The sequence below is a fragment of the Amphiura filiformis genome, chromosome 14 (assembly GCF_039555335.1).
Source record: "Amphiura filiformis chromosome 14, Afil_fr2py, whole genome shotgun sequence".
NCBI classification, from domain to species: domain Eukaryota; kingdom Metazoa; phylum Echinodermata; class Ophiuroidea; order Amphilepidida; family Amphiuridae; genus Amphiura; species Amphiura filiformis.
The window spans coordinates 22,780,626-22,852,714 of NC_092641.1; the positions used below are offsets into that span (position 1 = coordinate 22,780,626).

Below are 72,089 nucleotides of genomic sequence, written 5' to 3' on the forward strand. Positions count from 1 at the left end.
GTCAACGGGATCACGCCATAGGGCCTGCACTTTGGCTCGTTTTTTGCAGGTTTACATGGTCCAATAATCACAAGATGACTGACATGTGGTAACAAAGGAAGCAGTCACTGCAATTTGATTATGTCCCATATGATTGGCCATTCAAGACACCCCTGTGAATATACTATAGCGGCCTTTTCAAAATACAATACCTGTTTGCTTGACTGCATTGACAATACCCGGGAACAATACACACAGTATATGCATTGGACAAACTTTTTACAATAAGCATGATAAGTGATGATGTGACCTCCAGATTTATACATCGTTCGTCTCGCACACTGACGACATTTGATTGAATGGACTGCGCCGTGATTACGGTGAAGGACACCGGTTCAAATCCTTTGTTTGGAGCCAATCGATAAAAGCATGCAGGGCCTCTATACCCTATACCCATGTACAGTTTATCCCTTACATAACCTATGTCTTGAATACGCTGGCAAAGTTATGTAATAATCGGATTAATACTATATAGCAGTAGGTAAAAACAAGTTTTGAATAATCCGCGCTACAAAGTCCCATTCAGTGATCCCAGCGAAAGTGAAAAAAAAATCAAATTGTTACGTGTATAAATTTTTTAATGAAAAACAAATGGCAAAAAAACAAAACAGGAAAACGACAGTATTGACGAAGTTGAAGCCCCATTCAAATACATGTAGCTAATTTATATACTGTCAGTACCGGTATATAAATTACAGACTCACGTAAATGCATTATTTTTTTGTCTTAGACACACGGCTTTCGGCTGAACCACTACACTAGCAAGCTATGTTAGCACATCTATGACAATGACGAAACGTACAAAATCAGCCATAGGCCTTTTATGACCTTTGACATTCTTTTGTGGCGAGTGACATGGTCTTTCAATTCACGCCGAGTGTCCTTGACAGGTTCGACTATGCTTCAGTGGTCATGAAAGAATTCAAAAGATAACCTCTGCCCCAATAATCCCAGGCAATTATCTGAAACTGCTCCTCGGATCATAAGAACTCAGTCCTCAAATGATAGTCATAAATAATGTCCAAAATATAAAAATTACTGACTATCATTGGAGACTGAGTTCCGCAGTCTAGTATCCAAAATCTGAATTTTGATGATTTTTACGATCGTCGGGATGAAAAAAAATCAAAAATTCACTGAATGGGCCTTTAGTTCCCTTACCCTGGCAATATAATTCAAAGAAAAATAAAGAAAAAAATAAATAAAACAAGAAAAGAAAAAAAAAAGACAAAGAAAACGCATTCTGAATACGAAGAATGTCTTTCTGATATCAAATAAATTTTATTGTTTGGAATTCACGATATAATACAAATGATTATTAAAATTTGATATTTTTCACATTTTTTATATATAACAGTCCTCGAAGTAAATATCATAAATCTAATGATATATTCTTAAACAGTCCCTGGCATACCATTATTATATTTTGATGGATCCAAGTTGTGATAATATTGGATCCTACACATAATAATGATAAAATTGGATGCTTTACGCCCAATATTTATTGGTCTCGCTATGAGTTTTAAAATATTGGACTCGACTACGTCTCGTCCAATATTTTAAAACTCATAGCTCGACCAATAAATATGGGCTCAATCGATCCAATTTTATATCATACATGTATAGGCCTATGTATAGTACATTAGTCTGCTTTATCTGTTTTGTGCTGTTTAAGGGATCCAAAATGAGCGTTTATTGCGTTTCGACAGTATTTTTTGGGACATGAGAGCACCTCAGACCTATCGAATTGCATTCTGAATACGAAGCATGTCTTTCTGATATCAAATAATTTTCATTTTTTTAAATCACAATATAATACACATTTTATGACAAATTATACAAATTTGATATTTTTCAATTTTTGATATATAACAGTCCTCGAAGTAAATTATATAAATCTAATGATACATTCTTAAAGTGTATGTAGCAGGAAGGAAAAGCCGACGGTCAATTGAAAATTTTGACCTTTCATATTGAAGATATGGATTTTTTCCCAAAAAGACCTAATTTTTTTGGTGTTTTGGGAAAAAAATCCATATCTTCAATACGAAAGGTCAAAATTTTCAATTGATCGTCGGCTTTTCATACCACCTACATACACTTTAAGTATAAATCATCAGATTTATAAAGTTTACTTTAAGTACTGTTAAATATCAAAAATATCAATTTTTAATGATTTGCCATAGAATGTGTATTAAATTGCGAATTTCAAAAAATCAAAATTATTTGATATCAGAATGACATTCTTCATATTCAGAATGCAATTCGATATGTCTGATGTGCTCTAATGTCCCAAAATAAATACTGTCCAAACGTTCATACCCCAGCCCTTAAGCAAATTTAAACATAATTTCCATCAAATGTAAGCTTTTACTGTCAGATATGTCCCCTTTTAATTTTGAGCAGAACAAGTGAGGTAAAGCAAAGAAAATTGGAATTTACTACTACTAGCGCCAATGAATGTTATACGATTGTAAAGCGGTACGATCCTCTGGGTGTGTGTGTGGAGGGGGGGGGGGTGTGCGTATGTGTGTCCTGCACGCGTATTTTTCTGCAACTATAACGAGACGCAATACGATACCGGTATGTTATAAGAATCAAACTTACAATAAAGATGGCTCTTGTCAAATCCTACAATTCTGTCAGAGAAAATATGCATATTTGCATTAAATTTTTTATTAATTGACATAATTGATTAATTAATAAATATTTTATTTAATGATTTACCATAATTCCAAACATGTCAAACAATATGTCAAATTAAAGCTAATGAAATGCTTTATAAATTGGTAAGAGCACATTTTGCAGAATGCATTTAGTATTTTAGTTACATGATTCCAAACATTCTATTCCAATTTTTTACTACACACGCATAGGAGCTGTACTTTTAGAATCCGCGCCTAATCAATAATAATAGTCTTTCACTCCATTGTCAAAGTACTGTGCTCCCTGTAGAATTATAGTGACCAGGTCGCGATATTTTTTTTCCTAGTCAACATTTGCATCACATAATACATTTACATGATATAGGCCTATATGAGGCTGGATTGAGCTGTGTTCAGTTTTATACGGCGGATTTATTGCCATAATTATTACCTCTTACTTAACAAAAGAAAAACAAATTTATTCCAATTAAAATTCTACCAGGGTTCGAACCCACAACCTTTTATTTAACAGTCGAGATCGAATACCACTACGCTGTGAGCGCTTCTGCCAGAAATGCGTTTGTTCATCATACTTATTGATTACGGAATAAATCGCAAACACACGATATATATATATTACTTGTCTATTAGTAATAAATACGTATATATTAAATCTCCAATCAATAATGAACCTTGCCTCCGACTATGCGGTTCCTATGCAAATGTTGACTATTGTCTGTCCAAATAACTTAGACACCCGGTTTTTAGGATATATTTCGAAAAGTTCTCACATTGGCAAAAAGTCATGAAAGAAAAGTGGCTAAACACGATCAGACCTAACAGAAATTATTAGTAAAGCGATAAAAAAATATTCTTCCTTGTCTACTTTTATTCAATTTTGACCAATTTACAGCAAGATATCTGGGTCCAGCCGAATATTCCTAATGACTTGAAACTTTTGATGGGATAATCTATTTACTGTAAGGGGTGTTTGAACATTGTAATCATGCATATTGATCAGTGATTCCACCCTTTTTTCTTTGATCCTTTTACTAATTCACAATAATGGCGGTCTACTCAAATGCATTCAACAAAAGCACGTTTGCAATCTACCGCGAGAGGTCGTCACACGCATAACAAAATACACTACGATCAAATAGGTTGATGACAATATTTGATTGAATGGACTACACTGTGCCATGATTTTGACTATAGTAATTAATATAGGCGACCAGGTCCTAGAGTGTGATGGTTTTGTAGCAGATGACAGTGCTCATTCAAGCCTGTCAAGGTCAGTTAGTAGCCACTTGCTGAATGGATGGCCATTATCAGCTATCAAAGAGATGCCTTGTGCAGCTGCCAATCACAGTAGAGGTTTGATAACATTTTGTTAAAAACCCAAATGTGATATAAGGACAAAGCTGTGCATGTTGGTACTTAATTGTTTGGATTCTTATGTTGAAATTCCCTTGTATTAGTATTTTTATGTGTAGTGTATATTGTTCATAAATTATATAGCTTTTAAATTTTGGGCATTTTTGCTCAGTTGCACTGTACCATTATGGAATTTGAGCAAATCAATTACCGACACAAGCAGGTATACAGTGTATTATTTTATTTTTATTTCGTATCTCAGGAGCACAGCTCACTTGGTAAGGCGTCAGAATTTGGTACACGAGCGCTACGAACTTTAAATCGGAAGGTGGTGAGTTCGAGCCTCATCACGGTCACATTAATTTTATAAACCAAATATTGTTCGAACTTTTCATATTTGTTTTTCTTTTATTGTTTCTTTTTCTTTTTCTTTTTTTTTTCTTGTTTTATTTAATTTTTTCTTTATTTTTCTTTGATTCATATTGCCAGGGTAAGGAGTGGAGGGAACTAACGGCCCATTCAGTGATTTTTTCATCTGGACGATCGTAAAAATCATCAAAATTCAGATTTTGTACAATGATATAGTCAGTAATAATCTTTTGATCATTATATGACTATCATCATCCGAAGAGCAGTTTCAGACAATTGCTTGGGATTGTTGGGGCAGAGGTTATCTTTTGAATTCTTTCATGACCGCTGAAGCAGAGTCAAACCTGTCAAGGACACTCGGCGTGAATTGAACTGATTTAATTTATATACTGACAGTATATATAAATTAGCTACATGTAGGCCTATTTGAATGGGGCTTCAACTTCGTCGATACTGCCGTTTTCTTGGGTTTTTGCCATTTTTTCATTAAAAAATTTATAAAAGTAACAATTTGATTTTTTTTCACTTTCGCTGGGATCACTGAATGGGGCTTTGCAACGCGATATATTCAAAACTTGTATTCACCTACTTTTATAGCATTAAGGGCTGGGGTATGAACGTTTGGACAGTATTTATTGTGGGACATGAGAGCACATCAGACATATCGAATTGCATTCTGAATACGAAGAATGTCCTTCTGATATCAAATAATTTTTATTTTTTGAAATTCGCAATGTAATACACATTTTATGGCAAATCATTGAAAATTGATATTTTTGATATTTAACATTACTTGAAGTAAACTTTATAAATCTGATGATTTATACTTAAAGTGTATGTAGGTGGGTTGAAAAGCCGACGATCAATTGAAAATTTTGACCTTTCATATTGAAGATATGGATTTTTTTCCCAAAAAGACCAACAAAAATTAGGTCTTTTTGGTAAAAAAATCCATATCTTTAATATGAAAGGTCAAAATTTTCAATTGACCGTCGGCTTTTCCTCCCTGCTACATACACTTTAAGAATATGTCATTAGATTTATATAATTTACTTCGAGGTCTGTTATATATCAAAAATTTGAAAAATATCAAATTTTTATAATTTGTCCTAAAATTTGTATTATATTATGATTTTCAAAAATGAAAATTATTTGATATCAGAAAGACATGCTTCGTATTCAGAATGCAATTCGATAGGTCTGAGGTGCTCTCATGTCCCACAAAAAATACTGTCGAAACGCAATAAACGCTCATTTTAGATCCCTTAATCCGATTATTACACAACTTCGCCGACATCCAATGCAAATAATCACCTAGAGCGTGTTTATAGTGAGACAATCTTTCCGTTATTTAGCTAAACTACCGCGTAGTCTAGATTTGCAATGGTTAGTAAAACATAAACAAATATAGACTGCCACGCATAAATACCGCATAATCTGGCTCACTATAAACACGCTCATAGATTATGACGTTCATACCGTAAATATGGCGGAGTACTCAAATTCATTCAACAAAAGCATGATTACAAGCTATTGCAATCTACCGCGACAGCTCGTCTCACACACATAACAAATGCACTATAGGATCAAATAGGTTGACGATAACGTTTGATTGAATGCACTGCATTGCGCCATGATTACGGTGAAGGACACCGGTTCAAATCCTTTGTATGGAGCTAATCAATAATTTCACGCACATCCTCTATTCAGTATCGAAGTTACGTAATGTTACTATGTCAACGGGATCACGCGCTTGAGTTATGAACCACGATCGAAACAATCACCACACAAAGTATATGGCACTTGAAGGCATATCAAAATAGCGTGATCCGGTAACCAAGAGAATTACGTAACCACTTCGATGCTGAATTATTGCCCAATTATTGCCCGGGATGATTGCACACTGTAAAAGAGCTATTGTTATAATGTTTGATGAAATCGTGTTTAACTATTTGCTTAAGAAAGGCACAATACAGATAAAGCAGACAGATTTACTACATGTGGTACATGTATATAGGGAATGTGTTCGAGTATTACCTAAATAGGGGCGTATCCAAAAATGAATTCACACCCCTTTCAAATGTCGAGCCAAAGTGCAGGCCCTATGCTCTAGAGTAATGAACCACGATCGAAATGATCACCACATAAAGTATATGGCACTCGAAGGCATACTAAAGTAGCGTGATCCGGTAACCAAGAGAATTACGTAACCACTTCGATGCTGAATTCAGAGGAAATATTGCAATTACACACCTTATTGCCTTTTAACAATAACCATTGACACTAGCACATATCAGAGAAGATGTAAGAAAAGGATGGAGAACAGAATTATATCCTTGAGATAATCCCGTAGGTAATCCTGTTGCACCTATCATAGTCCTTTATTCTCAAGTGGTGGGTTAACCAACAGTTAACAATGAGAGGAAATTCCTGAACCTAGTTTAGTTGGGGATGATTTGAAGTGACCGCCAATTATGACCATTTGATATTTAATACCAGCAATGTGAAAAAAAAAAAGAAATAATGTAGTGCCAAAATAATGTACCCTTTAACGGAAGGAGCAAAGGTTAACAAGTTATAACTCCGCTACTGAAGTACGAATGTCAGCGGCGAATGTCAGGTTATTATTTCCCAGTCTTTAAAAAAATTGCAGGCAGAGGTGGGAATCGATCTCGGTACCTCCCGGTTAAACAGCACTGTGAAAGACCACTAGACCAACTAAATATCTGTTGTGAGATGTGTGACATTAATCTTTGATATTGCTTAATGGAACAAATCGCGGAATTAAATCAGTAATAAAAGAAATAGATTCTTATATAGCGGTCAAATTAGATAAAAGGGGAAATATTTGTCCCTGCTCGAAAGAAAATATAGGTTAGAAAATTATCAAATAAATTTAAATTACAAATTGAGATTTTATATTTCTTTCTTTCACGAGGCGACATTATCACAGACAAACACTGTATACGCTAAAAACTCGACGCTCATCACTAGATGCTGTCATTTAGCTCAATGGTAGAGCACCAGACTGCTGATATCATTATCGTTGGTTCGAGTCCTCCTGCCATTAAGTCATTATACATGCGAAATCAAAAATGTGTACAACTCTATGGAGAATGCAAACCTTACTGATGTGTTGAAGCCATCGAGTCCCAAAGCCAATATCTCTCAGAAATGTTGTCCAAGGACATATCTTCAACATACCTGAAGTTGATGGTGGGGCAAAATGTCTGACATTGGTTTTCAGGGGGGTCAAAATATACAAAAAATGTACAATTGGGGTTTTGCATGGGTAATATCTCAGCTAAAAGTATTCTAATAGGCTCAATATTGGATAAGAGTAATGTCCTACCAAAGGGCTCTGACTGGCAAAAAAATGGACGGTAAAATTATTTTTACTTTTGGAGTTTTGACCCCCCAAAGTTGGTCCTGGATGGACGAAGTTGCATTTTGAGGGCCCTATATCTTTTAAAGTAAAGGAGTTACAAGTTTTCTGATGCCAGATTTGAATTCTACACAAATAAGTACCCCAGAATGGTTCCCTTTATACATTTATGGACCTCCAAACGTTGTCTTTCGCGTTGCGACACATTTTTTACGCTGACCCCCCTAAATTTCAAATTGATGCCACGGGAAAACGAAATAGAGTATGAAGCTCAAATTTTCGGAATTTTACTTTCTCATCAATATCTACCACCACACAGAAAAAAAAATTGAAGAGGTGCTGCGGTGCACATCCCTGGAGTTGACATGGAATGGGTCCTATGAGTTTGCATCATACATGTCATCATTAGTCACGATTATGCACTTTCAGTTTCCCACGCGTTTGAACGGGAATTGGATTGCGTACTTTTCGATGTCTAGTGAGCAAATTTTTTCATTATTTTGAGAAAATTATGTCAAATTTTCTATTCTATATTGTTTGGTAATAATGTCTTTTGCCAATAGTATGTTTAAAGTTGTAATTTTGTGTTTTTGATCGCAAAGATCGGATATTTTCGTTCCCGATTCGAATTCTGAACCCTTCGCAAGGGTGCCGATTTCGGCAGAACTTTGACGATAATTTTGCCTTTTTGGACACTTAAATGCTTTCGATCCTTAATTTTGTTTCAACCGAGTCTTAAATTATCAAGCACAATACAGTTGGTACCACATTTATATACATTGATGAAATTTTAAAGATTTTTTTTCAAGTTTCTAACCGGCGCAAATCGTTAAGTGTGTATTTCCCATTGACATCCAAAATGGCGTAAGCCAGTCCTCAATATACATAGGTACGGCGTATATAGGACTGGCAAGCGAGTCTATGTCATCATCATAAAAATTTGAAATTCAGGTCCCACAAAAATACAGTAATTGTGCAAAAGAGGACATAAATAATTTCTTTCTGCAACCATAATGGGCCGCAATATATCACTAACCGCATAGTCCGAGGCAAGGTTCATTATTGTCAGGGTTAGGGTCTTAGGGTTAGTCTTATGGTTAGGGTTAGGGTTAGGGTTGGGGTTAGGGTTAGGGTTAGGGTTAGGGTTAGGGTTAGGTTAGGGTTAGGGTTAGGGTAAGGGTTAGGGTTAGGGATTAGGGTTAGGGTTAGGATTATATTCGTATTTATTATACTAGTAATAGTATATTGTGTGTAGGCCTATGCAGTTTATTCCGTAATCAATAAGTATCATAAACAAACACCTTTCTGGCACAACGAATCATAGCACAGTCGTGTAGGCATTAGACTATGGATACAAAGGTTGTGGGTTCGAACCCCAGGTAAACCGTTATAGAATTTTAATTCTATCGATTTCTTTTTATTTTATTAAGTAAGAGGAAATAATAATGGTAATAAACTCGTGTTATATCTAGCCTCATAGGCCTATTAATTACATGTAGGCCTATGTACTATGTGTTATCGCATTGTGGCCCATTAGGCTGCGTTCACATAGAAGTATACGGTATACGGTATTCGCTATACGAAATACGCTCATTCGATCAGGCTGAGTTCATATAGGAGTATACTATGTGAACTCAGCCTGGTCAAATGAGCGTATTTCGTATAGCTAATAGCGAGTATACATTTGTAGGTCAGTTTACCAATTTTCTTCGTCTAATCAAATGCTTGTAACTTTACTTCTTGAGGTCACATTGCATTCAATGAGGTGTCATAATGTGCAGAATTAGATAGTGCATCTATTACAAAAAAAATGAATTTACCCACATATGGTTTAGTTTTAAAATTAGGACGGTATACGCTGCACTAAAATCGACCACGCACGATTTCCACTATACATGCTATACTATACTATACGCAGGTATACGGCCTTTTCGAATAGTGCCTTATGTGACCCGGTACTATGAAATTACATTGCCCGATTTAAGCTATACGCGTGCACCTGCAAAACGTGCACCGTATACCCGAATAGTATACTTCTATCTGATCGCAGCCTTATGTTACCCGGTACTATTCAATTGCATTGCTCGATTTAAGCTATACGCGTGCATCTTCAAAACGTGCATCGTATACCCGAATAGTATGCTTCTACTGCGATCGCATAGAAGTATACTATTCGGGTATACGATGCACGTTTTGCAGGTGCACGCGATTAGCTGAAATCGAGCAAGGTAATTTCATAGTACCGGGTCACATAAGAGCTATTCGAAAAGGCCGTATACCTGCGTTTAGTATAGTATAGTGGGAATCGCGCGTGTTCGATTTTAGTGCAGCGTATACCGTCCAAATTTTAAAAACCTAAACCATGTGTGGGTAAATTCATTTTTTAATAGATGCACTATCTAATTCTGCACATTATGACACCTCATTGAATGCAATGTGACCTCAAGAAGTAAAGTTACAAGCATTTGATAAGACGAAGAAAATGGGTAAACTGACATACTCGCTGTTCGCTATACGAAATACGCTCATTCGATCAGGCTGAGTTCACATAGTAGGCTATACTCCTATATGAACTCAGCCTGATCGAATGAGCGTATTTCGTATAGCGAATACCGTATACCGTATACTTCTATGTGAACTCAGCCTTATGGTTGCAGAAAGAAATAACGCACGCCGGCAACTAGACTACTATACAAAAAAATAGTATCAAATCTTTCCTGCTCAATCAATATAATACTTGCAAATAGATCATAGTTTACTAATCTAATCCTGTAATATAGACCTGTTATATCACCTGTATTTGCATGTAGAGTCTATACATGGTTTGTTATGGTAGGGATTAGTGTCCGATCTCTGTAATGTAATGTAAATGAAGCATATTGATATGCAGGAAGAATCGATCAGGGCGCTATCTATTAGGGAAAGATAAACACTATTCAAAAAAATCAATAGACAAGAAGAAAGGGATGTAGAGATTTGTAATTGAGTCATGCATGATTTATCAGAAGGTTCTTTCCAATTCCCAAACGTAATGCGATTAGTCTCACACACCACAAGTATTGGCTATATATGAACGACCATACCATTGAAATTTAAACAGACTTTAAACATACAGGTGCAATCTAATTTTAATTTACGCTCATTCAACGGCTTAGCTACGCGCATGACGTGTACGCGTAGGCCTAGTGATACATTACTTGCACTCGTCTACTGTAGATGTGTATTGATCATTTATGAAGTAGTGCATTGCTCACATTAATTGTAGGTCTATGTGTGAGATAATATGTTATATTTAAAATAAACTTGTTAATTAACTACTACTAATAAAAACGGGAATAAAATGCTATAGACAAACTATTATATAGAATGTCCCACCGTAACATCTGTAGCTGTTCCCCCTGGTAAATTGTGTGTTTCTTGTCAGGGGGAGCTCATACATATACCTCTGCTAACTCAGTGCACACACGAAATGTCTTAAATGCAGACAGGTGTTGTCAACATGCTTTATACAGTTCAACTTCTGCAAGGATAATCTATTCTAGTGTTCTATTTTAATTATATTAATCCATCTGAAGTGTACTGGAAGATGAGCAATTAACAAAGCCTCAATTGATGTGAATATTTTAATGTCAACAATGTACCCTTTATGACAAGAGTGGAGCCCACAGGGTCAAAAATGTACAACTTGTCAGGGGGGATGGCTACTTACCAAAAGTGGGTTAACCAATAGTTTCAAGTTTCTCTTGTGTGGAATGTAAACAATTAAGTAACAATTAATTACTGATAATTAATTACTGATACATAAATGAAGGAATGAATGATATATAATCAAATAAATCGATCTATATAAATAAAATAAAACAAAATAAAATAAAATAAAATAAAATAAAATAAAATAAAATAAAATAAAATAAAATAAAATAAAATAAAATAAAATAAAATAAAATAAAATAAAATAAAATAAAATAAAATAAAATAAAATGAAATGAAATGAAATAAATAAATGTTGATAATGATCATTTTGACAAAATCATTCGTATATGATGGACATGCCGAAGAAGAAAATAATCGTATCCAACAGCGCGTTCTGATCAGGTCCTAGGCCTTCTGGACAATTGGAATGTAACATCAAATTTAATATACCAAAAGACGAAAAAGTAGGATAACATCCACCATCTAAACACCTCATAAAACCAACACCCCCTTGACATAGGGCATACACTCAAACAAACAAATAAACAAACAAACAAAATCGTCATTTTACATTTTGCAGAAGCACAGATAACACAAAATGTTAACATGCGAATACGGTTTTTTTGTTTGCACCTGAATAGCAATCATAGGGATAGCAATGCTGCAGTGAGCCAACATCAAGCGAGTCGACGTCATGGCGCGGTATGCGTGTGAAAATGGTTTAAGTTTACAGGGAGTTTACACGTACGCATTACACACGTGATACGCGTTTCATTGACAATATTGTCGCCTAACAACAATCAAAACAATCGCAGATAGCAGTTTGATGATACGTGTTTTTAAATTACGGCACTTGTTCTGTAACTTCTGTTCAGCTTCTAGCAAGAGCTATGAAGACACTGAGATTTTACCGTGTCACCTATTTACGCCTTTATTTTACCAAACAAAATGTGTCTTATTACTCTATTTTGTGATAAAGTGGGAATTTCTACTTGAAAATGCCTGAGATCTTAAGCATCGGCTCTCATTGTCAGTCTCTCTACCGCGCCGTAGGTCAACTCCATAAAAATAGTAAGTTTCAGTAAGATAATAGGCCCCGTGTCACATGAGGGAAAGTGGGAGATCACACAAAAACAGCCGGATTTCCTAAAATAACGACAAAATCTGTTAAAACAGGCTGCTGAATTCTGCAAATTTGTGATAAATGAGGAAAAATAATGCTAATTATGTGTGATTTACCATTTCCCCCCATGTTTCAAAGTGGGAAAACTTGAACGAAAATGGGCAATGTACAAAAAGCCTACAAATCGTAAATATCAGGGCAGCGTTCATCCCACGCGGGGGCGGGGGGGGCAAGAAGAGGGGGCAAGACTTCTCACAGAAGTCCCCCTTGGCTACGCCACTGATGTTGGTGCTATTGTGGTGGCCCCCTGGTAGCAATTAATTTCGAGTTAATACCGGTGTGCTCCAGAAACTTAAATAGTGAGAAAAAATCATATCATTGAACAAAGCTGCTTTGTATAGATATAGCAAAATTACATCACAGGAGATAGAGGAAACAAACTTCAACACTAGTAAAAATAAAAATGAATGATTAGAATGCAAAAGTCTGCAGCACCCGGTATTCCAAGGCGGTCTCTCATCCAAGTTGGCCTACTATAAACCGGGACCGACGACGGTTTGCATGCTCAACTTCGGTGATCGGACGAGATGTATTCAACGTGTGACTTGGGCGTAGACATCTGAAGCTTAGTTGCTCACCCTTCCCCCACCCCCATCGTTTCTATATTAATCGTGCAATTTGCTCCTCGTGAAACTTACAACTTAGTAAACTCTAATCAAATTGTTCTGTAACATCCGTCTTTTCATTTTTAGGAACTATATAATAAATCACGGGTTGCACGTCCGGTTAGCGCAAGTTTACAAAATATTCATTGCCAAGTTACAAGGTAAACTGCTCGTCTTTGGCAAGATGCAACCGATTTACTACAGGTAACCGATTCATATAATACTACATTGACGTTCAGTACAAATAGGGTCCGAGAAACGTCATTTTCTTGACTTCAGAGCAATTCAGCTCTTCAAAACTTTCACTTTTTGCAAGTTGAAGGTCAGCTGAAGACATCCAGTCCAGAGAAATCTTACGGAGTTCATCGTTTTTTTCCATAAAATTGCTGACTTGGTTACCCTATATAATATACAGCTTACGCCGGCTCACAAATAGCTTGGTGTTTCTGAAATGTAGCACATTTTGAAAGCTTAACCAAATCTTCATAAAAAGTCGGATCCTGATCATTTTTTACAGACAATCTTATTTCACAGGCCTAAATGAGGATTAAATATGAATCAGGGCCTAATTATTTGTTTTTAAGCCTTTCCTAATGTATTATATTCAGTCGTGTTGCACGTTTTCTCCTTTGAAACACTGTGACTTTTCAAACAAGGATTATAGGAGATTCCTATTTACTGATGTGCACTCACTAGCAATTCAACAACTCGCTGATAGATGCACGTGCGCACATCACCTCGGTTACGTACCATTTGTCTCGAGCTATCTTCAGTAGATAGCACAAATCAACATCAGATTGCATCAAAAATCAGCCGATTGGTCTCACACACCACAAGTATTGGCTATATATGAACGACCATACCATTGAAATTTAAACAGACTTTAAACATACAGGTGCAATCTAATTTTAATTTACTCTCATCCAACGGCTTAGCTACGCGCATGACGTGTACGCGTAGGCCTAGTGATACATTACTTGCACTCGTCTACTGAAGATGTGTATATTGATCATTTATGAAGTAGTGCATTGCTCACATTAATTGTAGGTCTATGTGTGAAATAATATGTTATATTTAAAATAAACTTGTTAATTAACTACTACTAATAAAAACGGGAATAAAATGCTATAGACAAACTATTATATAGAATGTCCCACCGTAACATATGTAGCTGTTCCCCCTGGTAAATTGTGTGTTTCTTGTCAGGGGGAGCTCATACATATACCTCTGCTAACTCAGTGCACACACGAATTGTCTTAAATGCAGACAGGTGTTGTCAACATGCTTTATACTGTTCAACTTCTGCAAGGATAGTTCATTCTAGTGGTCTACTTTAATTATATTAATCCATCTAAAGTGTACTGGAAGATGAGCAATTAACAAAGCCTCAATTGATGTGAATATTTTAATGTCAACAATGTACCCTTTATGACAAGAGTGGAGCCCACAGGGTCAAAAATGTATAACTTGTCAGGGGGGATGGCTACTTACCAAAAGTGGTGGGTTAACCAATAGTTTCAAGTTTCTCTTGTGTGGAATGCAAACAATTTTAAAGTAACAATTAATTACTGGTAATTAATTACTGATACATAAATGAATGAATGAATGAATGAATGAATGATATATAATCAAATAAATCGATCTATATAAATAAAATAAAATAAAATAAAATAAAATAAAATAAAATAAAATAAAATAAAATAAAATAAAATAAAATAAATAAATGTTGATAATGATCATTTTGACAAAATCATTCGTATAATGATGGACATACCGAAGAAGAAAAAAATCGTATCCAACAGCGCGTTCTGATCAGGTCCTAGGCCTATTGGAATGTAACATCAAATTTAATATACCAAAAGACGAAAAAGTAGGGAAACATCCACCATCTAAACACCTCATAAAACCAACACCCCCTTGACATAGGGCATACACTCAAACAAACAAATAAACAAACAAACAAAATCGTCATTTTACATTTTGCAGAAGCACAGATAACACAAAATGTCAACATGCGAAAACGTTTTTTTTGTTTGCACCTGAATAGCAATATCATAGGATAGCAATGCTGTAGTGAGCCAACGTCAAGCGAGTCGACGTCATGGCGCGGTATGCGCGTGAAAAATGTTTTAAGTTTACGCGTACGCATTACACACGTGATACGCGTTTCATTGATAATATTGTCGCCTAACAACAATCAAAACAATCGCAGATAGCAGTTTGATGATACGTGTTTTTAAATTACGGCACTTGTTCTGTTCAGCTTCTAGCAAGAGTTATGAAGACACTGAGATTTTACCGTGTCACCTATTTACGCCTTTATTTTACCAAACAAAATGTCCGCTCAGTGCACCAAATCCGCGTAACTTCGGAGTAAGCTACTAGTTTAGTAAGTTGGCGAGTATCTCGCATTTTGAGACTTCCAAATCGGCGTAACTTACTAGACTAGTAAGTTCTATTGTTATTATACTCGGCAACTTACTCTTCATCTTTTGCGGAGTAAGTTGGTGAGTATCTCAGAATTGTGTGACTTCCAAATGTGCGTAAGTTACTAAACTAGTAAAGTTACGCCGCAGCTATTGTTATTTACTCGGCAACGTACTCTTCATCGTTGGAGGAGTAAGTTGGCGAGTAAGCAAAACGATGCATAGATAGAGGAGAAAATCATTGATATTGATGAGATTTTAAAAGTAAATATTTCGCATTAGAGCGTATTCTGCGTGTGGAGCGTCTCGTATGCGGCACCGCAAACCTTTCGTGTAGGCCTACGGACGGAACATTTATTCTGAAAGGAGAACAAGACAAGATAGATCATCGTTAATTAGTATAAACGCTCTTCAATCAATCAATCAATCAATCAATCAATCAATCAATCATTCATTCCCTGTGACGTGTCACATAATATAGGCCTAGTGATTAGCGAATGCATGTTGGATTCCATTATTTTGTATCATCAGTAGATAGCATAATTTATTAATTATAGTAGGCCTACCACAATAGAGTCAAAGTCCCATTACTTTATAAATGCGCTTATTTTATGGCTTACAAATGACAAGGACCGTTCACAAACACTTGATAGGGGACCTGATGCAAAAAAAAATCATTGCGAAATTTTTCGGGGCCCCCCGTTTGAGATCTCAAAAATGTCAGGTGCCCTCCCATTTTTGAAATGAAAGTTATGGGTCAACCCCATAGAAAAGCATATAAACTCAATTTTCCCAGGAAAATTTGTGGTCATTTTTTTCAGGGCCCCCCTTCGGAGGGTCAAAATATTTAAGCACCCCCCTTTTGCATCAGGTCCCCCTAACAAGTGTTTGTGAACGGTTCCCAATTGTATTCTATTTACTACACTGAGTAATAATTCGAATTCGAATCTATATAAATATTTTAATATCTGGGGAAACATGCTTTCAAAACTCAGGATATCTTCTATCTATAATACCGTATAGGCCTACATATAAATGATCTTTTTTTAGGATCTCCCCAAGCTTCACGAATTGGGAATAATTGCAAGTTTTGTGCTTCACACGGCTGGATAAAATCACAGAAACATAAATTCAAATTTTAACCTGATAACGGCAGATCCATATGCTATATCCCAATCCGACTGGCCCTGGATGGGATTTATTTTAAGTATATTTCCTGACCCTTGAGGAATTATATGCCCTTCTATCCTCTTGTTTATTCCATTCCCGGTTCGCCTGGTTGCAGGGCACACCATCTGGTTAATGTTTGAATATGTAGGCCCACGATTGTCAGATATTTTGCCCAAATTGAAAACAATTTTGTTACCAAATATCATTTTAAAAACACTTGCGCTTTTTGTGATGTTTTAGAAAAATACAAACCTTAAACTAAAATTGGGGAGCCATTATTATACAAGAAGCCCCAAGATGAGACCCACATTTTGCGGCTTATTATCTATGACATACGGTCATTTGAACTGAGCACCAAGGTGGTCTTTGTGGGGGGGGGGTTGCTAACTCCCCCACCCAAAAAGAAAATTCCAACCCCCTAAAACCAACCTCACATAGAAAATGTCAACACCCTAAAACCACTCACCCTAAATATTTCACCCCCTGACCCCCAGTGTAAAATTGAAAATGGCCCTGTAAACACACAATTTTACCCTTATTTGGGCAAAATAAATTAATTTTGGCATAGAAAACAAAAAATACCACCTTAATTCGGGGCTAAAATGGTGTAGGCCTACAATTGATTTTAGCAATTATCACAATAACACATATAGCCACCTGATTTTTTCGTCTTTTCCCCCTCCTACAACTGACTCTGATACGCGACTGAGCATGTAAACTACTATGACCCCGAAAGGATTTTTGCTAAAACTACACTGCTGAGTCCCCACCCCGGCGTGTTACCCCTTATGTCATGGTGTGACAAAATAGATATCATAATCAAGCCTATACACCAATCCGAGAAGCGTTTACTGTATTTGGCCCTCTATTGACGGCAACACAGATGTACCAGAGCGGGAGATTTAATTCGTAATTCAATACTCATGATTGTGTATTGAATATCACTGTTGTGTACAATTCCCGGGTACAATTCTGTATAGCACACAATAAATAATGGATGGAACCCCCGACCTCGGGACACCGCAGTTTTACATCGGGGACACCGCAGTAAGGCTGCGTTCACATAGAAGTATACTATTCGGGTATACGGTGCACGTTTTGCAGGTGCACGCGTATAGCTCAAATCGAGCAAGGCAATTCCATAGTACCGGGTCACATAAGGCTACGATCACATAGAAGTATACTATTCGGGTATACGGTGCACGTTTTGCAGGTGCATGCGTATAGCCTAAATCGGGCAAGGTAATTTCATAGTACCGGGTCACATAGGCACTATTCGAAAAGGCCGTATACCTGCGTATAGTATTGTATAGTGGGAATCGTGCATGCTCGATTTTAGTGCAGCGTATACCGTCCTAATTTTAAAACTAAACCATATGTGGGTAAATTCATTTTTTTGTAATAGATGCACTATCTAATTCTGCACATTATGACACCTCATTCAATGCAATGTGACCTCAAGAAGTAAAGTTACAAGCATTTGATTAGACGAAGAAAATTGGTAAACTGACCTACTCGCTATTCATTATACGAAATACGCTCATTCGATCAGGCTGAGTTCACATAGTATACGCCTATATGAACTCAGCCTGATCGAATGAGCGTATTTCGTATAGCGAATACCGTATACCGTATACTTCTATGTGAACGCAGCCTAATGGCGAAGTCGGATAGGTGTATATAGGCCTACTACTACATAGTACGCTAAACCAGAGAAGATGATAAAAGAGGAGGTCGCTCGCTCCCCACATCAAATAAATAATGTGTGCATCCGCCTATTGATGGAAACAATGATCTAATCCGATTGCTCAACTAATACGATAAGTGGCTTTGCGAGTCACGACTGTCTAGCTCTAAACGGCGCATGCCCGGATATCAATTTGTTACGTCAGTTGACCGCGAAATATAATTTCTGTATTGTTTGGCATGACCGGCTGCTAAGTTTGACCCGAGATCCCTGTGAAAAAGACCCTCATTTTGGATCCAAATAGCATTTTTGGACACGTTTGGACACAAAACGGGAGTATATGGAGAAACTGACACGAGTTTGAACTACTGATTACACTTGTTTTAAGTTTCCGTAAACAGCCGCAAATATTCAAATGCTTATCATTTAAATTTCTTTTCCTTTGACCTTATATTAATTTTACTAGAACATTAATTATGCTTGACTTTCCACAACTTAACAAAATATTTGATTTTTTAATGGGAGTTGCGATATATATAATCGTTTAAAAATCATGGTCACCCTGGTTAGTATTATTTTTTTTAAAGAAAAAAAACATGATTTGACTGCGAAATTGGGAATTTAACGATGTACTTCCGTGTGTGGAATATTTTCTCCACTAAGAAAACTATCGAATCAGTCGAGTGTGTGGCGGATGAACAGATTACCACAAAGGAAGTTTCAAGTGGCGTTTTAAGTACCCCAAACAAAGAAAAGTGAATGGAGGATAACTGTGGGTAATCGGATTATATGTTCGAGCGATCTCCTCTTTTCTCATCTTCTCTGGCTAAACACACTGATGGTATTTTGTTTGTACCGGGGTATTTAGTGACATAACACTGCCTATTGTTGAAATTGAATAACAATTGACCGCGTGGTTAAAAACGTGATATTAAAGGTGCTGATTGGGATTTATTGCTCCATTAACGAAGATACTAAAGAAGTAGTTACTCGCCAGATACGCTTCAGCGCAAGTCCCAAAAATACTAGTTTAGTAAGATACGCGGCAGTTGCGGAGTAGTTACTAAAGAAGTAAGCTACTAAACTAGTAAGTTACGCGGATTTGGTGCACTCAGCGGAAAATGTGTCTTGTTACTCTATTTTATGATAAAGGGGGAATTTCTACTTGAAAATGCCTGAGATCTTTTAAAGCATCGGCTCTCATTGTCAGTCTCTCTACCGCGCCGTAGGTCAACTCCATAAAAATAGTAAGTTTCAGTAAGATAATAGGCCCCGTGTCACATGGGGGAAAATGGAAGATCACACAAAACAGCCGGATTTCCTAAAATAACGACAAAATCTGTTAAAACAGGCTGCTGAATTCTGCAAATTTGTGATAAATGAGGAGAAATAATGCTAAATATGTGTGATTTACTATTTCCCCCATGTTTCAAAGTGGGAAAACTTGAACGAAAATGGGCTAAAATGTACAAAAAGCCTAAAAATTGTAAATATCAGGGCAGCGTTCATCCCACGCGGGGGCGGCGGGGGGGGCAGGGGGCAGAAGAGGGGGCAAGACTTCTCTCAGAAGTCCCCCTTGGCTACGCCACTGATTTTGGTGCTATTGTGGTGGCCCTCTGGTAGCAATTAATTTCGAGTTGTTATACCGGTGTGCTCCAGAAACTTAAATAGTGAGAAAAAATCATATCATTGAACAAAGCTGCTTTGTAGATAGCAAAATTACATCACAGGAGATAGAGGAAACAAACTTCAACACGAGTAAAAATAAAAATGAATGATTAGAATGCATAAGTCTGCAGCACCCGGTATTCCAAGGCGGTCTCCCATCCAAGTTGGCCTACTATAAACCGGGACCGACGACGGTTTGCATGCTCAACTTCGGTGATCGGACGAGATGTATTCAACGTGTGACTTGGCCGTAGACATCTGAAGCTTAGTTGCTCACCCAATCGTTTCTATATTAATTGTGCAATTTGCTCCTCATGAAACTTACAACTTAGTAAACTCTAATCAAATTGTTCTGTAACATCCCAGTCTTTTCATTTTTAGGAACTAGGCCTATATAATAAATCACGGGTTGCACGTCCGGTTAGCGCAAGTTTACAAATTCATTGCCACTTTTACAAGGTAAACTGGTCGTCTTTGGCAAGATGCAACCGATTTACTACAGGTAACCGATTCATTAATACTACATTGACTTTCAGTACAAATAGGGTCCGGGAAAACATCATTTTCTTGACTTCAGAGCAACTCAGCTCTTCAAAACTTTCACTTTCTGCAAGCTGAAGGTCAGCTGAAGAAATCCAGTCCAGAGAAATCTTACGGAGTCCATCGTTTTTTTTCCAGAAAATTGCTGACTTGATCACCCTATAGGCCTAGAGCTTACGCCGGCTCACAAATAGCTTGGTGTTTACACATTTTGAAAGCTTAACCAAATCTTCATAAAAAGTAGGATCCTGGTCATTTTTTACAGACAATCTTATTTCCCAGGCCTAAATGAGGATTAATTGTGAATCAGGGCCTAATTATTTGTTTTTAAGCCTTTCCTAATGTATTATATTCATCGTATTGCACGTTTTCTATCTTGAAACACTAACTTTTCAAACAAGAATTGCTTTTTACTGATACCGGTACCGTACCAAATGAAATTTCTGACTTGTCTCATGCTAAATCTATGATTTTTTTTAAAAATTAGTTCAAACGGATCCAAATGGTATCATCAGTAGATAACAAAATATTTATTGTCAACCTTTCTTACTTAGGCCTACTTTCTTTATATTTAAATTTAATACTATCTTGAGTAGATAGTGAAAAAAGCAAACAAACAAACAAACAAACAGACAGACAAACAAAAATGAATTATACAAAAAATATACCAAAATATGATCTTTCTGACTCGTCTCATGCTAAGTCTAAAAAAACTTCATTCCTAACAGACGTTTTCTAAATTTGTGAAATATTTTCTGTGTCAAGTGTTTTAATATTAAACCCGTAAAGCTGTTTGCGCGTTAGAAAATAGTATAGGCCTACGGTATTTGAGCGCGTGGCAGCAGATGCGTAATCGGCTGCAAAGGGCCTATAATATGATTTGCAAATAACACCGTAAATTCTACCCTGAGTAGATAAGAAACAAATAAACAACAAACATGCAGCAAAAAAAAATATACGAAATGAAATTTCTGACTTGTCTCATGATAAATCTATGATTTTTTTATTTACAATTTAAAAGTTTAGGGGCCTGAGCTTTCGATCCTAGCAGGATCTTTATCAAAGGCAAAGTGACAAGACAACACACAAACATGCATATATATAGTGACATGGACATAAAGGAAAAGGAAATTAGCAAGACAATAGAAGACATAAGTGGTTCCTGGGAACTATCAATTGGGGCAGGAAGTGGGATGTAATGAATGGAGATGAGAGGGATAGGGAAATGAATGAAGACAATGGGCTGAATAGAAAAATGAAAATGTGTGGTAAAAATAAAACTACATGAACATAATACATGATGATGGAAGAAAAATGAAAGAAAAACTAAAATAATAAAGTGGATGGAAAATATAAATAACAAAATAGGAAGAAAAAAAAAAAAATGGGGGGGTGGTTGGAATATTATGATAATGAAAATCAAGTTAAATGTTAGAAGTGACCACACCAGTCCCCCCATTGATGATCTGAAAACTCTCATGAATCATGTACTAACTAAGAACAATTTCACCTTCATGGGAGAGCACTATTTACAGGTATTTGGGACATCGATGGGGACCCGCATGGCACCGTCGTTCGCCTGCCTCTTCATGTCTAGGCTTGAAGAGCAGATGTTGGATGCTGCCCCTTGTCGTCCATGGATTTGGTGGAGGTACATTGACGATGTGTTTTTCATCTGGACCAGAGAAGAAGACAGCCTTCACACTTTCCTTGACCATGTCAATTCTTTCCACAGAACTATTAAATTCACATCTGAACTTTCTCACCACCAGGTCAACTTCTTGGATGTCACCATCAGAAAGGAAAATGACTCCCTTGTCACAGATCTCTACACCAAGCCCACAGACAGTCACCAGTATCTACACTCTTCCAGTTGCCATCCCCAACATTGCAAAAGTGGTATAGCATACAGCCAAGCTCTCCGCCTCCGCCGCATTTGTACTAATGATTCTGACTTTTCACAGCATGCTAGGGACCTCAAGAGGAACCTTACAACTAGGGGACACAGCGCACAGAAAGTGCAGCAGGCCATCAACAAGGTCAAATCTCTTCCCAGGTCAGATGTACTGAAGCAGAAGCCCAGAAGCCAAGACACCAATACCAGAGTCCCTCTTGTGGTCACTTTTCATCCTAACCTCCCTCCTCTCCGCAGCATCACTAATGACAATCACCATATACTTCAAACCTCAGATCGGCTACAACGAGCGGTTCCCGATAACCCCATCCTGGCCTACAGACGTCCCCGCAATCTTAGAGATCTTCTTGTGAGAGCTGAAGTCCCCCCTCTTTCTGATACTATTCCTTCCACACAACAGGGTACGGTCACATGATTCCAGGTGTGTTGTTTGCAAGGACCATATCCAAGAAGGGGATTCTGTCACCAGTAATTCCAACAATTCCTCCCACAGGATCAGGGGCAACATCACCTGCACCACATCTAATGTAGTGTATCTCATTTCTTGCAGAGTTTGTGGTATACAGTATGTGGGAGAAACCAAGAATGCACTTAAGAAGCGGTTCTATGGACACCGGTCCACAGTCAACACCAAGAAGCTTGACACCCCTGTTGGTGGTCACTTTAACCTCCCCAACCACTCTATCTCCGACATGATCCTTCAGGGGATTGAGTCTTTAGGTAACCGTCCTGACACCGTCCGTGCCAGCAGGGAGAAATTCTGGATGAAGCGCCTACGTACCATCCAGCCACATGGTCTCAACATCCAAGAGGGAAACAATTAACTTGATTTTCATTATCATAATATTCCAACCACCCCCCCCATTTTTTTTTTCTTCCTATTTTGTTATTTATATTTTCCATCCACTTTATTATTTTAGTTTTTATTTCATTTTACTTCCATCATCATGTATTATGTTCATGTAGTTTTATTTTTACCACACATTTTCATTTTCTATTCAGCCCATTGTCTTCATTCATTTCCCTATCCCTCTCATCTCCATTCATTACATCCCACTTCCTGCCCCAATTGATAGTTCCCAGGAACCACTTATGTCTTCTATTGTCTTGCTAATTTCCTTTTCCTTTATGTCCATGTCACTATATATATGCATGTTTGTGTGTTGTCTTGTCACTTTGCCTTTGATAAAGATCCTGCTAGGATCGAAAGCTCAGGCCCCTAAACTTTTAAATTTTACTTAAACAGGCTATTTTTGTGGATAAGCAGTTTACAACAGCTCACCTTTTAACGTTATTTTTTTTATTTAGTTAGACAAAATATTGTCAACTTTTCTTACTTACTTTTTTGGATTTTATAAATAAATACTATCTTGAGTAGAGAGTGGAAAAAACAAAAAACAAACAAACAAACAATCTTGACAAACAGTCATGACAGTAGGCATGTCCATCCGTCAGCAGAAAGTTTTCGTTGGGAAGTACTCTTACCTACGTCATCTAATTAATATTCATATTTGAAATTTGTAAACAGTGACATATAATGTTTATTTTTAGTTCCGGTCTGTGAACTTGCATTGGTCAAGAATTTTGCGTTCAAAACAACACGAAAATGACAAGTATTTGTAATGTTTTAGCCAATATATTTACTCTCTAGTGATAGTTGATAGTTTCATTACTTGATATAAACAGTTGTGAAACATCATGTCTTCTCCTGGGAGTGATTCGGACGAGTTTTATGACGCTACCGAAGATGTAAACAGCCCATTGAACAGGTAGGCAAAGCTGTCGAATTCAACTCCCTACAAATGTACAATTCTTTATTCGAGTATTAATATCCACGACGACACGATAGTTACTATGTGGATAGAAGATAGAGTGTGGAACTACTGTGAAGTTTAATGTTACCGAAATATATTTTGATGACTTAAAAAATCTGTAAATTAGAAATAATAGAATATCCGATCATGATGGTATTTATAATTCTCTTCAGTCTTCACTTGTTTGGTCAGGCTGACGTCTTTGTCTTTGTTCGAATACTGGATTGATGGGATTAATTATAGGTTTAGGCCTTTTTTAAGTTAGTACCAAATATTAGGTATGCTAGGTGAATTCAAATTTGCCATCAAACTGTATCATTTCATATATCAAATTAAAGCCCTTGAGTAAACAAAGGCAAAGCCAAAACTGAAAACCATTTTTTCACAGCACTTTCCGTAGCAAAGTTACATCTTGTCAAAGATTGACTTTCATCAAAAAGTTTCAGATAGCAAAATTCCCCAAAACGGCATTTCGGGGGTGTTTCTAGATCTTAGTCTCATTATGATAGCAGCTTTTTTTAATGGAACTGCTATCCAAATCCCTCTAAAATTCCATGTGCGAGTGACTTATCACCATAAAAAATCATATATTTGGGTCAAGTGAAGTATAGAAAACATATTTATGTAGGTTTCTTTCTTCGGCACAAGTTTTAAATTTCTATGTAAAAATGCATTGACATTGTCGGCGAATTTGGCTGACTAGCAAATGTGTTAACTAAGGTTTGCCTGGGTTACCTACAAATATCCATTTTCTTTCCAGTGCTGATCAATCTTTCCTTTAAACTGATTTGTAGTATTAACTCCAACAACATCTTCAGGAAGGTTATTCCACACATCTACCACTCGCTGGGAGAAGAAGAACTTCCTCAAATTCAAACCTTTCTTCAGCTGCCTTTTGAAGAGTTTGAATTTGTGACCCCTAATGCCTGTGTTATGAGACATGGTGAAAAGCTGATCTGGGTGGATATCTTCCAAGCCGTTGAGAATTTTGAAGACCTCGATCAAGTCACCTCTCAGTCGCCTGATCTCCAAGGGATACAGGTTCAGTTCTTCAAGTCTTTCTTGGTAGGGCTTCTCCCTCAGGCTTGGAACCAATTTTTGGTAGAGCTCTCTTCTCTGGAAAGGTCCCTTTCGAGAGCTGGTTGCTATCTGCTAGCTTGTGCAAAGGGGACGAAGGGATAATGTTCCCGGATGTCCGACCGAGTGAATTATTCATGCATTCAGGGCAGCGAATCAGCGATCTTAATAGGGACTATTTTAAATTATTACTTTTGCATCAAGGTTCACTTTTGCATCAAGGTTAAACAGTTGCCAAACACTCTTTGAAGTCAAGGTTTAATGTATTGGAAGGAGGGCAGGGCTTCGATAAATGAGGGAAATTAACAAGGTCAAAACAACTTTTTGAAAACAAGTGAAAACGGCTATCGGAAAAGCAAGAAATATACCTTCATAAAATCAGCATCACTTCCGTCGCATAAAAAGATGATCTGAAGAGTGGAAAGTGGCAAAGAAGTTGTGGGAAATGAGGGAATTTTTTAAAGAAAAATGCATCGTTTTTTTCGTTAAATTCGCCATCTTGAATTAATGCAGAATTGCGTCTAGTAGTAAAAAACTGTCAAACGCGTTTCAAAATGCTTGAAATGCCTACATCAAGCGCTCGTGCTACGCGAAAGTTTTGGAGTTTGCATCACCGGTTTTCCATTCAGCTCTTGAATACGTCAAATATTGAGCCCGATATTGAGATAAAAACATGGATTTTGGAACAAAATAAAGCTTGCTTAAAACATGTTTAACCACTATAACCTTTAATTTGATAAATTTGTAGTTTTAACCTTATATACCGGTAGCGACTTTATTAGCGAGGGTGTCGCCCAGAGCAAAATCCAAAGAAAGGCAAAGAAGTTTGCTAATTTGTAAGAGGTTAAAATCATTTGCCGACGAGTCATTTGAGCAACTTTTCCAGGCGCTATACCCGATCTGTTGTGATTGGAGTTGTTTGCTTTCGAATTTCCATTTCTCAATGCCTGGGCCAATGGTGTCATACATGTACTTCACTGATTCTGACATGCTTTTATAGCTCCACATTCTATCCTCATGTACATTGTATCCATCCATCATCAGTTAATAAATCAGTGGCCTAGATTGAGGTAGTCCGACCCAGAACAAAATATTAATTTCTGACATGATCCTGTTCTGGGTCTGACTCTGAACTGTTTCCATATGAAATCTTGATGGCAAATAGGACAAAAGAAGCACATGGTTCTACTTGACAGCTTTTTTTAATCCCTATTCATGTTACGTGAATCACGCTATTGTGGACCATCCTTCTGATACTTGAGTGTTTGGACAAGCGGAACGGTCTTTTGTCTACCTCTCTGTTTGTAAACAAACCAGGAGGTCGAAATCGTCCTCCTCGCCGAATACGAAAGTTAGCGTAATAGTACGGCACTAAGATTGAGGATACTTTTTGATCAAACAATACTCTGTTAGTGTTAGACAGTTGTAACTAAAAATTTCAAATGTTTCTTTGTTCTCAAGATGAACTTGTAGAACCTTCTGTGCAAATGACCTGGATTTATTATTGCATAAATTTGCATATTCATACATATATGTATCTATATAGTAAAATATTAATTTTGACAACCTTTTTAACCCATCCATACATTCATTTATATGATGTGTAGGCCTACAATGTACATCATTTGCTCGAAAAGTCTAGCCACAAAATTGCTCTCTGATGAGCTTCACATTCGAGGCTAGAGACTTAAATTGCACTGGAAATGTAGTCAGCAGGATTCGCCGAAGCATGATACAGTGTAAGTAAAGCAACAGCACAGCCGAGCACGACAGGCAATCACATCAAAAATGTTGCTAAAATTGCACTTGAACAAAATTTTGGACTGTTCAAAATAGGCAATCTTTACTCAAAAAATTGACTCATCCACATTTCAACATTAACAAAATAAGATCCGTTTAAAAAAATGTCAACGCTACCCGACAGGAAAACAACTTGTATTGTGGGTTGGGGATCTGAAACATCTTAAAAATCTGTTGAATTGACATGTAGTGACTGACCCCACAATACCACTTCCTACCATTCCTCATGTGAAGAAATACTTCTAAAACAAAACATTGGTGCATGTGTGTACATTTTGAGCACATGTGTAAAATGACCAGATTTATGACCGTATCGATCGTTGACCATGTTTTGAATTCTTCCTTGGAATTGAACCGCGACATGAGTTCAGGGTGCTGTACAGCATTCATGGCCATATACATGTAGTGAGGAAGGAACCACTAAGGCCATGATATTTCGGGCTATGTGACATACATGTAGCTTGTAATGTAAACCTGCATGACTGTGGTCATCCGTCATAATCATATTTTGTGTTGAAAATGTTTTTAATGTGTGATTTCCAATAGAGCCAATATTATTTCTTGCTGTGGGCCCACCATGCAGCTATGCATAATGAATGAAACTTACCATATATTTTAATTTTAAACTTGTTCGGACTTAGGATCTCGATGGCGCAGCTTGTTATGATGCTTTGAAGTTTGCACAAGGGCGTTTTTCATCAAAACATTGGATTTGATGTTTTTATGCGCCATCAAGATCCGAACTTTTTTTCTTGGCAAAATGCAGGTTGGGATGATGATGGCGCATAATGTTATGCCCCTCCAAAGTTTGCCATAAGGCCGTGTGCCTTGAGTTGGTAGATTTTTCGGTACTCAAAATTTCCAATTTTTTTCCTCTTTGAAAATGCACGCTTTTTGATACAAATATAATTGTTTGTTAAAGGGGCATTTCGTGATCCACAGCCTCATCCCCCACTTTTCTCAAAAAAGTTGAGATTTTTATATCACTGGAAACCTCTGGCTACATAATGTTTATGCACAAAATATTTCTTGCAGATTAATTCGTTTAGCAAAGATATCGTGAAATTTGAATTTCGTTCTGGTGCACCAGAACGAAATTACAACGCATTGTCTATGGAGCAGTGTAATACACATAATCATGCATAACTCATGAACATAAAATCGGAAGCAACTGAAATTTTGGGAATAGGTTTTTTTCGTGGATATCTAATGAAAAATGACATAAATAGAGGATGCTAGGATCACGAAATACTCCTTTAACTAAACCCATAAGTACAAGAAAAGTATACATTTCCTGACAGGAAATTAAACAGGGAATCCAAAAATGATATTAGTTTCCCAGTATAAAGATTGGTTAGGGAGGTAGTGGAAGTTGAATAGCAACATTTTCCATAAAAAATGTTCTATCTTCAGTGGGATATATTTTTTACATATTATACTCTAAGCTGGAAAGAACATCATATTTGAGTTCCTTGGCTCAAGAGCTTTAAAAAAATGTATACTTTTATTGTGATACCTGCTACAGGTTTCACTGTGTGCGAACATATTTGAAACACACGTTTGAGGCATTCCGAATAGGGATTTACACACAAACAGTGCAATTTAAGGCATTTTCTTTAATTATGTGATTTACACTAGAAATTCACTAAATTTTAGGACAGAGTTACCTTTTTTAGTTTCTAAATAATTGTTCTTAAGTCTTTACAACATAAAACCAATTAAAAGAAGCAAATATATCAATATACCCCCATTTTTGTGAAATTTTTAGTTAAATTTACATATCAATCCTCCATATCAATCCTCGGCTCCACCCTGTCAATTTTTCACTAAAATCAAAATAACTTGAGAATGGTAAATGCTACATAAAATGTTATGGTATCAATACAAAGGTCTCATCAAAGGCTTTAAATTGATAGGTAATTTGTCTAGGTAGCTGACACCCTTGACTTAAAAATAATAATTAATTAGCACAAAAAATCTCGCACAAAAGTACTGCTCCACCCTATTGGTGTACCCAGTTGGAAACGCATGGCCATAATTTGTCAACTAGGTTCAGATAGAGGCTGAAATTTCAAGAATTTTTTTCAGCCGAACGAGGCCGCTGTGCATGTTCATATTGTACATTTGAGTTGTTGGTGTTAATATGTACCAATATGATTTTTTAGAAAAATATTTGTTTTTGTATCACAACCCCCCTTATTTGGGTACCGTATATAATAAGAAAGACTGGCTCTTAATAAAATTATTTTTTGACTTGCATGTTGTATATACATGTAAGTTGTCACAACAGCACTATATTGTAAATTTTGTTCTCTTCTGGTGTAGAAAAAGCAGTGCTAAGTCTGAACAGAAGAAGCAAGCTCCCCCACCTGCGCTATCGGCAGTTGAACTGGAATTAAAGCGTCTGGAACAAGAGAGAAAAGAAGCAGAGGAAAGAAGAAAAGCCGAAGATGAAAGGATTCAAGCTCAAATTCAAGAGTTGGAAGAGAAGAAATTTGAAGAGGAGGAAAGGGAAAGATTGGTAAGTCAATTTTATTTCTGTTAGGAGGTCACAGCCATAATGGAAGCAGTTTAGTGTCTGCGCCGGTCGGGGGTAACTGGGACGGACCAGCGCCGACCGAACTAACAAAAATATTTTTTTTTTTTTTTTTTTTTTTTTGATTATTTTTCCAAAAATGTTTTATTCATCATAAAAAGTGTAAAACAAACAAACAAATTTTGGGGGGTATACCCCCCTTGCCTATTCCCTGATCCCTCATGTTCGCTAAAAAGATTGTGCCCCGAGACAGTGCTCCACCCAAATTCAAGAGTTGGAAGAGAAGAAATTTGAAGAGGAGGAAAGGGAAAGATGGTAAGTCAATTTTATTTCCGTTAGGAGGTCACATCCATAATGGAAGCAGTTTAGTGTTTTAGCACTAGTAGTAGTCAACTGAATCAGCACCAAATAGTCATGACTAGATGACTATTTGGAGCTCAAAATTTGAGTAAAAACTTGAGGTCAATTTCATGCCCAAAATGCACAAATCAACACGTATACGTATGAGTGATGCAGGCAATGTTTATTGTACATGATGATATGTATCACGTAAAAGGATTGAAACAGATATGACAAAAAATAATCCCTTTGTAACAAATAAATAATTGTTCCTACATGTAATGTTCCTAATATCAAGGTCGTAACCTTCATCACATCCCCTTATTATTCTGACCAGGAGATTCATTTTGTCAGAAAACCACTCCGGCTGGATGGGAGATTTTCAAGGACCTGGGAAACTATTGAAACACACCAAGTAAAGTAATCAGTTTCTTGAATAATTGTCCAGCCAGTATCTTACTGAAAATCTGCATCATTCAATTCATCTTCATGTTACATTCTGTTACAGAGGCTACTAGAAGAACAGAAGAAACGGGAGAGAAAGAAAGGAAGAGGAAGAAAGAAGGTCAGGAGGAGGAAGAAAGGAAAGAGAACAACAGGTAGGAAGAAATGAAACATGAAATCATTTTGGTAAAAAAAAAAGTATCTTAAAAAAGTATACATCATCTTTTTCTTTACCTGCCCCTTATTCTCAGCCACTGCTTTTGTTGTTTGGGACCCCATTGGAAATAAGCGTACACCACTTATAGACGTCGGAGAGCAGCCAGGTTTGTCAAGAATGATCATGTCAGGCACAGTATAGCATTACTTCCATGTTGCAAGACTTCAACTGGATGACCTTAGTTGAAAGAAGAAGAATCAACAGGCTGTACATCAGGCTGTACTTCTGTAATAATAAATATTAATAAACAAATTTGATGGTGCCAGTTGGGTCAGGCAAACTTTAGTCCCTCAGTTCATAAAGTTATATTACTCACTGCTTGGCCCAAAAGCTTCTGTTATCTATAGAGGCATTAGTACTGACTAATGTTTACGTTATCATGTTTAGGAGGCTGAACTAAGACGGCAGGAAGCGGAAAAAAGACGTAGACGTTTGGAACAGATGAGAAGACGAGAAGAAGGTGATGAGAGTAGTGAAGATGAACCACCGGCTCCTCCTAACCAGTCTCCGATACCACCTGGTTCAAAAGAAATTATAGATGACTCGATCAAGCAGGAGGTGAGGTTTTTTTTTTGGTTTTTATGTGGTTTTTTTTGTGTCTAGGCCAGTAGGACTTCTCAAACAATCTGTGTGAAGCACCACTTTATAGTAACCCTAGAAGCGCTATGGGCTATTCCATTTAAAATTCACACTACCCCTGTGGAAGATTTAGCTGAAGTCTTCCACAGAGGGAGTATAAGTTTCAAATAGAATTGACAGTTGGGTATTAAACTTCCATTTGAAAATCTCACTCCAGTTGTGGAAGATATAAGTAAAGCCATAATACAAGGGGAGTATGGGTTTCAAAATGATTAACCCTGCCCAATTACAAATGTACATTTTAAAAACATACTCCCCCTGTGGAAGATATTTCCACAATCTTCCACAGGGGTAGTGTGGATTTTAAATAGAATAGCCCATTATCCATGAGAGCAGAGCCATTCGCAGGTGGTGTCCACTCCAAGGCAACTTCCCACTGGGCCGCTGGATCCCAACATCCCGTTGGGGGTCCAGGGGGCAGTGCACCAGGAATTCATGTGTTTGAGATGTTTTTAGTGGCCCAGACTGCCTATTTTTGCACACTTTTTTATTCAACTTATTAACATCATTAATTAAAGTAAACATATATGTCATAAGTTTACTGAAAGAAAATAAATAAGTTGTTACATGTACTTCCATGCCGAAATTATGTAAGCATGCCACTAGGAATGGGGTGCACCGCTCAGTCCGACACACCGCTATTCCGACACACCGCTAATCCGACTACACAAATTCCATATACTTAGAGGTGTGTCAGTCCGAAAATGAAAAGCATGGTGCTAGTCCGAAAAAAAGCATGCGGTAGTCCGAAAATGAAAACACAGTTTTCAGTCTGACACACCGCTAGTCCAAATCCGAAATACACTGCGCTAGTCCGAATTTGGAAAACACTTCTTCAGTCTGACACTGCGCTAGTCCGAAACTGAAAACCATGGCGCTAGTCCGAAACTGAAAACCATTGCGCTAGTCCGAATTTGAAAAACACTGCGCTAGCGCAGTGTTTTTCAAATTCGGACTAGCGCAATGGTTTTCAGTTTCGGACTAGCGCAGTGTTATTTATATTCGGACCAGCGCAGTGAACTGAATGAGTGTTTTCCAGATTCGGACTAGCGCAGTGGTTTTCAATTTCGGACTAGCGCAATGGTTTTCATTTTCGGACTAGCGGCGTGTCAGACTGACAGAGGGTATTTTAGATTCGGACTAGTGGCATGTCGGACTGGTGCAGTGCATTTCAGATTCGGACCAGCGGCGTGTCGGACTAGCAGAGTGTCAGACTAGCTGCGTGTCGGACTAACGCATTGTACCCCTAGGAATGATGTGGCATGTGCATTTAGGGCATTTTAGGTTAGGAATAGTGTTAGGGATAATGCTAGGTTTAGGATTAGGGTTAATGTTAGGGACAGGGTTAGGTTAAGGTCAGAGTTAGAATTTGAGTCAAGGTTATTTTTATGGTAAGCATTAGGGCTTAGGTTATAGGTTAGGGTGAAGTTCAGAGTTGATAAAGATTAGGGTTTATAACTAACTTCTCAGACTATTGACCCTTTAGACTATCGACCTGTAACCTGTTGAAAAGCCAAGTAGCTGAGAGAGAGGGGGCGAGGAAGTGATTTACGGTTTCAATCATGTTTCACCGTTGTTCATCACCGTTTAACAACGATGCGGCCGCGTCGTCTGCATGGTTTACTTCACGAGTGCCGAGCAACCACGCAGACGCCCGTATTCACATATATGGTCATTTTCACGGTAAAGGGTGTAACTTTTGATTTTTAGGGTCAAAATTTCAAACCACTTAAATATATTTCTGTTTACTGAAATCATGCATAGAAGCAACTTAATTTCAAGTAAAATAATGTTTCAAGGCTTAAACCTTTTGATTTCTAATAAAAAATTTGACATTTGCATAACATTTTGGTTAAAATCTAAGAAAAATGTATTTTACATAACCTCAGAAAATTTTGACATGAAAGCTGGAATACATGTGAAATTCCATTCCAAAGTAAGTCAACAGATATAAGTTAAATTTTATACCATGTTTTGCTATGTTTGTAATTGCAGTTTTGAAAATTTTTAACATCAAGTGTCATTTACAATGGAAATTTCCAAACCTTAAACATATTTTTTAAGTTTTAATTGGGTTCCTAAAATAATTTGAATGTCTAACTTCATGTACAAATACTACTTGATGAAAGGAACCTCCCAGCCAAGTTTCACAGAAATTGGAGTTATTTTTTAGAATTGGCAATTCAAGCGATTTGTGTTTCGGAGGCTTCAGTTAACAACACAGGTGATCATAAAAGTAAAATATTTAGCTAACTACTACAAGTTGACATAAAAAATAGGTAAAAAATATCACAATTACCAATTTTCATGCTTTGCTTCTAAGTATTGAATTTCAGTTGTGACAAAAATTAAATTATCACAGCAAGTCATTTTTTTGTTTCGGAGGCTTCATGTTAACAATTGTTAAACATTGCAGAAGTAGTTTTTTGAAAACAACAGTGTTGGGATCATCTAAGCTGTTATTTTCTTGTGTGTATTGAATCAATGATTCTATGCGGCAGATATTGTAGATTTATCACACATTAATTTTTTCACCCATTTGTTAAGTATGGTGTTTTTTGCATGTGAAGCCTCCGAAACAGGCTTTTTAAGGTATCAGTATATTTTTCAAACATTAACCATAATGTCAATTTTTTTTTAATTTATGACATTCTGCACATATCAAGTAATAATTACAATGCAGATATCAGTATGAAACACACCAATTTAGATATGCATAGATGATAATTAAGTTTACTGTTGTTTCGGAGGCTTCATTTGTTTCGGAGGCTTCAATTGTTAACGGAAAGTTTGTATTGGGTCCCATTTTCAAACGGTGATATATATCTCCACGATTTAAAAACATGTGACTTGAGGATCTAGTTTGCTACATTTTAATAAATAGATTGGATGAGCTCTTTTATTGATATTTGCACAAGCTTGCTGAACAGTTTGTTTCGGAGGCTTCAAAAAAGTTAACGGAAAAACGGCTATTTGAAGTCAAGATTTTATAAAAATTTTAAAAGCTTGCAAATCGGCTAATTTTTGTTACCCATTTCAAGTTAAGATAACAACTGTTATGAATCAAGAAGAAGTGAAGAAATAACCAAGAATTATGAACCAAAGCTACACCCACAAAGTTTGTTAACAATTGTTAACGGAAAATGAAGCCTCGAAACGATAAATATCGAAGTCCGGTTCTCAAAAATACAGGGCCGTTCACAATTAAATCTAATGTGGCAGTGTTTACTGAACATATGACTGTACTTTCAGGATAAGAAAAATTATCCATGAACTAACTGAAGAAAACACAGGGTTTTACAAAAATGTTACTGTTTTTTATAGTTTTTCAAAATGGCAATATTAAGTACATTTAAGCCTGCTAAAACTGAACGCAGTAACTCCCAAAGCTGATTATGCTACCCAAGGTAGCTGCTAACTAGATGACTTATGTGGCCAAAAATTATGGAATTCTGTGGCTTTATTAGAACACTACGGATTAAAATGTTAAAAATCCAAAGTTACACCCTTTACCGTGAAAATGACCATATACAATGGTATATGCTACAGTAAAAGTGTGGATTCATCACAGATTAACAATGGTTGGCTCCTGTACAAGGGTATAGGAGGTGTTGTTGAAATTAAAATTAATAGAGAGGACAAGGGATAGAGAATGAGAGAGAGAGGAGAGAGGGGGGGGGGGTGCATGGAGAGGGTGAAACAAGATATTGATGAATAAATTTTAAATTGATAAGTTTGGATAACTTTGGTAATTTTCACTCCTTTCTCCTTCAGTTGGTTGAAAAAGAAGCAACAGTAACTCTCGCTGCAAGTGAAGAGAGGGAACCGGGCCTAGCCAATAGAAATGTGGAACCAGATGTAATAGCCAGTACTAAGGGGAGACCCACAGAGCTACCAGTACCATCATCTGCAGCAGATGATATGCCTCCTCCAGTGGCGCCACCTCGGAGGAAGAAAAAGAAGAAATTGGCAGCACAGTCAACAGACTCTCTGGAAAAGCCTAGCTCTTCAGTTCCACAACCCCAACAAGAACAAAAACCACTTGAACATACGAAAGAGCAAAAACCACTTGTACATACGAAAGAGCAAAAAACACATGTACATACTAAAGAGCAGAGACCACATATGCATACTAAACAAAAAGTAAGTAGCAGTAGGCCTATTATTTTCTTCTCAGTTTTGCAAATTTTTGGGATTTGAGACTAGCGCTAGTTTCACTTTTTCGGATCAAGCATAGTTTTAGTTTGAATCTGTTGAGTCTGTTGCATGCAAACACTCAATAACTTGCAGTGCCGACGCACAAGATCACTGCGCTCATACCATGTTGGTGCAATGCAAACTATTTCTGCAACCGCGCAGTTCAATACGCACCCACCCCTACCCTGTTGTATCATAGTACCAATGAAATTGCAGGAAAAGCAACAACTATTTAAGAATTTAAAATAACTGGACCCCAATTGCAAGCAATTAGGGCTCGGTTTTACATTATTGGGGTACTGTATTTAGGGTTAAGATTTGGTTAGGATAAAAAGAGTAAGGATGAAGACATAATAGTAATGTTTTGATTATGTTTAGGAGTGTGATGATCACTATTGAAATTGTACCCAATTTATTTTATTTTTTATCACCTTTGTTTTAGGAAATTGAGAAGCCAGTGGAGAGTAAGGACGAAGATATGCCGATAGGGTTACCGCCCGAGCCTGCTCAGAGTAGGCCACATAGTGGGTTGCTAACGCCCACCACGACAATTGAAAGCCTCACCAAAGAGTTGGAACACACGCTGGATTTGGCAAGCGCCACCTGTGATTTGGTTGTGCTTCACAGGGTAAGTGCAGTGGTACATAACTTTAACTATTTTTAGTAGCCACCTGTCAGCAGGGTTGCCAAAACCGTGATTTGGTAGCCCAATTGGGCAACTTTTGAAGATTTTTCCCGGGACTTTTGACAATTTCCTGCCCCATAGAAACCATGGTAAAGAGAAAAATTGGGCGACTTTTTGATATTTGACCCGCGATTTGGGCTGAAATCTTTTGGCAACCCTGCCTGTCAGCACCAAATAGTCGAAATTACGATAACTATTGGGCTGGGAATCTTACAAGAAGCTTGCAGCATTTAGTGCCCAAGTAATTTACATGTGGAAGTATGGTCAACACAATTTACGTGGATGTAAAATGTACAGTGTAAATTGGGCTTAAGTAGTTAGGGTTAGGATGAAGTTTAGGGTTTGGATAATAATTAGGGTCTATAACCAAGTTACTGTGTTTTTGGACTTGCGATCCATTGGACTATCAACCTCTAACCATCAGGGTTGTAGCCACGCCGGTCGGGGCCGACCGGCACTAAAAAAAAAAAAAATTCCCCATAAATGATTTATTCATCATGAAAAGAGTAAAAAACCAAAAAAATGTTGGGGGTATACCCCTTTCCTATTCCCCGATCCCTCATGTTCGCTAAAAAGATTGTGCCCCGAGCCAGCACTCTAATTTGACAGTAAAATTAGCCGCCACTCAACTTGGTCTAGCTACAACCCTGCTAACCATCAGTGTCTGCACTTGTTTTTTTTCCCCTATCATATAGTTAGGATAAGAGTCAGGGTTATGCTTAGGGTTGGGTTTCCGCAAGGATTAGGGTTAGGTTTACCGCAAGAATTAGGGTTAGGTTTACCACAAGGATTAGGGTTAGGTTTACCACAAGGATTAGGGTTAGGTTTACCACAAGAATTAGGGCTTGGGTAATAATTAGGGTTTATAATCGAGTTATCGGGGTTTCGGACTAATGACCCTTTGTACTATCAACCTGTAACCCTCAGCATGTGCAATTTGGTTTTTTCCCTATCATATCAGGACACACAAAGTATTAAAGGTGAATCCAGGGCAGACATAGAAGCCCAACAACTAGCAGAGGCAGCTGGTGAGAGAGTGACCAAGAGTCGAGGCAACACACCCGATGCTGATAAGTTACTCACTTACTACCATCTCATGCAGGGCATGTCTAAGGAGGGAGAAAAACTCACAGATGAGGTAGGTGTCATGACAACTTCAGGGGAGAAGGGAGGGAAGAGGGGTTCTCGTCCCATTTAGTGGGTGTCAAGGGCAGACATAGGAGCACAACAACTAGCAGAAGCAGCTGGTGAGAGAGTAACCAAGAGTCAAGGCACACCTGATGCTAATAAGTTACTCACTTACTACCATCTCATGAAGGGCATGTCTAAGGAGGGAGAAAAACTCACTGATGAGGTAGGTGTCATGACAACCCCAGGGGGAGGAGGGAGGGAGGTGGTTCTTAGTCCCATTTACAGTGCGGTGATTTCCCCAGATTTATCCGGATTTCCATTTTTTTTTTTATATCTGTGTGTCCCGGATTAAATTTTTAGAAAAAAAAAAGAACTAAATGCTAGGATCATTCATGGTTGACCTACGAAAAAAAAAGTGTTTTTAATATGCAAAGTGATTATGTGTGTTCATGTCATACTTACCAATGATTTTAAAATGGTTACAAATTCCATGCTTTTGAACCTGATTTTGTGAGATACAGTGGTGAAGTTTTGGGGATAATCTGCGGTGGTACTTACATTAGGCACCGGAGTTTCGCGCGATTTAAAACGGCAAAATGCGCGGCCGTTTTTTTATAAAGCGCGAAAATGCGTGAAAATTCAAGTCAAAAAGCGAAAATGCGTTTTCCACCACTTTTGTATCCATTGATGAAGTCACGCAATTGAAGTAAATCAAGTATGCGGATTCTGCACCTATTTCACATGTGCTAGTCCGATGTTTTTCTCTCCATGAAGTTGATACATTATATATGTGAACAATGCAAATTTTATGTGAAAAGCTACTACTGTACTGTACAATAAACATTTTAATGCATAACTGTACTTTTTTGGCGTCCAAATGTTGTTTTTGTCATGAACTGAGTCGTATCTCGCGTGCGTGCTGTGACTTATCTCCTTCCCTTCTTCGCTCAATCAATTATGCATATGATTAATGACGCCACTCATACATACGATCGATGTAAAGAATTAACTACCACACATGGTAACACGTCATGGAAAAAAATCGGACATTTGCATATCACGAAAGGGCTTCCGGGGAGGATATTGTGCTGGTCTGGACTCACGTAAACAGTAAATATTGGTGAATTTACATTGAAAAGTAGTGTGTTTGGCAAAATTCTCAAATATCACGATGGACCACCAAAATCGCGATGGACCCCCAAAATCGTGATCGCGCGTTACTCCGGTGCCTATACTTACATGTACAGTGTATTTTTGAGATTGTGTTGAACACAACTTTATTAAAAGTAAAGAAACATTAATACAAAAGTTGTACTCCATTTTACTGTCATTTTACCCCATGAAATAGCCTCTCTTGTGGTGCTAAATGCGCCCGGGGAGGGGGGGGGGCACCAGGCCATTGTCATGGACTCCACCCTGGACTCCCGGCCGTGAATGGTGAGAGCTTCACTCGCTTTGCTTCGCAATTTTATTCCCAGCCAGGATTTTTTTAAAACCATCAATCAAAGCCCCTCATTTAGAAGGTGTTGAGGGCAGACACAGAAGCCAAACAACTAGCAGAGGCAGCTAGTGATAAAGTGTGTCGACTGCAGACAACACGTTGGTTCAGTATTTCTTAAGACTTGAGACTTTTTATGATGAAGCCTGTATGGCCTGCACGCAGATTATCCATATAATTTTGTTCTTGTTTAAACTTGCAGGAAGTATTATCTCAGGTTCTTGTCAAGAATTTAGACACGGGTGAAACAGTGCCATTGTTACTTGCCGAAGAGAGATTACCAAAGTGTATCAATCCTCTCAACCTTCATATTATGAGATTAACATCGGAATATGTCAGGTAAGGACATCAGGTTTTTGTACAAGTTTATGTTTCACTACCTGAAGAGAATTGATCAAAAATTGAATTCCCTCCTGAGGTTGGTATCTGTTAATGAGTTGACCAGATCACCAGGCTTTCATTATAGCTAGCGGCAGTATATGACACACATGGGTCAATGAGTTACATAAAAATGGCCATGTGTGGTATTTAGTTCCCAGGAAGTAAGTTTTGCCTGAGGCATTTTGTAGTTAAATGTTGATCCCTCAGATAAGAATTATTACCGTCGATTTGGTTGAAAAAGGAGATGAGACATGATCAATTCTGTTCAGGCAGTGAAACCTAATAAGTTCTGATAGTACCCTTTGTCTTAGGCCCAAACATAAAAGTATGTCTCATAGATGCCACACTTGTGTGTTTTGCAGTGCCCCTTTGTCTGGCCAATTTAATTTTTTTTCCCCAATTTATTTTAAACAAAAATATTTCATAAAAAGTGAATTAAAAGGATTTTTTGGTAGAATTGTGTGATTAACACTTGAATTAGTGAAGATATTTCATCATCATGTGTACATTTATAAGAATGTAATTTTGGAAAAATCCAAGCATCTCGAACTTACTAGCATTGAAACTGATGAAGTTATCTCAAGAAGGTCTGGATGTTCAATATGATGAATCTTCAAACCTGATGAATCTATTCAGTGACTTATATTCAACATGTGCTAGTGTATGATGAAGGCATTCAAGCAGAAGATTGCCGAGATTCGCTGTGCATAGAGAAATTTTGTAGTCACCTGCTCCGTAGCCGAAGGCCGCTGATGATGATGGTTGGTATGGCCTTGTTCCTTGTGGTAATATGAATCCATCCCAAATTGTAACTTTGATGTTAACCCCCTGGACACTAGTGGTCATCTAACAGCATTTGTGATTGGTTGATAACTTGAAATACTCATTTCGATTGCCAATTATGACTAGGTTTAAAACTATTTATGGTCAAACTTGCATTTGCAGATAATCTTATTAATACCCTCCTTGATTGGTTCATGATAATTGGACACAATATTTTTTTTGGCCAATCAGCAGGTAGTTCTCATGGGGTTAATGTGTGTTTTATTACAGTAATTCCAGTCTTGAGAAAGAAGGCGGAACAGATGGAGAGAAAGAAAAGGAGGATGCGTCACATGTAACACATCAAATCAAAAAGAAAAAGTAAGTTGGAAATCATGAGCATATAAACCAGATCTTGAAATAATTCTCCATTTTGGCTGCAATTACACTTGACAATTGCAATGGCCTATCCCAAAGGAAGACATGATGACTTATATCTTCCACACAGCAGTGAAATTTAATGCCCGATATTTTTTGTTTAAATGTTGTGTCCAGAAATGTGGTGAATTGTGGTCACCACACCGGAAACATATGTACTATCGTATATGGGGTATTGTCATACAAGTTTTGGCTTCTCATATCAAAACCACTGTAGTAATACAACTCAAAATAAGGAAACATATTGTTTAGGTTGAAAATAGAACATGAACAATCGCATCACACATCTTTAACATGGTTTAGTATAATGATGTACATTCATACGTAGCGGTAAACCTAAATAGAAAGCAAAATAATACTTACACTCACCAGAGCGCTTTCACCGGAGCAATAACATCCGCTGAAGACGCTGGTTGACCCTGTGAAAGCGTTTCGGTGAGTACCGGAGTTGAGTAGCGTAGAAGTATTATTTTGCTTTCTATAACATGGTTTTGGTTTTATGGTTTAAATAGTTTATTCTTCCTTTCCAATTTTCAGGAAGAAACTGAAGAAGTTTTTGGGTAAGACGGTGCGAAAGATGAAAGAAGCTGCGGAGGAAGCCTTCCAACATGAGGAGGATTTCAGTGATGATGAATCTCTTCCAGATTCCAGGACGATGAAGGTAGGACAAGGGTCAGATGTCACAGGGACTGTCTTTTGGAATGGGCAGGATTAAATAGCTCTTCTGGAGCCTTTAAGGAGATCTGTTTAGAGCATTTACAATAGAATGTAAGGAGAGAATGGTCAACTAAGCAGAGCAGAAATCACTCTCCTATAATATCAGATTTAAGGTGGCTGTGTACTCTCAGACATGCATGTAGTAAAAGTGCAATAACTTTGTAATTATTCAAAAACATATAAAAGTATACATTTTTATGAAGGCAAGACATCAATAAATCTTAATATAAATACAGATTTGGGGTAAAAACAACAATTTTGAAGAAAATCACAAAAAAGTGAGTTTTTGGCAATATTTGTTAGGTACATCATAACAAAAAAACATTCTTTCCAAAATATTTTATTTTGTTTTTAGCTCAATCTTGAGGCTCCATTCCAAAAACGGTTTTTTGTTTTTTTTGATATTGGCCTTATTTTTTGAGATATTGACCATATAAGGCATAAAAAGAAACTAATTAAAATACAAAAACGCCTATTTGCACAAAATGATGCCCCAAATCGGAAATAGACCAAAATATAAAAAAATGAGAAAACCGTTTCTTGAGTCGATCATGCTTTTTACGATGATCAGATTTGCTTGCCTCTAGATGCTGTATTTATTGAGTTATCGTAGTACCTAAATCGTCATTTTACCGAGAAAATGAACATTGAAATAATGGCCGCTTGAAGTTTAAAGTGGTCACATTTTGCACTTTCATCGAATCTCACAGGAGAATGCGACAGTTTTCGTTTTTGTAACTTATATTACGTGAACATCGGGTAAATCCACAGCCCCTTGAGAAGTTTGAGCGAAATCCATTCATAACTTGATATTTAAATCGGGGAAAGAACTTGAAAAACCCACATTTTATCAGCTAAACGGAGCCATTTGACCACTAGGTTTTTGTGAAATCAGTGCTTCCGTGGTGTTTCCATAAGATGCGCCAGCGCATGCAGATAAGCGTCGCGTATGCGTCAGCGTATTTGTGCGTTAACAAATTGCGCGATCATACGCGATGAGTTGTTCTTGCCAGCGTGTACCTTGCTGGTACAACAAAGATTTTCTTTCCTTTTCAATTTCAAACACGAGTGGAATAGTGAAATAAAATCCTTAAAATATTGCAGTTGGAGTTTACAAATCTGGATTTTCATTCCTTGTATTTATAAAAACATAACAAGGTACAAACATATCATAAAAACTCAATTTTGAGAAAGAAACAATGGCTAGAGTACACAGCCGCGTTAAGGAGAGCAGTAGAGAGTGATTGCTCTTGCTCTCCTCTAAAGGCAGTAACTGATGTCAGAAATATTGATTTTGAGACTGGAAATGAAGGAAAGGATTTCTTTTGTATTCTATTGTTTTGAGAATTATTCAACTGCTCATATTTAATTGGCCAATTTGAATGTTTATTTTTCTGCAAAATGTAGAATTGAAAATGACCTGTACTACCAAATAGAAAAATAAAATTGTGATTTGCCTGAACTTTAAGACTCATTTTGCGTATTCGGCACTCTTTTGTGTTCATATTATGGACTACTTTCATATGTTAAACTTTTGATTTTTACAGATCAAAGCTGCCTCCAGCAACAAAGGTCCATATGATTTTGATCAACTGAAATTAGCCCAGGAGCTAACGGGTGAACATACAGGTGCTGTGTGGACCATGAAATTCTCATCATGTGGAAGACTCTTGGTAAGTCGTTTTATACAGGTTTATAATCAGAAGGATCATTAGTCCAAAAACCCAATAAATAAATTAAATGTTGTCATTTATACAGCGCCATTCATCAATATCAAAGCACTTTACATTTATTCTGCTGTCCTGAGATTATGTCAGCTGCCATACAATGCCTAAGGCATGCTTATACCTTTTAGTGATGCTCATGGATGGACAATTATAGTCATAACAGCTCCCCATTTCATCCCTGGAGAGAGGGAGGCAAATGATGTAAAGCGCCATGGTCAAGTGCACAACACGATGGCACCGCCAGGAATTGAACTCACAATCCTCTGACCGCTGCACGACCGTGCCGCTAATAACTTGGCTATCAACCCTAATCCTTCTAACCCTAAACTTCACCCTCACCCTAACCTATAACCTAAGCCCCAATCCTAACCCTAAACATGACCCTGACTCTAATCCTAACACTAGCCTAACCCTGTCCCTAACACTAACCCTTATCCTAATCCAAACTATATCCCTAACCGTAATCCTAACCTAAAATGCCCCGAACCCTAACTTTAATCCTTTTTAGACTACTAGGCTGTTCCTAGTAACACTGGTTCCCTGTTTGCTGTATACAATTTCACTGAAGTCATAATTGATCACTGCTGCCAGCAAATTTTGTTTGATCTTGAGATCGACAATCAATGCTACTTCCTAATTAATGACCTATCAACTAATTACTCAGAATCAGTGGTAACTTTGTGTTGGTCAATACATTACATGCAAAGATTAAATGTTGCCTGAATTTTATAAATCGGATTAATATATTTTTTGTCACAGGCTACAGCAGGCCAGGATCACATCCTTCGTGTATGGGTCCTGAAGGATCACTACAAGTACTTTGACGACATGAGGCAGAAATACAACAATGAAACCAACCCTCAGAGTCAAGAGACTAAACCCAGTGAACCCAGCGAGCAAGAAGAGGTTGCCGACTCGGAGGATCCCGAGGCATTAGGGAGTGGTGCTACTGTGGATGACGAGCCAAACGTGTTTTCCAAGACGCCGTTTTGCATGTACAAAGGGCACACATCAGATTTGCTTGATGTGTCGTGGTCAAAGGTGAGTGGCGGACAAGAGATTTATATTCGGAGAGTACAGACCCAAATTTGCTCCGTGCGTAGCTCTACATGGTAAATCTGCCATCTTGGATTGTCATCTTTAAAGAGGAAGCCCAGCCAGACTAGTTCTACTGGGAAGAACCAAACCTGCCTGATTATCAAATTAATCAGTGACAAGGTTATCTTTGAAATTGAGAGGTGTTAATTGATGTTTTAATGTTATTGCATCAATTAGCACCTGTCAAATTTAGAGATTACATTGTCACTGATTAATTTGATAACCAGGCAGGTTTGGTTCACCCCAGAAGAACTGCTCTGATGGGGATTCCTCTTTAAACTTGAGCATTACAAAGGTATGCAGTGTTGGTTCTTCAGCGTAAGGTGCATTATAAGTTGCCTTTACGATATTACGGTATTATAATAATATAAGTGTACCTACAATGAAAAAAGGGTATAAGATCCCCAGTTGTGCGCTTAATGCTAGTTATGTTTGAGAGATATACTTGCATTTTTTTATTGTATATTATTTAGAGTTTTCACATTTTTTTTCCAGAACTATTTCATTTTATCATCTTCCATGGACAAAACAGTACGACTGTGGCATGTGTCACGCAATGAGTGTCTATGCTGCTTCCAACACATAGACTTTGTCACAGCCATTGCCTTTCATCCCAGGGTAAGTAGACATTAGACAAGACTGTGCGCAAAGCTAAGTTCATGTAGGCAGGATGATTATCCAATATACAGTTGTAAAATGTGGACTTCTTTATCAAAAAAAAACCACCAAAAAACTTGCATGTTATGTATTAAAGAGACTTATTAAGCCCCTCTACACTACAAAAAACTACAAAATAATAATGCAATAAAAAGCAAATAAAAGTGAACATTTGGTGTAGTCATGTGCAAGCATTGAAATCCATACACCTGCTATGGTAGACATAACCGTAATCTTCCATACAGGGAGTGTGAATTTCAAATGACGTTTCTGCCATCTAAATGTGTGACACGATCTGGTCCATGGAGGCCACACGAGGCATTTTTTAAAATTGAGTTCTTATAATTATTACCTTACACGAACATTAGTTATTATACTGAAAACACAATAAGTCTATAGCATACTTGGTTCTCAAGTTCTGATGTTTGTGATACCTATTTCCGTATGTATTTGATTGGTTTTTTTTACTCCATATTTTAGCCTTTATCTCAATTTCTATTTCAATATTTAAAAAAATTGTACAGAAAATCTCATAATCTTTTAAGTGATAATATTGTTATTCAATATTTTGTGATGCTTGTGTTGCAGGATGATAGATACTTCCTGAGTGGATCCCTGGATGGAAAATTACGTCTCTGGAACATTCCTGATAAGAAAGTAGCACTATGGAATGAGATAGACGGACCAACAAAACTCATCACAGCAGCTAATTTCATACAGAATGGTAGATTCTCAGTAGTGGGGACTTACGACGGAAGGTGTATATTTTATGATACAGAGGCAAGTAGATTTACAATGGGCCATTCCATTTAAAATCCACACTACCCCTGTGGAAGATTTAGCTCAAGTCTTTTGGGTAAGACAATTTGGTAACTTCCATTTGAAATACTCACTCCAGTTGTAGGAGATATAGGTAAAGCCATAAATCAGGGGGAGTATGGGTTTCAAATTGATTAACCCAAGTGTGGAAGTAGTGTCCTGATGATCATTAGGCTATTCCAGTTGAAACCCACACACCCTCTATGACAGATATGACCTTAATGTCCTACACAGGGAACGTTTTATTCAGTATGCCCATATCCCTACCCATTCCATTGGGAGTTCTCCCCATATTTAGGGAGAGTGTGGCTCGGTGGTTGGGAGTTCTTGCTTCTAGGGCATGGGGTCCCAGGTGCGATTCCTGGTAGTGAAAAAAAGTCTGAATTGAATTGAATTGGCATCATAATGTAGATTAAATTCCATGTTGCATTTAGAGTTGGGTAAATGAACCAAGAGAGAAGGCTGTCCTTCGGAGGGGACATTAAGTTGTTGTCGTTTCCATGTACAGAAAATCCATACCTGTAACCTGTAAACTGTACATATAGCTAGCAGTCAGTTTCGAGAGCAAAAATGTGTTAACCCTTGACTGTCCCAACCCATCTCGGTGTTCAAATGGACCCAAATGGAAATAAGCTTCGAGGCTTTCTTGAGTTAGCCAGGGTTGTTAAACCTGAACAAATCAAATAAAAATAATCCCCTATCAGTTCAAGTAAGATTTGGGTGCCATATTATTTTTGTAGCAAATTAAAAGTCATTAAAAGTTTTTTATTATTACTATGTGTCTCTTATAGCACTTAAAGTACTACAGCCAAATCCATGTGCGCTCCACACGAGGGCGCAATGCCAAGGGAAGGAAAGTGACTGCAATTGAGTCCGTACCACATCAAGATAAGGTGAGAATTTATGCAGTTTTTGTCTTCTTCTAAAATGCGATGAATGCGTGTTAATGATATTACAAATGTTACTTTTGGCAAAAGTCACTGGTTGATGATCTGTCTATCAGCTCTACACTTGAAAAAAAAACCAGCATGTTAGGTATATCCCCTAGATTCTGCTTATAATCGACTTTGTTTCACCTGGTTGTAAAGGTTATTTGTAGATGTAGGCTTATTAGGGTTCTGCACCCAGTGCTATGTCCTTGTATGGTGCTAAATGATTTAATATGATGTGTCTTGGGTTAAGTGTTCCGAGACCTGTGAGCTTGCCATAGTATGCTATAAATTACCTCACTGGTGTCCTTTCTCTATCTTACTTTTTCTCTGTTTTTCCGACTTTTGCTCACATATTTTCAGAGTGCCCATCTCTCTTTTGTTAGCGATTAGGCCAGACTCCACTGTGAAATATTGCAGGTTGGATCGCCACACCTCCACCTTCCCAGCATTTAACAATGCCGGTACCAATTTATACACCTGGTTGGAGAGGAGTAATCGAGATAAAGTACATTTTTCATGCCTGCAAACTGCTGATTATGAGTCAGAGCCTATTCCGCTTGGTCACCGTGCTCCCGTTTCAGCTTCACTATTGGCTCAATTCATGATCAGTCAGGCTCTTTAAACAATCTATGCATGCTGACATTTTCCAAAGCATCATTTTTAAGCAATTTTATAACCATCACCTTGAAATGAAATGATAATTTTTTTCCCAATACATTATTTATTGTAGATTCTGGTGACATCCAATGACTCCCGTATTCGCCTGTACGACCTGCGTGATTTGTCATTAGTTTGTAAATATAAGGGATGCACCAATATCAGCAGTCAGATTAAAGCTTCATTCAGGTAGGTCAATGTGGCTATTCCATCTGAGATCCACATTCCCTCTGTGGTAGATTTAGTTAATGTGTACATATAAGGGATGTACCAATATCAGCAGTCAGATTAAAGCTTCATTCAGGTAGGTCAATTTGGATATTCCATCTGAGATCCACATTCCCTCTGTGGAAGACTTAGCTTCAATCTTCTAGGGTTCTTTTAAAAATATTTTGATTGATTGATATTATTGAACTGCCAAGTCGTTGTCTATAGCCCAAATTACATAATAATTACATAATAATTACAACATGAAAAATAGAGCTGTTGTTGAGTAGAACTTTCATTGGCCACAATCATCAAATCTCAAGATCCACTTCGGCAACTTGTCGATAAAGCAATACATGTTAAAGGGCCAAATATTAGTCATTTGTTTACATCAAAATATTTGGAATAAGCTTTTTTTTGTGGATACCTACTAAAAATGTCATAAAAGTGGGTGCTCAGGGGTAGACATAAGGAGCAATAATCAGCTGGGCCAAGGGTAAATTAACTGGCCCAAATTTGTTTTTAATATTGTAACGTGTCATAAATTCATAATTATGCCAAAATCCCAACTGGCCCACAGAGCCATCCAGACGGAAAATCTCCTGGCTCAACAAGAAAACTACTGGCCAGGGTTAAATCGACCCCTGGATGGTAGGATCACAAAATATTCCTTTAAGATGAATTTGTTAATTAACTTTTTTTTTCCTTAAAATTTTTCAAATTTCATGTATTTGTTTTGTTTCAGCCATAACTATCGCTATATTATTTGTGGTTCAGAAGATCATTGCATCTACCTCTGGAAAAAGGACTATGATTTTGCCAAATTCACATCGGTCAGAAGAGATCGTAATGATTACTGGGAAGCTGTGAAAGGTACAAACTTAGAATTAGCTATTTCTATTTCTACTATAGACTATGCCATAGTCAAATTTTATTAAAAATATGTTATTATTAGTCATCATGATGAACCCATTTCGTTGAACTCAAAATTATACTGATGTTTATTAAAATTAAAGTATTCAATAGTAAAATGGTCATAAAGAGTTTAAAATATCAGACGATTAGTGACAATAAAAGTAATTGATGCAACATTATCTTGCATAATTATAACGGCTCACTTTAATACTGAACAATTCTGATTTTGGAATCTACCAGTTTATTGATAGCGAACCCGAAATTTCGACTATGAACTTTGAATTGTAAGCAGAACTTTACCCCTGGACTTTGCTCTCTAAAACACACTGTCAAGCATACTTGTTTATCAGTCCATTAACCACAAGTACGCAGCTAGATGTTTGATGAGAGATTAACTTTCAGCGTCAACACAAAAGCGCCGCTAATACCACAGACAGTTGTTTACGGTGTAGTTAATGGTATTGGCGCGGGCCCAGACGATTTAAACCATAGCGAGGTATGGGCGACCAATCACAAGGCAGATCAATTTAAAGATGCATTACATCATCGCCAATTTTAGTTAGGCCAGAAATTGGCCTAACTCTCCATAGAGTCCCGTGTTAAAAATCTTAACCGCAAGGCAATGTCAGTAGTCCACTTGGGAAGCTAACAAACGGTGGGAGTAGGGTGACTGATCAGATGTGAAAATCTATCAATTGTGCACACATTAATTAAATCAGAGTTTTAAGCTTAAATACAATATCCAGAGTATGCACAATGGGCAAGTGGACTACGGGGTAGTCTATTTCTACTAGTACAGAAATATGCTATATACATGTATTTGAATAGGGCTTCAACTTTGTCAATACTGCTGTTTTCCGTGTTTTTTGCCCTTTATAAAACTTTTGGACTGTTTATATATTATTTTATAAATGTTTACACTTTTGGTTGAATCAGTGAATAGGTCTTTAACAGGGTCTTTGTTTTCACAGGACAAAGAAGAGCATCTGTGTCAAGTAGAATTTAGCGAATATGTGATAACCCACAACGAACCCAGTGTAAAGTTGCACATTTAAATATAATAGATTTTGAATTAGTGATAATCTCCTTAAAACAAGCTTTAAAATGATATATCATATCTGTAATTGCTTGAAATGTAGCTACTCAAAAATCAAAATTTGGTCTCGATGGTCACAAATGTGTTTCATCTTCCTCCAGAAAGAGGGAAAATCAATGCATTATAGGGTCAGTCCATGTCAAAACAGACTGAGTGTACACCCACCATCTTGGATTTTGCTCTCCTTTGGCTCAGGGGTACCTTTCATGGACCCCTAGGTGAGGTCACAAGAAAAAAATTCAAATTCAATTTCGTTTCCGAATGGCGGGCCATCTAAGTTTGGCGACCTTGACCAAAATTGGGAATTTAAGGTGTCCAAATGACAAAGCGCTCTCTTTGAGAGGTATTTTCTTCTTAATTAAATCAGTTGTGACCCTCTATTTGAATGTGGTCACTCACTGGCTGTGTCTGAAATGCCTAATGCCAAAAACGATTGATTTCGGAATTTCGTTGGGATTTCAGGGGGGTTAAAATCAGCACTTCGTACTGTTCAATCAAATTATCTTTGATTTTGAAGGACCCATGATAATGTCACAATGCACTTATAATTATGTTCTAATTATGTTCAGAATGGATTAACCATGTGCCAATGTCTATGAGCAATTCAAAAAAGAGAAATTTCTAGACCCCTACAGAATTTTAGGCCCCCTAAAGTGGTTCAGCCACAAATGGCGCTTAAAATCGGCAAATTTTGACACCTAATAACTTTAGGTGTACACCAGATATGAATTTCTAGTCTTTTGCATCTGAAAGAATGTAGTCTAATGTTACTAGGAACATAAGATTTGTTTTGTATTTTTTATGTGATAACCCACAACGAACCCAGTGTAAAGTTGCACATTTAAATATAATAGATTTTGAATTAGTGATAATCTCCTTAAAACAAGCTTTAAAATGATATATCATATCTGTAATTGCTTGAAATGTAGCTACTCAAAAATCAAAATTTGGTCTCGATGGTCACAAATGTGTTTCATCTTCCTCCAGAAAGAGGGAAAATCAATGCATTATAGGGTCAGTCCATGTCAAAACAGACTGAGTGTACACCCACCATCTTGGATTTTGCTCTCCTTTGGCTCAGGGGTACCTTTCATGGACCCCTAGGTGAGGTCACAAGAAAAAAATTCAAATTCAATTTCGTTTCCGAATGGCGGGCCATCTAAGTTTGGCGACCTTGACCAAAATTGGGAATTTAAGGTGTCCAAATGACAAAGCGCTCTCTTTGAGAGGTATTTTCTTCTTAATTAAATCAGTTGTGACCCTCTATTTGAATGTGGTCACTCACTGGCTGTGTCTGAAATGCCTAATGCCAAAAAAGATTGATTTCGGAATTTCGTTGGCATTTCAGGGGGTTAAAATCAGCACTTCGTACTGTTCAATCAAATTATCTTTGATTTTGAAGGACCCATGATAATGTCACAATGCACTTATAATTATGTTCTAATTATGTTCAGAATGGATTAACCATGTGCCAATGTCTATGAGCAATTCAAAAAGAGAAATTTCTAGACCCCTACAGAATTTTAGGCCCCCTAAAGTGGTTCAGCCACAAATGGCGCTTAAAATCGGCAAATTTTGACACCTAATAACTTTAGGTGTACACCAGATATGAATTTCTAGTCTTTTGCATCTGAAAGAATGTAGTCTAATGTTACTAGGAACATAAGATTTGTTTTGTATTTTTGTGTTTTGATACTAAGTTGATGGTCCCAAAAATCCCAATTTTGACTAATAATGTACAGGTTATGGGTACAAAATGTCAATTTCAACATACCCTTTTTTCTATTTTTGATCACTTTATAGCAAATTGTCTTATTTATCCTGTTATTACATAGTTAACGTCCGATTTTGGTGATTTTGGTGTCTAATTATGTTTTCTTGCATGAGAAATACAACTACGCAACTTAAAAAACTGTACAAGGAACCGCAATGACCTCCTTATTACAATATGGATGCTTTTGGCAGCCATGTTGCAAAAGAGGGTCGTCGGTTCCTTGTATAGTTTTTTAAGTTGCGTAGTTATATTTCTCATGCAAGAAAACATATATAATTAGACACCAAAATTACCAAAATCAGACGTTGTTAACTATGGTCAGAATTAAAAAAGGTCGTTGACCTATGAACATTTTTCGTCATAGCGCCCTCCTGAAAGGTCTGACACATAACAAACTATACATTTTTGGAATCCTCATGACCATACGAGTAATTTGATATATTACTTGACATAATTGGGAGCATTCTGAAAATTTGACCCCCATAACCTGTACTTTGCATGTGCATCGTTGCCAGGTAGTGCATTTTTGACCCCCTTAAAAATCCATACAGAGGATTAGAAAGTAGTTTTTTCTTATTACTTGACTCAAGAGCAACTTGAAATATCAGGATAAATAATACAAATGGCTATAAAGTGATAAAAATATAAAAAATATCATACTAAAATTGGCATTTTGTACCGTTATCCTGTATGCATGGTATGTTAGGCAAAAATGACTATTTTTGAAAGCGTCAACTTAATACTAAAACACAAAAATACAAAACAAATCTTATGTTCCTAGTAACATTAAACTACATTCTTTCAGATGCAAAAGACTAGAAATTCATATCTGGTGTACACCTAAAGTTATTAGGGGTCAAAATTTGCTGATTTTAAGCGCCATTTGTGGCTGAACCACTTTAGGGGTGGCCTAAAATTCTGTAGGGGTCTAGAAATTTCTCTTTTTGAATTGCTCATAGACATTGGCATATGGTTAATCCATTCTGAACATAATTAGGACCTATAAGTGCACTGTGACATTATCATGGGTCCTTCAAAATCAAGATAATTTGATTGAACAGTACGTAGTGCTGATTTTGCCCCCCTCTGAAATCCCAACGAAATTCCAAAATCTATCTTTAAAGACATTAAGTATTTCAGACACATCCAGTGAAAGTGAAAAAAAAAAAAGAGGATCACAACTGATTCAATTAAGAAGAAAGTGCCCATCAAAGAGAGCACTTTGTCATTTGGACCCCTTAAATTCCCAATTTTGGTCGAGGTCGCCAAACTTTGATTGCCCGCCATTCATAAACGAAATGGAATTTGAATTTTTTCTTGTGACCTCACCTAGGGATCCACGAAAGGTACCCCTGAGCCAAAGGAGAGCAAAATCCAAGAGGGTGGGTGTACACTCAATCTGTTTTGACATGGACTGACCCTATAGTTCTGTCATCTACTGTACGACTTAATGTCATAAATGTTAAATATTTATCAGATTATTGTATCATATCCAAAACCAAGTATAATATCCAAAACATTGATGTTTGGTCATTCTGTTCTGTTCCCAGCACACGATGCGGTTGTCACGGTAGCAGTTTGCTCCCCCAACCCCGCTCTCATCATCAAGCCAACAGGGGTAACAAGCTCCTCGCCAAAAGAAACGCCGCTAGACCTCGCCAAAAAGAAGGAAAAAATGATAGACGTCAAAGGAGAATCATCAAAGGAAAAATTGGAAAGAAAGAGCTCATTAAAGAGAGCTTTCCAACATGGGGAAGTATTAGTGTCAGGGGATTTTAATGGGACTATTAAAGTGTTTGTTAACAGACCAAAAGTATAGAGTTTGTTGGATTTTTTGGAGTCGGGATTTGTTTTCAGGAAGACTTGTTATGCATAAGAAGTAGCTAGACCTATATATTGGGCTGTTCCGTTAAATCCACATCCCCTTCTGGAAGAGATACTGGTATTGCAATTCCAGTTGAACTATTATATGGATAAAGCTAGAATATTAAGTGGGTTTTATGTTTAAATTTACAAGCATTATGGTTGTAACCAATGCAGAAATAGCATGTGATAAAATCGAACCACCCGTCTGCATTATGTTTCACTACCTGAAGAGAATTGATCAAAAATTGAATTCCTCCTGAGGTTAGCATCTGTCAATGAATTGACCAGATCACCAGAATGTGTGTGGCATTTAGTTCCCAGGAAGTGAGTTTTGCCTGATGTAATCTGTGGTTAAATGTTGGTACATGTACTCACTGTAAGAGTTATTACCAGCAATGTGCTTGAAAAAGGAGGTGAGACATGATCAATTCTGTTCAGGCAGTGAAACCTAATGTTTAAGTAATAGTTTATGGAATGTATATCCATTTGAACAGTGGGCTTTTTAAATATGTAGTATACAACCATTGCAGTATGTAAGCAATGGGCTATTCTAGTTGAAATCCATACACCCCATATGGAAGACATGATTTAATCTTCTTAATGGGGGCTCGGTGGCGCAGCGGTACGGGCTCTACCTCGCAATCGGAGGATTGCGAGTTCGAGCCCCGGCGGTGCAATCGTGTTGTGCACTTGGGCAAGGCACTTTACCTCACTTGCCTCTCTATACCCAGGGGTGAAATGGGGAGCTGTTAGGGATATTGTCCATTAAGCGCCGCCCAAAGGTATGAGCATGCCTTGGGCATTGTATGACAGCTGACATATTTTAACGACGGCGGAATAAATGTAAAGCGCTTTGATACATGTGAAAGGCGCTAAATAAATGTCAACATTTATTTATTTATTTTTTTTAATCTTCCACACAGGGAGTGTGAATTTCAAATGGTGTTACCTGAATGAGTGACTCCATTGAAAATCTACACTCCCTATGCAGGAGATTAAGAGCATGTCTTCTATAGAAGGTGTATGGATTTTAACTCAAATAGCCCAATATATTAAACGCATCTCTGTGTCATAATAACTGTTTTGAATTTGGGTATTTGCTATTCGCCAGCGAAGTGTTAGGTGTAATCCGATTATCACTATGTGATCACGCTTTTGAGTTCTGTACCACGATGGAAATGATCGCAACACAAAGTCTATGGCATGTACTACAAATGTCAAATGGTGCATAATCCAGTTGCCAAGGAGTTATGTAACCACTTTGCTGGCGAATAGGGCAGGTCACTTACTAATGTATTCAAGTCTTTCTGAGATTGAATTCCGAATGGTCAGCTTGATGACAATTTCAGATATATTTTCTTGTATTGGATTCCTGCAACATTTCTCATTTAGTAAAGGATTTGAAGGCAAAATGTGACCTTAATCTCCTACACAGGGTGTGTGAATTTCAAATGGGATTAACTGAATGAGTGACTCAATTTGAAATATACACCCCCTGTGTGGTAGATAAGGTTATGTATTCCATCAGAAGACCTACTATTTAGAAAACACACTAGTCAGAAGACCTGCTGCAGATAGCCCGCTCATGTAGACGTCCTGCTAATCAAAATGAATATAGCGGGTCTATTATTTCATTCCAGGACAGGTTTTTTTTTCTGACTTGTGACCCTTCTGAGTAACAGGTCATTTTACTACAAGTAAAACAGCCCTAATAGTCATAATTCTGAGTAGCCGACCTTCTCAACAAGCAGGTTTTCAGAGTAGTGGGCCTTCTGAATAACAGGTTTATCGCTGACTGCTGAACCCTGAATAAAACATGTTCTCAGAAAGTTTCACAAACGTACACCCATGTTGGAGGAATCTAGGCAAAAAATGTTGCCAAGATAAAATTCAATTTTATGTGGTGAGAATGGGCTGTTCCAGTTGAAATCCATACACCCTATGGAAGTCATGTGATTTATCTTCCACTTAGTGAGTGTGAATTTCAAATATGCCGACCTGGGTGACTCCATTTGAAATCTACACCCCCTGTGTGGGAGATAACGGCCATGTCTTCCATAGGGAGGCTATATATGGATTGTGGAATAGCCATTAATTAAGCAACTCAGCCAATCAATGTTACCAGTAAATAGAGATATATATTTGTATATAATTTTGTTGATGTTTATGAGTTATTTAACAATTTGAATCAATATCGTATACATGTAATACTATTATTCTTTATATACATGTAATACTATTATTCTTTACCTTGCATTACTCAATCATCATGTAGTTACAGAAATATTCAGAGACTCTAGCTGTGGATGGCCTTAATCTCTGCTAATAGAGGCCCTGCATGCTTTTATCGATTGGTTCCAAACAAAGGATTTGAACCAGTGTCCTTCACAGTAATCATGGCGCAGTGCGGTCCATTCAATCAAATGTTATCATCAAGGGCATCAACCTATTTGATCTAGTGCATTTGTTGTGTGTGTGAGACGAACTCTCACGGTAGATTGCAATCATGCTTTTTTTAATGCATTTGAGAAGTCCACCATATTTACAGTATGATACGGCATATGTGACCGTCCACGGCCGAATGAGCCGTAAATTCCTCCCCGTCAATTTTGTTTTATTTCGTGTTTAAAAATAAACATCATAAACTTAAAAATGGTATATCATTTGACTTCAAGCGATATCAAGAAGCGGGGTTATTGTTTGTTAAACTTTGCTCCTTCAACAAAGTTATAGTTTTTTTCATTTATACATGCGTCTCTTTTTCCACATTGCTGGCAATAAATATCAAACAGTCATAATTGGCGGTCATTTCAAATCATCCCCAAGTCAACGAGGTTTAAGAAGGTTCTCTCATTGTTAATTGTTGGTAATGCATACCTATACAAAATACAATGCCTGGTAACCCACCACTTGAAAAGGATTTAGCAAAAGCAAACAAAGACCAGAGCTATTAAAAGTTCTATAGCCATCTGAGGTAGAAGCTTATTATCCACTTCAATAATAGGATTATTGATTAGTGTTGTGACTATCAAAATGAGTCAGATGTCGCGGCAGCTTAAGTTACCGATGAATACGACCTTCGTACACATTTTATACCGTAACTCAGAATACAATTTAGGGAATTTACGGCTCATTTGTGCTGCCGGGTCACATATGTTTGTATGCACAACCTCTATTAGAAAAGCTGTTTTCTTATTTTCAAAAGTGAAGTTTAATCCTTGTCTATAGCTAACATGTGTCACAGGCAGGTACATGTAGGTGGTCATTCAGAGAAAAATGTTCTCACCAACCTTATTGGGCCATTAATGCATTTCAGAGTAGATATGGTCATTCAACTCTGATCAACTTTCATTGTCTAGATTGGGGGATTAATGAAAAGTTAACCTTTAAATAGGTACTGCATGCAATACATGCAATTTCAAAAATTGAATGTATTGTGATTCTTCAGATATGTGTCGTTTTATGAACATGTTTCATTTTACATTATGACTCAAGAACCACAAGCCCTACAAAAGTGTAACTGTGATATTTGAATTCTTCATCAAGCCCACTTGAAAATATTAAACCACAATGGGTCATTACTATACGCTGGCGAAGAGGTCATCACTTATGTCTGCAATCATAGATTGAATACAATACCGGTCTTTTCAAAGATACTAATTTTAACAGGTGTGAGTGATCAGCATAATATGGTTCAATGCAGAGGTACCGCGTGAACGTACCAGTGCAGCGCGGTATATTCAGAAATTGTTTTCACCTATTGCTATGGTAGTTAATCTGATTATTACATAACCGCCAGCGTATATACAGGATACCACGATTTGATCAATTCGCAACAGCTAACTACTCCAACTGGCCTTAAAGCCGTAATATACGATTTTGGTCAAATTTTAATATGGCTAATCTTTGCCAAATATTATAAAATATTATTATTTACACCTGTCAGGAAAGATTTGGGAGTTCAAAGCATTTATGATGTTATTGATCCATCTGCTTGGAGTGGGAACCTTGATCAAATGTTTTGGTTTTACTGGAAGTGGTACGCCTGTCGCCAATGATCCCATGGGCCTCATGGAAGAACAGAGGATACCTTAAAACATCCACTGAATGAGTAACCCAGGCGAAAGAAGAAATCAAACAAAGAAACAAACAAAATGATAGATTAGCTTGAGTAGAGGATCTTGAGTATAGACTTGGGTTAATATTTCTCACAAGATATTTCATCTGTTGAACGGAAGACATGTAAAAATGAGAGTAATAACTTACTACAAAATTTAACCTTTTCCTTGTTTTCTTGTAATGTGCAAAAAAAATTGATTTATTTCCACATCACCCCCAACATTTAATTGTGCTCTTCCAGTTGATTTACATACACCCCCTGTGGAAAACATGACGTTAATCTCCCACACAGGGGGTGTAGATTTCAAATGGAGTCTCATTTGAAATTCACACTCCCTGTGTGGAAGACTAAGGTCATGTCTTCCATGGGGGGTGTGGATTTCAGTTTGAAGCTTCTCATTGGCATGATTCAGCCATGGGGTAAATAGGATATGGATAATCTATCGCAGTCTCCTGCCTTTCACATCCTCTAATTTTCAGCAATAGACCATTCTTCTAACGTGCATAATACAGTCGTAGGAATTAGCTAAAAAACAGTGTTAGTAAAGTGACTGAAAAAATTATTTTTGACACGATCAAGGAGTGATGAGTCGCATGTCGCTAATATTGATTTTGAGATATTGGTAAAGAAAGTGATCAAATTCTTTTGTTTTATATTGTTTTCAGCGATTGATAGATTGATGTAACTTCGCAAAGGAAAGTCGTATCAACATGGGGTTTTCAGTTTCTGAAAGATCTAAATATGCTGTAAAACTCATTTTCAACCAGGATCAACACGTGACTCATTCCCCTTGATCATGTCACATTTGTGAAATTCTATCAACTGTACACAAATTAATACAAATCAGAGTTTAAGCCAGAGTATGCACAATGGGCAAGTGGACTACAGAGAAGTCTAATTCATAACCTCAGTTTCGTTTATATTTTATGTGATTAACAATGTTAAACTTGGCTATACATGTATACCCCATCTACGGCTGAATTATGCCAGGTAGAAGAATGGTCTGTAACTGTAATACAAATCAGCCAAGCGGGTCAGGTGTCCGTAATTTTGCCCAAAAGATTTATGATGTGTAGTATGATTTTTTTCGACTGCTCAGTGCCAGAAGTGATAAGTGCAATAGCTGCCCTGTAAACATTTGGCAATTTACACACAGTATATTGTACTCATCTATGGCAGCTGCACATATGGAAGCTATTGCACTTGCCCACTTCTGGCACTGAGCAGTCGATTTGTACTGTAATTAATTTTGTGTAAAGATAGTGATATATTTTACAGATTTTATAAATTGATTTTTCTTTTAAATTATTTGCCATTCATCCAGCATGTGTAAATTATTACTATATGTATTATAGCCTTGCTGCCCAGGAGCCAGTAATGTTTTTAGAAAAATAATAATTGTTGTAAATTTGTTTTGTTTCATACGCTGTACCAGCACTACCAGAAGATGTTACTCTCACTAAAAATATATAGTGAGTTCAGATGCAAAAGTTGATCAATTTTTCCCTGTGAATGTATACCGTATTTCGTCAAATAAACGCCCCCGGGGGCGGAACATTTTCCCAGGGGGGGCGTTTATTCAAGGTCAATTTTAGAACGATAATTCCCGTTAAAATCATTAGTTAAACTAAAAACACACGCTAAAATGACGAACTATGAACTAGAAACACTGACTTCTGGCTCACTTCCGGTTTCTGATGCAGATTTTAGCCAATTATTGGCGCTATTATCGACCATGTGCGCAACTTGGTAAGCTTGCTACACAAGATAGCATGGAAATATCGGCATTTTGAAACATCTTGGTTGAAAAAAAGTGGTGGGGCGCTATTTGAGGGAGGGGCGACTATTTGACTAAATACGGTATCTACCTCGAGTCACCGGCACTAGCTTTGAAGTTCAGCGTGTGCTGCGTTGGCTCAGCTTAGTTTACATATGCGGCACGTTGATCGATGCGCGTAAAAGCATGTACACACACCAAGTAATGCTAAGCTAACGCAGAACACGCGGAACTTCAAAGCTAGTGCCGATGACTCGAGGTAGATAAAGGTATACAGACTGTAGTTATGTTTCTCAATATTTGAGCACAAATGTCACTAGCTCGGGCACCGCTCCGACCCGGTTATACTATTCATCAAATAAAATATGTAACTTGTTTTGGTTGATGAATGGTATCCCTTTATTTAAAATCATTGAATTCTCACAATTCATATATTACTGATACTGACATATGGGCTATTCTATTTAAAATTCACACTACCCCTGTGGAAGATTTAGCTAAAGTACTCCACAGAGGGAGTACAAGTTGTGACTAGAATAGACAATTGGGTAACTTCCACTTGAAATAGTAACTCCAGTTGTGGAAGATATACATATAGGTTAAAGCCATAACACTGGGGGAGTATGGGTTTTAAAATGATTAACCCTGACTAATTACTGTTGAAAAACATACTCCCCCTGTAGAAATATTTCCTAAATCCTCCACAGGGGGAGAGTGGATTTCAACTAGGCTATTCCATTAGAAAGTAACACCCCTTGACTGGAGGATGACCATGTTATTCTTGGTTTGCTTTCAAGTTCGGTAGTGACGTCAGTGCTTTTTTGCGGTTGTGTTGAAAACGTACCGACAAACTGCTCTTGTATGCGTACTTTATGCACTGCACGATTAACTTTACGGGTGCGATTCAAAACCGGCGAAATACACATGTACGTCACTACCGAATGAAAAGAATTAAAGCATACTACCGTAAAAATTTGATAATAAGCTATATGCCTATCACAAGTTGCTCTGACAAGTACACAATTTTACAGCAGTTTGTTAAACTTTTCTTTTTTGTCTTTTAATTTTACAAATATGTGTTACAGATATGTAAAATTTAAAGGAAAAAACCTACCCTAAAAATTTGTTCTTGTCCGGGCAACTCTTTAATAGGCACATACCGTAAAACCTCGCCTACAAGCATATAAAGTGTTTTTGATTAATTAATTAATATGAAACAAGCGTAAATATTCCAATACAATAGATTGGTCTTACAATAATACTTGTTTGTATATGCTTGGATCTGTAATTTATTTGCTCAAACTCCATAATGGTGCCTTTTTTCAGACACACTCTATATGCTTCTAGACGAGGTTTTACGATATGCTTATTATCAAATTTTTACGGAAAGGAAGAACAAGTTGTTGTGTGTGTTTTATGTTAACCCTAAATCATGCCCCCAGGTTGCTGATAGCAAAAGTGGTATGACCCAGCAAACACAAAATGTTTTTAAAAGTTCCGAGGAGATTATATTTCGGGTTTAGGTTTTTGGTCAAAATGATTTAATATAATAATAACATTAAATGTCTGGTTTTATAAAGGTAATGAAAACATTTTGAAAACACTTCGCATGAAAAGACAAAAACATTTTTTGAAATGTCAAAATGTTGTAAAATATTTGTAAAACTTTTTTGCCAAATATTTCGTCAACATATAAATAACATTATGTTAGAATATTTTGCAATAAGTTTTCAAAAAATGTTTTTGGATGTTATGAAAACGTTTTATACATATCCTTTATTGAACCCATCAGCATTTAAACGTTTTGTGGAAACTTTTCTAACGTTTTGCGAATAATGTAGAAAATGTTTTGTGTTTGCTGGAGACTGAGTAATGTGGAGAGTCTTTATTGACTAACAACATTTGTTTTATCGGTTGTGTAAAAACCAATAAACAGCATATCATACTAAACTTGGACTTGATTGATTGATTTATTGATTATTAAATAATGATTTGCAAATGAGCTCATAGCCAAAAATTTCAAAAATCCTACATCAAATTTCAAAAGGAAATAGTTGATTTGGCCTATCAACAGAATTTTATGGACATTTTGTGTTATTTTTAAGGCAATACCGTAAAATTCCGTCTACAAGCATATAAAGTCTGCACAAAAAGTAACTCAGCTGTTAAAAATACGCCTATAGATTCAGAACTAATAATTGTTTTCACAATATTTTAACATAAAGAGAAGGATGATTTATTTACGCGCATTTAGACTATGCCATAGTCGAATTTTGAGAAATTTAGAAATAGGCCTATGTTATCAATCTCGATAATATAATGTAATAAATAGTCTATAAGCAAATCTAGTTGCCCTAGATGTAGGCATTCTAAGTGATCATTTGTGTCCTGCCTTACTTTTGTTTTTTAATATTTTTTGAAAGAGGGCTCCCTTCATGCCTACCAGTGATTTTCTAGCAGTCTGTTTTATTTTCATGATTTTGGAGAATTGCTCACGTTACTCACGAAAAATACTTGGGTATCAAGCTAACAGAGGGCGTCGGTGACTGAATAGATCAGGAAAATCTATCAATTGTGCACACAATCGGAGTTTTAAATGCAAAGGTAATTCTGAATATGCACAATGGCAAGTGGACTACGGAGAAGTCTAACGCGCATTTTGATACCCCATTTGTCCAATTTTGTTCAATATTGACAATACAGCAGTGTTTTGAAAGAAAAATACCCCAATTGAAAAGTTGCAGTTATTTGTATTGATTTGAAGTAAGCGCGAAGATAATGGCGGGCTTTACGTGTTTACAGTGCTGGCATTATTGGGGTATCAAAATGCGTGTAAATAAATCATGCTTCTCTCTATGTTGAAATATTGTGAAAACAATTATTAGTTCTGAATCTATAGGTGTATTTATAACAGCTGAGTTACTTTTTGTGCAGACTTTATATGCCTCTAAACAAGGTTTTTTTGACACAAGAGACAAGAGGCAGACACTCAACAAAAACGTTATTTGGAGTTTGAACAACTATATTACTGATAAAGGCGGCTGTACAAACATGCATATTTGTAAGACCAATCTATTGCAATGTTTTTGAGAAGGGTATTGGCCTTTCATCTTTCGTTAAAAAAACCTCGTTTAGAGGCATATATGCTTCTAGACGGAATTCTACGGTATGTGGCTTAGAATGCTAATTTCCAACCATCAAAACCCATTTTATATGCGTAATTGGTTGTAATGCCAGAAATGATAAATCATCAAAACTGTTAAATAGACAGAATATAATGCTTTTGAATATTTTTTTTACATACAAATTAAACCATTTCATACAACATTGCACAAAATTTCAAGGGGTCGTGAATTAGGGTTAAAATATTGGTAAAAATTGTTGAAAATTTTGAAATCTGGGTGGATTTTGCACGATTTGATGAAATGAAATACTTCCACACGGGCCTTTAATTTTAATTTTTTGGGGCACCCATTTTCAAGGCCACTGGGCAAAGACAAGGAAGGGGCACCAAAGCCAAAAAGATATGAAGAATGCCTTGAAGTTGATACAAGATCTGGGGCACAAGGCCAAAACTGAAAAAGGTCAGGCAATGGCGTGGCCTGAAATTCGAGTCCTGTTCCACATCATTCCCACTGTTTTGGAGTGAAAAGTGGTGGACCTAGAATGGCAAAACTGTTGAACTTGATTTGAATTTTCAAAAATCTTCCCCGGGGTAGGGGGTATTTCTTCTGGAATAGCTCGGTAATATGTTTTCAGTCTGCTGTCATTTTAGCTGCCATTCCAATGTATCAATGTTTTGCAATATATTTGTGAATATTATGAATCATTTTTATTTTGACACTTCCTTTTTGTTCATGTGTGAAAGTGATATGCATTAATAGTAAACTGAGATACAGACTAATTTGCAAACAGCCTATGTCCCTGTGCTTTGTATGCTGGTAATTCTCGCCATTTCATGAGGGCCAATCTATCGATCATTCGTGCCTAACAAATCACACCAGCATCATGTGCCTTTGTGTTACGTTATAAGAGTGGTGCGTGTCTTCCCGTTTACACAAAAGACCATAAAGAAACACAGTTTGTGTGTACCAGTTTCGTATGTCGCAGTTCATGGAACGATTGGCCCTCATTAAGGGGGTACTACACCCTGTGGTAAATTTGTGACTATTTTTGCATTTTTCTCAAAAATAATAACACACTGGTAACAAAAGTTATGTATATTATTGGGGCAAGGAATCCAATTACTACACTGAAATTTCAGTGACTCAAGAAAAGCGGTTCAGTATATATATGACAGGAAACGAGGTACATCCTAGTGGTACCTTATTTCTTATCATAAATAACAATCCGCCTGTCTTGGGTCACTGAAATTCCAGTGTAGTAATTGGAGTCCTTGCCCCAATAATATACATAACTTTTGTTACCAGTGTGTTATTATTTTTTGAGAAAAATGCAAAAATAGTCACCCCCTTATATAGTACCCCCTTAACGGGTCTTCAAAATTGTATCATTCCATGCAGTTATTTGTTAATAGTGAATGTTATATTCTGTTCATGCTACTCAGGATATAATAAACTTGTAAATTCACAACCTATATTAAACATTGCTAGTGTGCACAATATTATATTGTTATTATTATTATAGAGTGGTGCGTGTCTTCTCGTTTACACAAAAGACCATAAAGAAACACAGTTTGTGCGTACCAGTTTCGTATGTCGCAGTTCATGGAACGATTGGCCCTCATTAAGGGGGTACTACACCCCTGTGGTAAATTTGTGACTATTTTTGCATTTTTTCTATTGGGGCAAGGAATCCAATTACTACACTGAAATTTCAGTGACTCAAGAAAAGCGGTTCAGTATATATATGACAGGAAACGAGGTACATCCTAGTGGTACCTTATTTCTTATCATAAATAACAATCCGCCTGTCTTGGGTCACTGAAATTCCAGTGTAGTAATTGGATTCCTTGCCCCAATAATATACATAACTTTTGTTACCAGTGTTTATTTTTTGAAAAAATGCAAAAATAGTCACCCCTTATATAGTACCCCTTAACGGGTCTTCAAAATTGTATCATTCCATGCAGTTATTTGTTAATAGTGAATGTTATATTCTGTTCATGCTACTCAGGATATAATAAACTTGTAAATTCACAACCTATATTGCTAGTGTGCACAATATTATATGTCCTGTTATAAAGAACTTTTCTTGGACTTAATGCAGTTTTATTGCCATAGCTCATAGCCCATAGCCAAATGAGCTCATAGCCAAAAATTTCAAAAAATCCTACATAAAATTTAAAAAGGAAATAGGTAATTGATTTGGTCTATCAACAGAATTTTATGGACATTTGGTATTATTTTTAGGGCAATATGTGGCTTAAAAATGTCCAACCATCAAAATAATTTTATATGCGTAATTGGCTGTAATGCCAGAAATGATAAATCATCAAAACTGTTAAATAGACAGAATATAATGCTTTTGAATATTTTTACGTACAAATTAAACCATTTCATACGTACAATATTGCACAAAATTTCAAGGGGGTCATGAATTAGGCCTATGGTTGGACTTTGCACCATTTGATTATATAATCAAATATTTGAGGAAATGAAATACTTCCACACCTTAGTGAAAATTAGTGGACCTAGAATGGTAATACTGTTGAATTTGTTTGAAATTTCCTAAAATCTTTGAGGTAGGGGGACTGTATTTTCTTCTGGAATAGCTCAGTAATGTTTTGCCAACCAGGAATTCAGTCTAGTTATTTTAGCTGACATTCCAATGTATCAATGTTTGCAATATATCTGGATATGAATCATTTTTATTTTGAGACTTCCATTTTGTTCATCATGTGTGACTCCAGTATAGTAATATGCAAGAAATAGTTTCAACAACCAATAACACCATAGACTAAAGGAGATACTGACTATTTGCAAACAGCCTAAGTCCTGTGCTTTGTACGCTGTGAATTCTCACAAGTTCATGAGGGCCAATCGCTTGATCATGCGTGTCTAACAAATCACACCAGCATCACGTGCCTTTGTGTTATGTGATAACACGGTTGTTTGATGTATATAGAATTGGCTTCATTATTAACTAAATGCAAACTATAGATGGCGCTATTTATCCTAAATCATATTTCTTTATTTGCAAGGGTTTTGTGATTAATACTGCTATTGACACAGTCGGAATAGGTGAAACAAGCAACAAGGATATTATATAAACCTATTTTATCAAACAATAAAAGGAATTATATGTATTAAAAGCTTTAAAGAGTAATTTCTAGTAACTAAATAGCGCCACCAATTTTGTTATTAATAGATACATTTTACATCCGAAAAAGCTTTAAAAAGTACTATTAAAGTAAATAATTTTGTAAAAGAGGGGAAATTAAAGTTGAGAATGACTCAAAAGCATCTGCATACATTAGCATGATATCACTTTTCGCTGTTTAAGCATAAAATTTGGTTGTACATGATGTTTTGTTTGAAAAACTAATAAATGATCCCATCAAACAACCGTGATAAGAGGGTGCATGTCTTCCCGTTTACACAAAAGACCATAAAGAAACACAGTTTGTGCGTACGTAGCAGTTTCGTATGTCGCAGTTCATGGAACGATTGGCCCTCATTAACAGGTCTTCAAAAGTGTATAATTCCCTGTCTTTATTTGTTTACAGTGACTGTTATATTCTGTTCATGCTACTCAGGATATAATAAACTTGTAAATTCACAACCTGTATTAAACATTGCTAATGTGCACAATATTATATGTCCTGTTATAAAGAACTTTTCTTGGACTTCATGCAGTTTTATTGGCATGCCTAGCCTCCCCCCCCCCCACAAACCTGATTTTCCATGACTTCCAATTAAGTTTGTATGGTAAGTCCAAAGATATTAGCACCAATATTAAATGTAAAATAGTCTTTTAATTGAGTACTAGTTTAAATGTCCTTGATTACTCACAAAACATGAACTTTGATGATAAAAATGCAAGTTTGAAATTGGGAGGTAGCTACAGGTTGTGGATTCAAATCCCTGCAGTGGTATCATGTTGTGCACTTATGCATGGCTTTTCACCCCTATCGCCTCTCTCCACCCAGGTGTAAATGAGTACTACCATCAATTAATACTGGGAAAGTAACAGACTCACATAGCGATTCCCCCGCAGCAGCATTACATGGATGAACCCTACCCAATCACTTCGAAACAGACATGGGCACACCGGCCTCAATACAGGTTCTTCCCCTATAGAGGCCGTCAGCGTGACGTCATATGCCGCCATCTTGTGGGTACACGCTGTGATGGTCGTTCGATCTCGATGCGTGAACAGCAAAATCACCGCGTTAATGCGCGACAACAGCTGCGTGGCAAGCTGCGCCCTGCGCGTAGGGTCCGACGCATGAACACACAAATCATTTGTACCCACAAGATGGCGAAAGGCTGACGGCCTCTATAACTTTACTTGTAGATGCCACACTAAATAATTGCAACCAGGATCACCTTGCAGGGTCAGAAATTCGGCGAGAATCCATTCTCGCAAAGATTCTTGTCAACAAAATTGCAAGAATCTAAATGAATTCTCGTAAATATTTCAGTTTATCATACAAAGTTATATGGTGAGAATCCATGGATTCATGGGATAATTCAAAAGGATTCTTGCACTTGGTCGCGAATTTCTGACCCTGCCTTTAGTTCTTGTACTGGTAATCTAAGCCAGTGGCGTAGCGTGAGTCATCCCATTGGGGGAGGGGCACCAATCCCGATCAAATCAATTGGGGCCACGTGGGGGGGGGGCACATCAAAAAATTTGGTGAGTATATGGGTATGTTCCCCCAGAATTGTGGTGGTGGGTTTTTGGGAGCTGATGGCGTATCAGTAAAAGGGGGTCTTTTGGAGCTGCAAACGTGCCGCTATGCCACTGCAGTAAGAGCTTGTAAGCAGTTAAGTTAGCTCAACTATCTCACAAGAACAAACGAGGGCTTTGCCAGGGCTTGAACTTGCTTATTGCATCACCACATATCAACCAATCCAGAGTCTATTTAGCTAACATAACTGGTGTCATCAAAATAACATTGATGGGGTTCTTTTTAGTATAAAAAAAGAAATTCAATTTTTCTTCCCTCCCTAAATTAATCTAGTTTTGCTCATCACAGTGCTACAATGATGCTTTGGTTTATGCCCTTTCATTAAAACATGAATATGTAATAGAAACAAACTTTCATAAATAAGTCACACTAAACAAATTATATACATTGTAGCTTTGATGCTTTTGTTTTTGAATATTCACTAATTTATTAACATTATCAACTATCATTTTATAAGAGACACTATTTCAAAATCTGAGAAATTACATGTGAATGATCGGAAATATTATGAATACAAATACAATACAAATGCAATACAAATACAAACACAAATACAATATGTGTTTATCAATTACAATCATGATCCAATTACATATATATTGTCATGGTTTTCTCCATGTGAGGAAGCCCAGATTGGGCCCGCTATATGGATGACCTTATTCTCCCACACAGGGGATGTGTATTTAAGGTGGTTTTAAATGCAAAGTAAAGATCTATGGATCGTTTTCATCTTTGGCACAGAATAAGATAATAATTTTTAAAAATTTTCAGCACCCTACCTCCTCTGATTATTGCTCTCCAGGGACCGGGAAATTTCAGACCTGGATACTGCCCTCATACGGTTGAAATTGCACATGTCCAAATAAATAAAAAGAAAGTTACCAACAAATATTGTTTCATCAACAGTTTTTCCCGTAAAAAGTTTGTAAGTAATATGGAATCTGTGGCCAAAAACGAAAATTTCACTTTGACACCCCCCAGGGGGAATTCCACTGGGATTTTTTTTACGGGAAAATCAGTGGAGGTGCTTGAGGAACATGACTCAACATGTGAGTATACTTTAATTGGGACAAATGAAGTGATTTGCAAAAAACAGGAAAAAAACAACTTACAGTGTGATTGGTCAGAAGCCAATAGCGACTGCTTGGTAATACCATGGCAACAGTTTTATTACCTTCATAACATGCCCAACATATCCCTATATAAGTACAAACTCACTTGAGTGCCAATTTACTGGGCTCAAAAGGTATTGTAAGGAGCAACCTCATCATCAACATGAAAATAGAGATTTGGGCTTCTTCACAAGGAGAAACTTTAGAGCCTAGACATATTGAGTGCATTATTTAGAGAATAAAGGTATTATTTTTAGCCACTGTTGTGCATCTATGGGCTCAAATGTGTTAAAATACATTGATCCAAGTTGTGCAGAATGAATTACACACATCAGCCAGTCAAAAAAAGTAATACAAATCTTTTTAAACCTAATAGTTAGAAAAATACTATACATAAAGATTACAATTCCTGACTCAAAATTGCACTATATGGTACTTTCGTCATCTTGGTTTGTCGCTAATGGAGGGCAGAAAATGTATGGAATGAATAATTCAAATATACACATTATTATGTTCTGATGAATCCAAGTGTGTGAAAATATTGGATCCAAAACATAATAATGATAAAATTAGATGTTTTACACCCAATATTTATTGGTTTTGCTTGTACTTCTCATCCAATATTTTTAAAACTCATAGCTCCAATTTTGGATCCAATTTTATATCAAACAATAGCACTAAAAATGCCCGATTCATTACAGTAGGAAATTCAATTGAATGAACGCAGCATGACATAGCGTGATGATTTTTCGCATACACAGCGCGATGCATGCCAGCATATGCATGTGTAACGTGGAAGTGAATCCAACCGTGCTAATATGATTGGTTAGTATTGTTAATTATTGTATCCAAGTTTGTGCATTCGTGTTGTAGTTTGAAATATGCGATACAATCGCGGTTGGATCGCATACAGCTAGTATAGAATTTCCCAGGGTCCGTGAAACATGGGGTATTTTATAACAAAAAGCGAACCTTGTATGTAAAAGGCACATAACTTATATGGTTTATAGTCAATCTGGTTTTTGTCAGTTAATTATAAATTTTAACTTATTTTACATGTTAGGTAACCTTTTCACACCATGTTAAATCACTTGGCCTTAGAATTTCCACTTATTAAATATTAAATAACCTTTTCACACCATGTTATTAAAGTCACTTGGCCTTAAATTATTAACCTATTAAATGTGACTGTCCACCACAAAATAAGCTTTAAATTACATGTCCCTGTTGCTTGTTTGCAAGTTAGTAAAAATCAGTTGGAATTGATAAATCTTTTGTTTTCTATTGTGTTTTGAGATTTTCAATGGGCAATATCTAAAAACAAGATTTGCCAACATTACAACTCATTCATGGTGGATGGTCACATATATACCCTTTCATACCATGTAGTACTTGGCCTTTTTAGATCAACACAGTTGATAACCCTGTTTGTTAATTGTACTTCACCTAATATCAAGTTACACCTGACATCAAAGACCTATTCAGCGATTTGCTGGTCCAGATTCACATTAGGTGGAGAGCGCCTTGAAAATAGAAGCAGAAAGACTTGTGAAAAAACGAAATGAACCAGGCCAATTTACACTGATTTCAGTGGGGCTAATTAGGTATTCATACGGCCATATCTTGGGCCCTCATGATCCGATTAACACCAAACTTGGACTGTGGATGTTTTTCATCATGTTCTACTGAAATATGATCATAAAAATGCTGAAATGCAAAAAGAAAATTTTATGACGTCACACTTGGTACTCTTTAAACACCCCTTTTGAAATGCAATGCCCCGGTGGCGACTATTCGAGGAAATACGTTATCTTAATTCCAGTTCCACCTTATTGTCAATCCAGCTGGAAACTTTAACTTTGGTTAGTTTTATGTGAAATTCCATCTGAAAATTGTTGAGATTGATCAAATCCAGTCAACATTAGCACAATTTGGTCTAAAATTACACAATTTTGTATGGAATTCCACAATCTTCCACACCCTATTCACTTTTCATAGATGAAAATGGGTGGTTGGATCTAGTAACTTAAACTGTTGAATTAAAAAATTTTCCACAGTGGAGGTGCGGTTTTCAAGGAATCCCATTGTGTCACATTATACGCATTAAGGGGTTCATACACCCATTGCATTTTTTGGTACATGCCTGATGTACCACTCTTTGGCTTCTGCCTTTAAAAGCATGTAAGCTTAACTCCCTCATGCTTCTATTTGCTCCAGTTGGTGCGTTTCCTTCCTCCGTTTACTCTCCTTATCATCTCATATGGGTACGGAGGCGTAAGGTAACTTGCTTTATTTAAAGTCTTCATCTGAAAGAGAAAATGATAAATAAATAATCATTTATCACACCTTTCACACATATCAAAGCCCTTTACATTTATTCCGCTGTCGTTGCAATATGTCAACTGACATACAATGCCCAAGGCTTGCTCATACCTTTGGGCGGTGCTCAATGGACAATATTCCTAACAGCTCCCCATTTCACCCCTGGGTAGAAAGAGGCAAGTGAGGTAAAGCGCCTTGCTCAAGTGCACAACATGCAACCCTCTGATTCTGAGGTGGAGTCTGTACCGCTGCTCCACCATGCCCCCATATGTATGTTACATATTTGCATAAATGAACATGCTGTTAAAAACGCTACTCAAACAAGATGCTTGTTCTGAAGGATTTTCTCGCCTCCTTGAATGTATTTTGTTCTATTAACATTACCTTATTTCTTAATTGGAGTCATAAACTACTGGGTATAGGAATAACTATATGCTGACTTTATTGAATGTTTTGTTGAACCCTATGTGGTACCCAAACATGCTACATTTGGCTATTCCAGTTGAAATCCATACACCTATGGAAGACATGACCTCTATCTCCTATTTCAAATGAAGTCCATGTAGGGGGTGTATGAATTTCAATTTCAACACATTCTCCTTCTTCTCTTAACTTTGTTCAACCCGTCAAAGGAGAAAATTATTTGGCTTGTGTTGCTGCGCATAAGTTCCAACTGCTTGCATAAACTCACAAAAGTGTCTGTCAGACACAGAATACACAAATCGCACTTTCTGTGTAGGAGCTGAACTTAACTGCTTGTGTGCCATTCTTTATTAATCCACAATATTATGAGTCTCCTCTATCATGAACTGAATAAAGTATAGTCTTGAAGGGCTCGATTAAAAGCTTAATTATGCCATCAACTCATTTAGACCTCTATGTTCATAACAGACTTATTCACTCATCACTCAATCCTGAACAAGTGACTGCCAAGCTGAACTTGGATCAACTTGCTTTCTCTATCCTTCCTTTTCTCCCCATGTTTGCCTGCTTGCCCAAGCACACACCCTCCCGCCAACTCACTTTCCCACCCACTCAGTCAATCACTCACCTACTCTCCTCCTCACTCACTCACCTACGCATCCCCTTGCTCACCCTTCACTCACCTATTCACTGGCTCACTCATTCACCTACTCACCCCCTCACTCAATCACTCACACATTCACCTTCTCACTTACTCACCTACTCATCACTCGCTCACCCCTTACTCACCCACTACTCTATTCACTCAATCACCTACTCTCCTCACTCACTCAACTACTCACCCCCTTGTTCACCCCTTCAATTGCCCCTCACTTACTCACTCACTCACTCATCCTCTCACTCACCCTCACCTATTCACTCAATCACTCACTCACCTAATCTCCTCAATCACCCACCCCTTGTTCACCCCTTCACTCACCTATTCATCCCCTTACTCACCCCTTCACTCACTCACCTACTCTCCTCTTCACTCACTCAACTACTCAACCCTCGCTCACCCCTTCACTCACCCCCTCACTTACTCATTCACCTTCTCACCCTCTCACTCACCCCTTCACTCATCCCTCACTCACTCACTCACTCACTCATCTATTCATCCCCTTGCTGACCCCTCACTCACTCTCTCACTCACCCCTTCACACTCTACCCCCCCAATCACTCACTCATCTGTTCACCCCTCAATCAATGAATGAATCAATCAATCAATCAATCAATCAATCAATCAATCAATCAATCAATGTCCAACTCACCTGTTCTTTGGATAGTTCCCAGCCTTT

The 72,089-nt window shown here is 37.2% G+C and overlaps 2 protein-coding genes across 2 annotated transcripts in view; one reads left to right on the forward strand and one right to left on the reverse strand.

Annotated features, from left to right (window-relative positions):
• Nucleotides 1-24,255: 24,255 nt before the first annotated feature.
• On the forward strand, nt 24,256-53,417 carry LOC140169845 (WD repeat-containing protein 44-like). The gene is given in 19 exon segments (XM_072193157.1): nt 24,256-24,468; nt 29,716-29,911; nt 30,774-30,802; nt 30,804-30,864; nt 31,314-31,484; nt 35,340-35,708; nt 36,205-36,390; nt 37,409-37,585; nt 39,279-39,415; nt 40,511-40,600; nt 41,195-41,318; nt 42,922-43,047; nt 43,861-44,142; nt 44,695-44,817; nt 45,445-45,636; nt 46,467-46,568; nt 47,338-47,453; nt 48,217-48,344; nt 52,807-53,417. Coding segments are annotated over 19 exon segments (2,949 nt in total). The 5' UTR covers nt 24,256-24,397; the 3' UTR covers nt 53,076-53,417.
• Nucleotides 53,418-69,776: 16,359 nt separating this feature from the next.
• Nucleotides 69,777-72,089, reverse strand: part of LOC140169846 (uncharacterized oxidoreductase YrpG-like) — a 15,863-nt gene continuing 13,550 nt past the window's right edge. The window contains exons 7-8 of the mRNA XM_072193158.1: nt 72,063-72,089; nt 69,777-70,313 (exon numbers count right to left, since the gene is read on the reverse strand). The exon at nt 72,063-72,089 is cut by the window's right edge and continues 113 nt beyond it. Coding sequence (XP_072049259.1) covers nt 70,212-70,313; nt 72,063-72,089 — 129 coding nt within the window. The 3' untranslated portion in view covers nt 69,777-70,211. The remainder of the gene's footprint in view (nt 70,314-72,062) is intronic.